Source organism: Onychostoma macrolepis, chromosome 15 (assembly GCF_012432095.1).
Source record: "Onychostoma macrolepis isolate SWU-2019 chromosome 15, ASM1243209v1, whole genome shotgun sequence".
NCBI lineage: Eukaryota > Metazoa > Chordata > Actinopteri > Cypriniformes > Cyprinidae > Onychostoma > Onychostoma macrolepis.
In genome coordinates, this window is record NC_081169.1 from 21,152,441 (window position 1) to 21,212,482 (window position 60,042).

The 60,042-nt window shown below is 37.1% G+C and overlaps 3 protein-coding genes, 2 long non-coding RNA genes and 1 pseudogene across 9 annotated transcripts in view; 4 read left to right on the forward strand and 2 right to left on the reverse strand.

Annotated features, from left to right (window-relative positions):
- The first annotated feature begins 843 nt into the window (after positions 1 to 843).
- LOC131554212 (olfactory receptor 52E8-like) lies at positions 844 to 1,491 on the forward strand. Its single transcript, XM_058799412.1, has one exon. The coding sequence runs from the start codon at positions 844 to 846 to the stop codon at positions 1,489 to 1,491; it is 648 nt and encodes a 215-aa protein (XP_058655395.1).
- Positions 1,492 to 9,355: 7,864 nt separating this feature from the next.
- Positions 9,356 to 10,327, forward strand: LOC131554213 (olfactory receptor 1500-like). Its single transcript, XM_058799413.1, has one exon. The coding sequence runs from the start codon at positions 9,356 to 9,358 to the stop codon at positions 10,325 to 10,327; it is 972 nt and encodes a 323-aa protein (XP_058655396.1).
- Positions 10,328 to 11,821: 1,494 nt separating this feature from the next.
- Positions 11,822 to 15,511, reverse strand: LOC131520803 (uncharacterized). The gene is made up of 5 exons (XR_009266139.1): positions 15,291 to 15,511; positions 15,018 to 15,087; positions 14,607 to 14,661; positions 13,434 to 13,555; positions 11,822 to 12,528 (listed from the first exon to the last, which is right to left on the reverse strand). It is a non-coding gene; the product is annotated as an uncharacterized LOC131520803 (long non-coding RNA).
- A 14,840-nt stretch (positions 15,512 to 30,351) lies between these two features.
- LOC131554215 (olfactory receptor 1500-like) lies at positions 30,352 to 31,309 on the forward strand (annotated as a pseudogene).
- Positions 31,310 to 37,655: 6,346 nt separating this feature from the next.
- On the forward strand, positions 37,656 to 38,931 carry LOC131520557 (uncharacterized). Its single transcript, XR_009266088.1, has 2 exons — positions 37,656 to 38,061; positions 38,147 to 38,931. It is a non-coding gene; the product is annotated as an uncharacterized LOC131520557 (long non-coding RNA).
- Positions 38,932 to 42,231: 3,300 nt separating this feature from the next.
- LOC131554036 (protocadherin Fat 4) overlaps positions 42,232 to 60,042 on the reverse strand; it is a 23,123-nt gene continuing 5,312 nt past the window's right edge. For 2 of the 5 annotated variants that reach the window (XM_058799061.1, XM_058799059.1), the window contains 14 exons: positions 58,577 to 59,487; positions 56,045 to 56,222; positions 55,517 to 55,697; positions 54,712 to 54,962; positions 50,285 to 54,613; positions 50,088 to 50,189; positions 49,620 to 49,921; positions 49,424 to 49,509; positions 49,140 to 49,313; positions 48,932 to 49,059; positions 48,628 to 48,869; positions 45,154 to 45,427; positions 43,805 to 44,893; positions 42,232 to 43,298 (listed from right to left, as the gene is read on the reverse strand). In XM_058799061.1, coding sequence (XP_058655044.1) covers positions 43,057 to 43,298; positions 43,805 to 44,893; positions 45,154 to 45,427; positions 48,628 to 48,869; positions 48,932 to 49,059; positions 49,140 to 49,313; positions 49,424 to 49,509; positions 49,620 to 49,921; positions 50,088 to 50,189; positions 50,285 to 54,613; positions 54,712 to 54,962; positions 55,517 to 55,697; positions 56,045 to 56,222; positions 58,577 to 59,487 — 8,489 coding nt within the window. In that variant the 3' untranslated portion in view covers positions 42,232 to 43,056. The remainder of the gene's footprint in view (positions 43,299 to 43,804; positions 44,894 to 45,153; positions 45,428 to 48,627; positions 48,870 to 48,931; positions 49,060 to 49,139; positions 49,314 to 49,423; positions 49,510 to 49,619; positions 49,922 to 50,087; positions 50,190 to 50,284; positions 54,614 to 54,711; positions 54,963 to 55,516; positions 55,698 to 56,044; positions 56,223 to 58,576; positions 59,488 to 60,042) is intronic. The other 3 variants (XM_058799063.1, XM_058799062.1, XM_058799064.1) reach the window with 3 other exon arrangements.

Consider the following 60,042-nt stretch of genomic DNA (forward strand, 5'->3'; position numbering starts at 1 on the left):
AATGATGTTGGGGTATCCAGTGGGGGCGGAAGTCATATTTCAGGGTGTCCGTGCCACTCTTAATCACAACCCTGTTAAAATGTAGCGGCAGTACGTGCACTCATTGGCGCCCCCACCAGCTGGTAGCGCTCTAGGCGACCGCCAAGCTTGCCTATGCCTAGAAACGGTACTGAATTTACTTATTACAACTTTGACTATGGTTAAAAGTAAACTAAAATGTAACTTAGGCCTAATGTTCACATTGCAGTTTAACCTGTGGTAGGCCTACTAAAAATGGTTTTGAATATTGATATTTTTCAATGTATTATATCAAAGTTACAAATTCAAGTTTCATGAAAACACATATGACAAGGACTCAAGCATGTTAGTGTCAAAGAAACCAAACTGTTCATAAGATAATCATGCATTAATGAGATAGCAGAAACTCCGAACAACATGTCAATTTGTGGGAGGTGCCTTTAATCTATATTAGTCTTGATAAACGGTGACTTTGTAGTGACTGTTAGATGGATGAGAGAAAGTCATTTTTTGCTTGTGGATTAATACAATTAGTGATTGTGAATCTTCTCTATCAAACTCAAAATAATGCAATTTTAATAGATTATGCTAATTACATCAGAATAGTTTCCACGGAGGTAATGTATGTGAATGATAGATTATCGATATAATCTGTGAAGAATTTTATAACAACAGCAATTGTTCCAAACGTTGAAATGTAAACTTTTTATATGTTGTTTTATTTTGCATTGACAGTCAAATGCTTATGTAATTGTCATTGCTTTTTTTAATTCTTTTTATATTTCAGTGAATTTGTATCAGGTGTTACAAAGCTGTTCTAGAGTCATGACTCCCACAAATGTTACTGTCTTTACTGAATTCTATCTGCTGGGATTTCCAGGACTCCATCCACAGTATTATGGAACCGTGGGAACCCTTTTGTTCTTTGTCTTCTTGACACTAGCAGGAGGAAATATCTTTATTATTGCATTTATTGCTTATGAGAGAAGTCTTCAGAAACCCACCTATTTAATCATCTGTAATCTTGCAGTGTCTGATCTTGCTTTTGGAACCGTCACGCTGCCTAAAGCCATTGCAAAATACTTTTTCAATAGCAGTGAGATACCATTTTATAGCTGCTTTGTGCAGATGTTTTTTGTTCACTACTTAGGGAGTATTAACTCTTTTATAATGCTATTAATGGCTATTGATCGGTTTGTTGCAGTGTGTAACCCGCTGAGATACTGTGTCCTTATTACAAATAAGACAATTTTATTGGCATGTGCAGTGATTTGGATCATCTGTATTTCATGGCTGACAGTCATTGTTTATCATGCCTTCGATGAGCCCTACTGTGGTTGCAATGTAATAACCCAAAATTACTGTTATCAAAATTCAATAATTAAACTGTCTTGTGGAGACGTAAGGCAGAAAAAGTTTTTTTCATTTTCATGTGCCATGTTTGTTCTCAGTGTTGTTTTTATTAAAATGTAAGGTCCCACTTTATATGAAGTGTCCCTAATACCTGTGTAATTACATAGAAACTAGATGTGTACGTAGTATGTAACCACAGTGTAAGTACACATTGGTACATAGTATTGACAGATCTAATATTTCTGTAACTACACACATGTAACAACCCTCAAAATGGTATGTGTAAGTACAAATGTGTAACAGGACATTGGTAACAACACTTTTTTCACTTCACTAAGTACTCGTGTAACAGGAATTATATAACTATATTTTGTAACAACAGTATGTATAAGAGTAATTGAAACAATTTGATCCAGGGGGTAGAAACGGGTAGGTTTAGGGATATGTAAAGTGGGAGGAGTTGGATCTCGAGCTGGTGGAGTTGATGCTCCACTGTAATACCAGTGTACTTAAATGGTAACTCCTCAGGAACTGTCCACATAATATAAAGTGTAACATTCTGGACACCAACCACAATTTATATGTAAAGCCTAACTTACTGGCCACTGCTGTGTAACATCAAATTTATTACATGGTAAATCCATAAGAATTGTCTACTTAATATAAAGTGTAACACTTTCTTTACAGAAAAAAAGTGCTGTTAGTCCTGTTACACATTTGTACTTTCATTACCAAAAAGTGTTATTACCAATGTCCTGTTACACATTTGTACTTATACCATTCAGTGGGTTGTTACATATGTGTAGTTACACAAACATTAGAGCTATAGATACTATGTACCAATGTGTACTTACACTGTTGTTACATACTACGTACACATCTAGTTACTATGTAAGTACACAGGTATTAGGGACACTTAATATAAAGTGGGACCAAATGTAATACTTAATCACACAAGCCTGTCTTTAGTCCATCAATATCTCATTATATTTTAGTTTTAAATATTGATATAAGAGAACTGATCCCTAAATTAAGTCATTTAGTTAAGAAAAAAACCTGTCTATATGTGCATTATACTGTCCAGAGATCAACAAGACTAACAAACTATCTTTATTTCTATTATATATATATATAATAATCTGGGACACTGGGTAATCTGGGACACCTAAACTCCAGTGTGTTTATTTCCTGATCTAATAAAATTTAGTCAACAGGACTTTTACTATAATTTTAGCATGGATGTCATGTGACTGAAATGGGGGTGATTCCACAGAAAGGGGCAGGGCACTTGTCAATCAAGAAGCTCCCCTGGGAATTGCATGACAAGGTCAATGACATAGGATTCTGACTAGATTAATGTTAAGGACATGAATCTGTTATAAATAAGACAATGTTCCTAATTGTTGTCAAATTATGTTTGTGATCTATTCAAGCAACACATTTATTATTTTTTTCCCACATTATCAAATATGATTGAGAATGTGGGACAGCATGCTTTGGGTAATCTGGGACAGTCTTCAAATGGGGGAAATATGCATTTAGGGACTTTATAAATCTAATGACAAGGGCTAATATATGCCATAATGAGAAATGGGTGTTAATGCTGGAGGGTATAACATTGCAACCCATTCTCACACCCAACTCGTCACATATTGAAGCTTGGTCAGGACCACTTGGCGTCTCTTTTTGACGCTCAAGGTACCCTTTAGCGTCATTTTTCAACTTGCAGGTTCCTCCGTTGCTTTAAATAGGAAACCCCTAGCGTCAATATGCCGACGCCATACTGGGAATTTTATCATCATAATTAAATTATATATTGGGTAATAACATTGCCAATATTGCATATATGTTGGGGTGTGATTTTTCAATGTAAACAGCCACAACAGTTTTATTTATATTACATAATTTACACATTTATGAGCACATAACCCAACCCTGCCCCTAAACCTACCATTTGTCAATAAACACAAGATATAACAGGCAGCTACAACTACCGTCATAATTTATTAAAAAAATAGTAATATTCCAAGTCTTCCGAGGCAAAACATTTGATTTGTGAGAGGAATAGACGCGATCGCCATCTCTGTCCGCCATTAAGCTCATCCTGTATGCTGCAGTCTGTGAGCGAATTCAAAAAATGCCGCCAGAAGAAGCCTTACGTCAGCCTTGGTTGTGAAATGCTAATGGCTCTTGTGTGTCTCGTGACCGATTGCGTTATGCTGTTCTGACAGGCTATTGGTTCTTGTGTGTCTCGTGACCGATTGCGTTATGCTGTTCTGACAGGCTATTGGTTCTTGTGTGTCTCGTGACCGATTGCGTTATGCTGTTCTGACAGGCTATTGGTTCTTGTGTGTCTCGTGACCGATTGCGTTATGCTGTTCTGACAGGCTATTGGTTCTTGTGTGTCTCGTGACCAATTGCGTCATGCTGCGGGACAGGAGTATGCTTTTCAATGAGAGGTGAGCACGTTAACAGAGAGGGTTAGGTGCTCCAATAAAAGTATAAATTTATATACAATTATTTCTATTTTTTACAAATGCATGCAAACCATTAAACTAAGACAAACAACGGAGGAGAACGTGTTGTCATTTTCCATAAGCGTCTTGACCTGACGCATGAAGCAAGCAATTGAAAGCAATGGAGTTCCTATTTTGTCATATACTGATGCCTAGGGGCACTTTTGGCGTCTTCATAGTGATGCGAAAGGCGTTTGACCATGCTTCAGTTTTTGAGGCCTTGGGACTGAGAATGGGTTGAACATTAGCACAAGTTCACAGTAGCTAGAGAGATGCTACAGAGACAGAATCTGAGAAACGTATTCCAATAGAAAGCAAAGGTATCAGGATGAAGTAAACCGTTAATTTAATTTCCCAAATTCCCAGTTAGTTTAGTATATACAACGGTTCAAATCACTGAGCAGGTTTGTGTTCTGTTCACAAACGCGCACACACACACACACAGACACACAAACACACACCCCACACACACAGTCATTAGTCAGCTAAAATATGAAAGGGTGATTCTTAGACTATGGGCACTTTTATGTTCTTTGGTCATATTTTTAAAAATACATATAATTTTGGACAAATTCCTCTTTCTTTGTCAAACTAACAATAAAACCACCTTAAAAACGTTTTACTACCTTTCTATTATGATTTTTTTCATACTTTTCAACCTCCTTATAGGTGCCAAAATCACGTTTTCTCCTTGTCGCACACCCAGACTTTTAAACTTTAACAATGAAAATACAGTTTAAAAATATTACTTATCTGGTAACTATTAATGTACTCAAATTAAGCACTAGTAAAATAATTAAAATACATTATAGTATTTAATGTGAGACCACTATCAATATTACTTTTTATACAAAATATAGCTGTCGCACAGTATTGGTGTCATTTCCACCACAACACTATAATGTCCCTTTAAAAAGTTTGTGTGAAAGATTGTTTAGGTGGTTTCTATGGAAATGTTCAGTGACATCAGAGCACATGTTGGACATGGAGGGAATTTAAATTTTCATCAACAACATGTGAAGAAAAATCAAGGTAAATATTGCTTGATCAGTTAATATATTTATTCTACGTCATTTCCAAACATGCTTCAAGGGTGTTTTTAAAAAGCTAAAAATTTTAAGTTAAATAAGAGTATTTTGCATACATGAAATGGTAAGTATTAATTCAAAGCTAATCAGTGAAGCTATCTTCCATTTTTTCACAAAAAACTACAGAAATGTCATTTCCACCACAGTCATTTCCACCACACTGCCTCTGTGGTGGAAATGACATTTATGGTTACAAAGTACAATTGATATGTTTAATGACTTTGGGAATTGAATTTAATGAGTGTGATGACTTTTCTAATAAATATCTCTGCTGTTTCTCTACATTCACATTAATTCATTATCATTTCCACAAACCCCTGTCATTTCCACCACCACCCTGTCATTTCCGTCACCACACATTTTTTTTAAATATTTAAAAAGTTCTCATTACAAATTAAAAATGTATCCACAATTTATGAGATTATGCTCTACTTAATATAAAAAATCAAGTTATTTATTTTCTAATAAGCTCTTACCAAACCAATATTAAATTTAAGAGTGTGACAGGTGTACAGTTCAGCATTTGGTCCTTAGAGTCAGTCAGTCAGTCATATTTATTTATAAAGCACATTTAAAAACAACGGCTGTTGGCCAAAGTGCTGTACAAAATTAAAACATATTTAAAACATATACCAAAATACAAGAATAAACAAAACACAGCAACAGATAGTACACTACAGTTATGCCACTGTGCTCACTTGAGACCATGTGCAACAGTAAATAAGTACGTTTTAAGAAGAGACTTAAAATCAGCGTATGTTGGAGCAGATCTTATATAAAATGGCAAATTGTTCCAAAGCTGTGGGGCAACCACTGAAAAGGCACGGTCACCTTTCAATTTCAGGCGTGTCCTTGGAACAGTCAACTGAAGACTACTGGTTGATCGAAGTTCCCTAGAAGCACTACAGTAAAACAGGAGATCGGAGATATATGACAGAGCCAGTCCATGCAAACCTTTGTATACAAACAGTAATGTTTTAAAATGGATACGATATTTAACTGGGAGCCAGTGAAGAGAGATCAGCACTGGCGAAATATGTTCCCTCTTTCTTGTTCCAGTTAACAATCTAGCAGCAGCATTTTGAACAAGTTGAAGACGTGAAAGTAGGGACTGTGAAATACCCGAGTACAATCCATTACAATAGTCTAATCTGGATGAGATAAAAATCAAAGAGCAGTTAATTTATCTCATTGACAAATGTATGATTATTGTACATTGTGGAAAAACTGCTAAAACTAGTTACAAAAATGATCTTAGAGCGAGGAAGAGAGAGAAGGAAATAAGAGAAATACAAAGAAGCTAAACCAATGGAATGAGAGTAGAATGAAGGGAGCTATTGGTGATATTGTGTTTGGCATGCATAAAGTATGAAGAATATAGGCTTTTTTAGGCCTAATACATATGTCCCAGATTACAAAGTGACCTGTCCCAGATTATCAAATTCAGGCAGAATTTTTATTTTTGTCACAAAAACATTTAACATTTAACATTTAATTTAATATATATATATATATATTATGTTACAATTAGAGTAAACATACCAAGGCAAAAAGGCTCCTGTCTCTAGGTTTGGGCCCACTGATCCAGGCCAAATATCTTCTACAGAGCCTCCAAGAGTCAAGAGACACAAGAGTCATGATTTTGGTATATCGTTGTCGGAGATAGCGCCTCCCAAAGTTGAAATTTTGACCGGGAATAACTCAACCCAGGCGGGGACAAACTCTACCAAACTCAGGGAAAAATTAGACCTCCAGGGCCCCTATCCAACGCCGCCTACCCCGCGCCCAAAGTCCCTCGGGGGCCGAAGATACGGGCCTCCAAAGTTTAAACTTTGACCAGGAATAACTCACCCTAGGCGGGGACAAACTCTACCAAATTCGGGGTGTTAGTAGACCTCCAGGGCCCCTATCCAACGCCGCCTACCCCGAGCACTAAGTCCCTCGGGGGCCAGAGATACGGGCCTACAAAGTTGAAACTTTGACCGGGAATAACTCAACCCAGGCAGGGACAAACTCCACCAAACTCGGAGCAAAATTAGACCTCCGGGGCCCCTATCCAACCCCTACCCCGAGCCCAAAGTCCCTCGGGGGCCGGAGATACAGGCCCCCAAACTTGAAACTTTGACCGGGATCAACTCAAACCAGACGGGGGCAAACTCCACCAAACTTGGGGCAAAATTAGACCTCCACAGCCCCTATCCAACGCTGCCTTCCCCGTGCCCAAAGTCCCTCGGGGGCCTGGGGAGACATGTCTCTGGGCCTGGCGTCGCTTGAAAAAGCCCCTGGAGCTTAGCTTTCACCGTTACCGACAACCGGACCAAGGGGCGCTGGGGAAGTGCCCACCCCAGCCAGGGAAACGTGTCTCTGGGCCTGGCGTCGCTTGAAAAAGCCCCTGGAGCTTAGCCTTCACCGTTTCCGTTCAGATATTCATATCTTGTTGTCATACAGTACCGTTTCTAGGCATAGGCAAGCTAGGCGGTCATCTAGAGAGCCACCAGCTGGAGGGGGCACCAATGAGCACACGTACTGCCGCTACATTTTAACAGGGTTGTGATCAGGAGTGGCACGGACACCCTGAAATATGATTGCCGCCCCCACTGGATACCCCAACATCATTAGAGTACTGTCATTCTGACAATGCCTGTATGCCATTGGATCAGAGCGCTGTCAATTGCTGCCTCTGATTGTTGCATGCAAAGTTTGCATTTGGATTTGGATTGCTCAAAAATGCCATTAGATCAGTGGGTTCTGTCAGTGCTTTGGCAAGGTAAGGCTTTTTTTTGCCATGCAAGTTCAAAGGCCAATTTAAAATATTGGTACATAAAAAGTGCACAAAATCAGTATTTTGTTTTGACAGTATTTGTGGCAGTCGAGAAATCATGTTTCATGTGAAACTGGTCTAAAATGTGTGCGTTTTTGCGCTAATGCATTGTTAAAGGTTCAGTGTGTCGTGTAATATTCCCATATAAAACTTTTACAGACAATTAAAAAATATTGGTGTAGTAAAATTTGGTAATTCACAAGATCAATACATACTTTATTAAACCGCTTTGTCAGATTTAACGCATGTGTCAAAATGCTGAATCAATTAATTCGCTTTAAAAAAAAAAATAATTAATTCGCTTCAACAGCGCTTAAAGGGAGCAGCGTCATACATATATAGAGGGCAGAGTGTCACATTGTTTAAAGGGGAAGTTCACGCATCAATGAGTAATAAAAGAACAAGCTGCATTCTGACTACTTTTATGTCACTGATCAGGCTTTTATAGGCCTATGTAGTTTGGGGTAACAAAGGGTTTTATAGGTTTGACTGAAATAATAATGCAATAACTGACACAACAACAACAAAACAATTGAACAAAAAAAAACAGATAAAGTCAAAAAGTAGCCATTGATAATATCTAAACATATTCAAATCCAAATGTAAAAAAATTCATTTATGTGTGATGACAATTTCTTAGCAACTAGGGATTGTTACATAGATCTATTCAGTCATCCAGTGACTATAATGGTATCACAGATAATAAATTGTTCAAAATGTTTTATCTTAACAGTCAATTTACAAATAGGCCTAATGCATTCAGATTTGTGGAACTCATAATGCGCTGAATTTCCACAAATTAGTGACGTTACTATGACAACCAATTTGAATGTGACAAGAAACTGATGTCTGAAAAAGAAATTATATATATATAATATACATGTAATAGGGATTTCGCCTAGGGCGTCAAAATGGCTAGAAACGGCCCTGTTGTCATATCTTGTGTTTCACAGCTTTAGTCAGATAGTGACAATCATCTTACAAGAACATGGTTCAGGGTTTTAAATAAAAACATTTTATTAAGTTTTCAATTCATTTAGTTTTTAACAATTATTAGAGATAATTTCACATATTTTGCATTATATGAAATATATACTTAGCCACTGGACACAATCAAGCACAAAAATGTTTTGTCAGAAACAAAGCTCATGTGGTCACACGAGAACCGTCAAACAATATGTCACTGTGTGGGAGGTTTCTTTCGTCTTAAGAGAGAGATGAAAAACAGCGGATTTAGTGTGTCATTATCTGATGGACACTGATACAGAAGGTATCATTTCATTTCTTCTATATATGGCAAATGCCTGAATGCTTAGGATCCAGCAAGATTAAACAATTATAGGCTACTATTTATATTTTGCATTACACATCTGGTTTTCTATGGAAGTAATTTTAAGTAATGGCCTGAAATGGTTCAACTTGGCAATATATTCCTTAATATTTTGTATATTTTTGGTATGTCATTATATATGCTTTCCACGTCAGCTTTGTTGTCCTTTTTTTTTTTTTTCTTTCTTGTAGCGTACACAAGTTGGTAACTGCAAAGCTATTCTAGAGTCATGACTCCCACAAATGTCACTGTCTTTACTGAATTCTATCTGCTGGGATTTCCAGGACTCCATCCACAGTATTATGGAGCCGTGGGAACCCTTTTGTTCTTTGTCTACTTGACACTAGCAGGAGGAAATATCTTTATTATTGCATTTATTGCTTATGAAAGAAGCCTTCAGAAACCCACCTATTTAATCTACTGTATTCTTGCAGTGTCTGATCTTGCTTTTGGAACTGTCACGCTGCCTAAAGCCATTGCAAAATATCTTTTCAGTATCGACACTATATCATTTCATAGCTGTTTTGTGCAGATGTTTCTTGTTCACTACTTAGGGAGCATTAATGCTTTTGTCATACTGTTAGTGGCCATTGATCGGTTTGTTGCGGTGCGTAACCCACTGAGATACTGTGTCCTTATTACAAACAAGACCGTTTTTGTTGTATGTAGCATGATTTGGACAATGTTGATACCTCTGATAGCGGTCATTGTTTATCATGCCTTAGATGAGCCCTACTGCAATTCTAACATAATAACCCAAATTTATTGTGAACGAAATGCAATAATTAAACTCTCTTGTCGAGACATAAAACAGAAAAGGCTGTTTGCATTTTCATGTGCCATGTTTATTCTTTTGAGCCCTTTGACTTTTATTATATTTTCTTTTATTGCCATCTTCACATCTGTTTTGAAAATCTCAAACATTCAGGCTCGATATAAGACATTATCAACTTGCACTCCTCAGCTTTTTATTGTTTTTCTGTATTATGTCCCCAGATGTGTTGTCTATACATTTGATTTGACAGCTGCATTCACTCCTGACCTTCGGATTATGTTAACTATGTGGTACAATCTACTTCCACCTGTCGTCAATCCAATGATATACTGCTTCAGAACCAAAGAAATCAAAGATGCATTAAGGAGGAAAATGAGACAGAGAAAAGTTAGTATGCAGATGGACATGCTGTTGGGCAGAGCCTAAAATATTTCAGTGTTGTGTAGTTTACTCTATACACACTCAAAAAATGGTACAAATTCTGTCACTGTGACAGTACTCTTTCAAAAGGTTCACCTTTGTAACTTATTTTACCCTAAAATATCAATATTAGTACCTTATAAGGTATATAATACTGTTAGTATCTAAACTTGTACAAATTAGTACCTTTTGAAAGGGTACTATCCCAGTCACAACTTTTGACTTTTTTTTTTCTGAGAGTATTCCATGTTTATTTTTCAGATATTTCTTACTTCCTTGTTATTCTGTCTGTGAATGTTCTAATCAGACTAATGACATGTTTCTACCATTTTATTTTTGAGAGAAGAAGAGTTTTTCCACCAGTAATTGTCTTAATAATGGGTAAACTACCAACCCAAGAAATACATAAATTAATTTGTGAAATCGTCTTTCCTCTGAACAATGGACAGTAAGTGTTCTGAATAAACCATTCATTTTCTAAAGGCTTACACTGTATAATTAATGTTAAAGTTCTGGGCTGTTTTTATGTTCTTTTTCTGTGGTGATGAATCTCTGAAAATACATAAAATTCAGATTTATAAAAGATTACTTTCTTTTTTTCATTTCCTTTGAAATGTGGTTCTTTGTTAAATAATGTAAATATTTACCATATAATATTTTCCTGGATTGCTTCCTGGATTCTTGCCATTCATTTGAATTTGAAAATAATCATAAAGTTTATTTCTTTGGTTTATTAAAAGCATAACTAAGAAAACACATCAAATAAGTGAGAAATATTAAATATTTTAGACTATTATATGCTTCAGTATGCTAAGGTGCAGCTAAACGGATAATAGATAAAGTAAAAATCCAATATAACTAATGCCCTAAAGGTGTTTTCCCCTGTTCTGCTTACAAGAACAATTTTGTTCTCTGAGTATTATATGCGACTCTGGACCACAAAACCAGTCATAAGTGTCAATTTTTTTAAAAACTGAGATTTCTACATCAGCTGAAAGCTGAATAAATAAGCTTTCCGTTGATGTATGGTTTGTTAGGATATGACAATATTTGGCCAAGATACAACTATTTGAAAATCTGGAATCTGAGGGTGCAAAAAAAAAATCTAAATACTGAGAAAATCGCCTTTAAAGTTGTCCAAATCAAGTTCTTAGCTATGCATATTACCGATTAAAAAAAAAAAAAAGTTGATACATTTACGGTAGGAAATTCACTAAATACACTGTAAAAAAAAAATTCCGTAAAAAAACGGATAATGTACTGGCAGAAAATTACCAGGACATTTTCTGTTAAATTTACGGACATTTCCTTCCACATTAAAAAGGAAAATTCTGTAGATTTACATTTTCTTCTGTACCATAAACGGACAATCCGTTTTGCAGAAATTTCTAAAAAATTATAGCATAGGCCTATCTTTAGTAGCAAATAAATCCAACACAATATATACAAATTGAACATGGTTTATTTTTACCTCATGTAAACATTCTTAAAAGTGCCTTCAGTAGTTTTTATTTGCCTTTAACAGGTGAAGACAAAAATATTATTACATCAATTAATTTAACAATGTGTTTTCGTTTTAAACGGCACCAGGCAGAAAAAAGAAAAATGAGCAGCTACTTGTACAATATTGGTGTTGCACCAAATAGTGGTCGCAAAGATAAACTTCACTGTGAAACAGTCAAGATTCAAAACATTTTCAAATACATGGGAAAAAATTAACACAAAGACAGGGCTGTCATTAATAACGATTGCTACAGACTTCTAGTCAATAGTCAAGTGAAATGTTATTTAAAAGGACAGTTCACATCAAAAATGTGAATTCTGTCATCTACAATTGACATGGTACTGCAAAAAAACAAACAAAAAAAACACTTTCTTGTACATCATTTGAAAATAAAGAACAAAGATTCATGCACTCATGCCTAACATTTCAATGTGAAACTAAGAGAACTATACAATCTAAATTAAGAGCGGGGCTCCAAGTGTTTGTGTGCTTTTAGTATCTCTTGCCATGTGCCAACTTGGGGAAACTACTATTTTTATTTTTTTTTCCTTTTGCTGCATGTTCAGTCCAAGTTCCATGTTGAGATTTGAAAAAAGTTCAAATTGTACATGGATTCTCGAAGTTGTTCATACATGAGTCTTGGAAGCATAGGTTCCCTTCATCTGAACCGTCGACCCTCGTTCAGGATTTCTTCACCGGAAGACTGGAAATGACAAGAAATTAAATGAATGAAAATGAAGTATAGAGTAACGTGCAGAACAGGTTGAGATTGAATTATCAAGTTCCAGTTCAAACATTGTTTATAAAATGCTAAACTTGCATTTCCAGTGGTCTCCAATTGTATCCGTCATGTGATCTTGTCAACAATGTTTTATGATATACTTAAAGGGTTACTCCACCCCAAAATGAAAATTCTGTCATTAATCACTTCTCCCCATATCGTTCCAAATCCATAAAAGCTTTGTTCGTTTTCAGAACACAATTTAAGATATTTTGGCCCAGAAAAGTATGAAAAGCATCGTCAAAATATTGCATCTGCCATCAGTGGTTCAATCTGAACTTTATGAAGTGATGAGAATACTTTTTGTACACAAAGAAAATAAAAATAACGACTTTATTCAACAATTCGTCGCATCTGCGTCACAGTAGCGCCATTTTGGAGAATACCCGCTGAACGCAAACTGCGTACGCTGTTCTGTGTCAGCCGCACCACACGGATACGCTGTTTTTGTTAAATAACGACTTGAATAAAGTTATTTTTATATTCTTTGCGTACAAAAAGTATTCTCATCACTTCATAAAGTTCAGATTGAACTACTGATGGCAGATGGACTGTTTTAACGATGTCCTTATACTACGTTTCTGTGCCTTAAATGTATAAGGACCCTTGCTGTCTATGGAGAGTCAGAAAGCTCTCAGACTTCATAAAAAAATATCGTAATTTGTGTTGCAAAGATGAAGGAAGGTCTTATGGGTTTGGAACGGCATGAGGGCGAGTAATTAATGACAGAAATTTCATTTTTGAGTGAACTAACCCCTTTGATTATTTTCAACTAAACAGCAAAACTACAAAATGCTTTATACAGTTTCATTACATATGTTCCTTACATTTGTATGAATTCCAACGTAGGTGCCATCTCCTCGATGTTTTATGTTTAAAATAAAATGAAGAGAATGTGTAGCTCAGCCACAATGGGGGAGGACATGATAAGTTCTTGAATGACAGCAATCTGGAATCACCAATAACAATAAAAAAATAAGAAATTATAAACAACACATTGTAAATTCAGAAAGTCACTCCAAACATTGATTAAATCTTTCCTACACAAAGAACTTCAATAACAAAGTCAACTGAATAAACGACTCAATTACTAATTTTTGTCAGTACTGAACATCCCTAAAGGTAAATAAAAATGGAAGCATATGGGTAGCAAACTTCAATTTGAAATATGCAAAATGGCAATGCATTGCAATACATAAAATGGCAATGTAGTTCTGTATTTTTATTTACATTTTGCCATACATGCGTCCAAATTTTAGTGTAAAATGAAAATTCAGTTATATAATTTACATTTCTCCTTTTCTACACTACTTTTAATATGCAAATTAAAAACATATTTTAACACTTTATAAGTTAATTATTCACAATATTAAATTAATTAAAACAAAAATTATTACCCAAATTGATTAGATGTGTTTAACATGTCCAAGCAAAAACTGTAGCAAAATTATCATTTAAATGCTGTTTTTCCTAAATGCATTTAGACTTAGGGGTAGGACACTTGGGATTGCATTTCCATCATAATACCGCATGATAATTGTAGCAAAATGCAGTGAGAATTTGAGGATGCATTCTGAGCCAAAGGTGCAGCAAAAGGGTAGCAAAATGCTGATTTAAATGTCTTTTATTTTTCTTAAATGCATTGACACTTACATATAAGACATTTCAATAACATTTTCATTTAATACCCCGCAATGAATAAGTCAATGTGGAAAGCGTTTGGTTGACAGTGAATATTGACCTATTGTGCGTCCTGTTGCTGAGCCCCACCTAACGATTGACAGGTCAGGGGCACGTTGCATTTTCAAATGCATTTCAAATCCACATTGACTTTTGTCAAATATGACACATTTATGTATGGGAAAATGTCAATTTAAATACAGAAATGCATTGCCATTTTACATATTGCATTGCCATTTTGCATTTCAAACTGAATTTTGCTCCCCATATGCTTCCATAAATAAAAACTGTAGTGTTAATAAATAAAACAGAATACAAACCATTGATAAGAATGTAGGGGGTACTTGGGATGCACAATACAGCAGCAATTACGACCTGTCATTAGAAAAGAAAACAGAAGAAACAATTAATGTCATGAACTGCTGTCCCTTTAAAACATGACTCACATCGACGCACATCTGACACATCCCAACTTTACATCAGTCAAGATATTTTAACTTATTTAAAACTGTCACTAACCAAAAATGGTCATTTTGACATAATTTTGTGTGCTTTTGTCCGTGTAAGTGCGAGAGAACTCGATGCGCTCCTGACGCGCGGTCTGAAGCGTGTGCGTTCACCGACAGCGTGCCAGTAACGTTACCGAACAAACTTCTCGTGTGTGTGTGTGTGTGTGTGTGTGTGTGTGTGTGTGTGTGTAACAAACAAGACAATAAAATGTCTAAACCTACCTCGTTTGGCAGAAAAGTTGCGTTATCCTTGAATAATTCCGTGATGTCAGATCTTCACCTAGTCCGATCTCTTTTAAAGAATAAAAGAAAAACACAGTTGTACGACACTTCAGATTTAACGTTATCACAGCTGCTTAACATCACCTCAGTAACGTTAACATGCCGGATGCTTTACGGCACGCGCAGTAAAAAATACACCGCATCAACAACAATTAAAAGTTAATAAACTTATTTATAAAACTGAAAGTGAGCACACTGTAACACGTAACTTACCTCCACGTCGAGTGAGATGCTGAAAATGTCAAATGCGACGGCTCTGACATTCATTTGGCAAACAAGGAAGACAGCAACTAAGTTAACGTTACAGTTTGTTACATTTAACAAAATATAATTTACCACGGAAGTGTAAAAACGGTTTCTCAAACCCGAAATCCGACTTTAAAATGAAATTTTTACCGAGACTATCTCTGTGAATAATGGCATCTGCTCAAGCACTGTTTTCGCGCCGATAATCGACTGAGCTTCTTGTTCCCACAATGCAAAGCGTAATTAAAAAAATACGAAAAACACCTGTAAAAACCAAATACGGAAAATTCCTTCAAATTATTATGGTATATTGTACTGTATTTTTACGAAAAATTTTACAGTGTATCTTCATGGAACATGATCTTTACTTAATAGCCTAATGATTTTTGGCATAAAAGAAAAATGGATAATTTTGACCCATACAATGTATTTTTGGCTATTGCTACAAATATACCCCAGTGACTTAAAACTGGTTTTGTGGTCCAGGGTCACATACAGTTTTTCTCAATCGATTTGACACATTTCTCCAAACTCAGGTCACTGTTCTCAAAACAGTTCACACAGTGATCTGAACACTTTGTAATTGTCCTAAACAGATTGTACATTTTCATTTATTTCATACAAATTACAAATCATGCAAATAATTTTCTCCAAAAAATGAACAAAACTCTCTAATGTTTTCATAATAGTTAATACAACCAACCAATACCTTTAAATGTCTGAAAAAAGGTTTTACACAACATTGATGTACCATTTGTCCAAACACAAACAAAACTCCGCAATTTGTCATTCTATCAAATGAACATGGTATATTTTCGATTGGCCCTAAAATTATAACTGATTATACACAACACAGGAAATGCAGTTTTCCTAATCACTTACACGTTTATCACAATTGCTTTAGAGTAATAATAAAAGGGAAAGTATACAAAGAGCAAGAACAAATATGCAAAAAATAGTTATAATAATAATAAAATATAAATAACAATATAATAAAAAAATTAAAATGGGGGGGGGGGGCAGAAGAGGTGTAAGTCTATAAGGCAGTGGAGTGGGTGGAGAAAGAGGTGTAATGAGAGAGAGAAGAAGAAGAAGAGTGGAACAAGTAGAAAGAGATGAGCAGAGAGGAAGATGTGAGAAAAGAGGAGAGGAGAAGGAGAGGGAGAAGAGATGTGTAGAGAGGAGGGCATTGGTGTAGTGGAAATAGCAAGAGCAGAAACTGTAAGAAGACATGCAAGGAAGTGGACAGCAGGGTGGAAGGAGAAGTAGAAGGTACAGACAAATTTCAAATGAAATCAGAATTACCCTAATTGACCATGTTAGAAATCATGGCCTCTCCTTTAGAGAAGTGTTGTACTATGATTGTTGATGGTTCAAATTTTTAGTCCTCCTAGGACAACTTCTGTTATTTATTGTAAATATCCCAAAGTTTTTCAGAATTGACGTTTGAGATCATTCAGGTGGACAATCAAGATTATTTTGAATGAAACAGGAGCATTGTTGACATGGTCCAGAACAACACCACCAGCCACAAAGGAAGAGGCCTGTGGAGATGTTGAGACAGGAGCTTGTCAAGTATGGATTCAATCTCCTCACATTTTTTCCCCTGTGATGCAAGTGCAGAAAATATGTAGTGTAGATAAAATGAAATTCTCTTCCAGACGCAAATGAAAGGCAAGATAAATAATTCAGGATAATTCATGTATACTGCTAACACATGTGTGTGTGTATATACAGTGGTGGTCAAAATTATTAGAACACTATATTTTCACCAGTTAAAAATATTCCAGTTATTTTTGCATATTTGCATATTTTTTGCATATTTATCACACTTAAAAGATTTGGTCCCACTTTATATTAGGTGGCCTTAATTACTATGTACTTACATTTAAATTAATCATTTGGTACAATGCACTTATTGTGTATATACATGTTTTCACATTGTACTTATATTTTTAAAAATACCTATATGTAAGTACATCTGTAATTAATTTCTGTAATTACATTTATAATTATGCTGTCGACCCATCCTTTACACTTTAACCCACCCTTAAACCTACCCATACCACCAAACCTGTCCCTAACCTTACCCGTATCCCACCTCAATAGTAGCAATAGTGTTTTGCAATACAGTATGAACACAATAAGTACATTGTACTTATTTTTTTAATGTAAGTACATAGTAGTTAAGGCCACCTAATATAAAGTGTGACCAAAGATTTAGATACTCAAACAAATTTGAATATTACGCAAAGATAATGCAAGTAAATAAAAATGCAGTTTTTAAATGATGATTTCATTTATTAAGGGAAAAAAAGGTGTCTAAACCCATCTGGCCCTATGTGAAAAATGAATTGCCCCCTCCTGTTAAATCATGAAAGAACTGTGATTAACCACATTATTTTAGAAAGCTGAGTTAAATTTCACTAGCCACACCCAGGCCTGATTACTGCCAAACCTGTTGAATCAAGAAATCACATAAATAGAACCTGTCTTACAAAGTGAAGCATGCTTAAAGAGCAACACATCATGCCACGATCTAAAGAAATTCAAGAACAGATGAGAAACAAAATATTTTAAATTTATCAGTCTGGAAAGGGTTATAAACCATTTCTAAGGCTTTGGGACTCCAGCGAACCACAGTCAGAGCCATTATCCACAAATGGAGAAAACTTGGAACAGTGGTGAACCTTCCCAGGAGTGGCCGGCCTACCAAAATTACTCCAAGAGCGCAATGACGACTCATACAGGAGGTCATAAAAGAACCCAGAACAACATCTAAAGAACTGCAGGCCTCACTTGCCTCAATTAAGGTCAGTGTTCATGATTCAACAATAAGAAAGAGACTGGGCAAAAACAGTATCCATGGGGGAGTTCCAAGGCAAAAGCCACTGCTGACCAAAAAGAACACAAAGGCTCGTCTCACATTTGTCAAACAATATCTTGATTATCCCCAAGACTTTTGGGCAAATATTTTGTGGACTGATGAGACAAAAGTTGATTTTTTTGGAACGTGCGTGTCCTGTTACATCTGGCATAAAACCAACACAGCATTTCATAAAAAGAACATCATACCGACAGTCAAACATGGTGGTGGTAGTGTGATGGTCTGAGGCTGCTTTGCAGCTTCAGAACCTGGATGACTTGCCATAATTGATGGAACCATGAATTCTGCACTCTATCAGAAAATCCTGAAGGAGAATGTCCGGCCATCAGTTTGTGACCTCAAGCTCAAGCACACTTGGGTTATGCAGCAGGACAATGATCCCAAACACACCAGCAAGTCCACCGCTGAATGTATCAAGAAAAACTAAATTAAGGTTTTGGAGTGGCCAAATCAAAGTCCAGACTTAAATCCGATTGAGATGCTGTGGCATGACCTTAAACAGTCCTTTCATGCTTGAAAACCATCCAATGTGGCTAAATTAAAACAATTCTGCAAAGAAGAGTGGGCCAAAATTCCTCCACAGTGATGTCAAAGACTCATATAACTATATATATCGCAAATGATTGATTGCAGTTGTTCCTGCAAAGGGTGGCTCAACCAGTTTTCAGATTTTGGGGGCAATTACTTTTTCACGTAGTGCCAGGCAGGTTTGAACTGCTTTTTTCCCTTAATAAATGAAATCATTATTTCAAAACTGCATTTTGTTTTTACTCAGGTTATCATTGTGTAATATTAACATTTGTTTTGATGATCTGAATCATTCAAGTGTGACAAATATGCAAAAATAAAAAAACAGGAAGGGGGCAAAAACTTTTTAACACCACTGTATGTATATGTATGTATGTACATACATATATATATATACAGTGGGGCAAAAAAGTATTTAGTCAGCCACCAATTGTGCAAGTTCTCCCACTTAAAAAGATGAGAGAGGCCTGTAATTTTCATCATAGGTATACCTCAACTATGAGAGACAAAATGAGAAGAAAAAAAATCCAGAAAATCACATTGTAGGATTTTTAAAGAATTTATTTGCAAATTATGGTGGAAAATAAGTATTTGGTCAATAACAAAATTTCATCTCAATACTTTGTTATACTTTATATATACTTTATACTTTGTTGGCAATGACAGAGGTCAAACGTTTTCTGTAAGTCTTCACAAGGTTCTCACACACTGTTGCTGGTATTTTGGCCCATTCCTCCATGCAGATCTCCTCTAGAGCAGTAATGTTTTGGGGCTGTCGCTGGGCAACACGGACTTTCAACTCCCTCCAAAGATTTTTGCTCACAGTTCTTGTGATCATTTTGACCCCACGGGGTGAGATCTTGCGTGGAGCCCCAGATCGAGGGAGATTATCAGTGGTCTTGTATGTCTTCCATTTTCTAATAATTGCTCCCACAGTTGATTTCTTCACATCAAGCTGCTTACCTATTGCAGATTCAGTCTTCCCAGCCTGGTGCAGGTCTACAATTTTGTTTCTGGTGTCCTTTGACAGCTCTTTGGTCTTGGCCATGGTGGAGTTTGGAGTTGGACTGTTTGAGGTTGTGGACAGGTGTCTTTTATACTGATAACAAGTTCAAACAGATGCCATTAATACAGGTAACGCGTGGAGGACAAAGGAGCCTCTTAAAGAATAAGTTACAGGTCTGTGAGAGCCAGAAGTCTTGCTTGTTTATTTTACCGAGGAATTTACCAATTAATTCTTTAAAAATCCTACAATGTGATTTTCTGGATTTTTTTTTCTCATTTTGTCTCTGATAGTTGAGGTATACCTTTGATGAAAATTACAGGCCTTTTTAAGTGGGAGAACTTGCACAATTGGTGGCTGACTAAATACTTTTTTGCCCCACTGTATACACTGAACAAAATTATAAACGCAACACTTTTGTTTTTTCCCCCATTTTTCATGAGCTGAACTTTTTCTATGTACAAAAAAAGGCCTATTTCTTTCTAATATTGTTCACAAATCTGTCTAAATCTGTGTTAGTGAGCACTTCTCCTTTGCCGAGATACTCCATCCACCTCACAGATGTGGCATATCAAGATGCTGATTAGACAGCATGATTATTGTACAGGTGTGCCTTAGGCTGACCACAATAAAAGGCCACTCTAAAATGTGCAGTTTTATCACACAGCACAATGCCACAGATGTCGCAAGTTTTGAGGGAGCGTGCAATTGGCATGCTGACTGCAGGAATGTCCACCAGAGCTGTTGCCCGTGAATTGAATGTTCATTTCTCTACCATAAGCCGTCTCCAAAGGCATTTCAGAGAATTTGGCAGTACATCCAACCAGCCTCACAACCGCAGACCACATGTAACCACACCAGCCCAGGACCTCCACATCCAGCATCTTCACCTCCAAGATCGTCTGAGACCAGCCACCCGGACAGCTGCCGCAACAATCGGTTTGCATAACCAAAGAATTTCTGCACAAACTGTCAGAAACCATCTCAGGGAAGCTCATCTGCATGCTCGTCGTCCTCACCGGGGTCTCGCCCTGACTGCAGTTCGTCATCGTAACCGACTTGAGTGGGCAGATGCTCACATTCGATGGCGTCTGGCACTTTGGAGAGGTGTTCTCTTCACCGATGAATCCTGGTTTTCACTGTACAGCATTGTACAGCACTGTGGCAGACAGCGTGTATGGCTTCGTGCGGGTGAGCGGTTTGTTGATGTCAATGTTGTGGATCGAGTGGCCCACGGTGGCGGTGGTGTTATGGTATGGGCAATCGTATGTTATGGACAACGAACACATTTTATTGATGGCATTTTGAATGCACAGAGATACCATGACGAGATCCTGAGGCCCATTGTTGTGCCATTCATCCAAGACCATCACCTCATGTTGCAGCATGATAATGCACGGCCCCATGTTGCAAGGATCTGTACACAATTCCTGGAAGCTGAAAACATCCCAGTTCTTGCATGGCCAGCATACTCACTGGACATGTCACCCATTGAGCATGTTTGAGATGCTCTGGATCGGCGTATACGACAGCGTGTTCCCGTTCCTGCCAATATCCAGCAACTTCGCACAGCCATTGAAGAGGAGTGGACCAACATTTCACAGGCCACAATCGACAACCTGATCAACTCTATGCGAAGGAGATGTGTTGCACTGCGTGAGGCAAATGGTGGTCACACCAGATACTGAGAGGCACACAATCCATGATTTACTGTTTGAGAATCATCAAAATTAAAAGAAATAAACATTTGAAATATATCAGTCTGTGTGTAATGAATGAATATAATATACAAGTTTCACTTTTTGATGATATTCTAATTATATCACCAGCACCTGTATATGTGATGCAACCACTGAAATACCTACAGGTGTTTGGATTATGCTTGTTATGTGGTGCAGTATTTTCACGCCTGTTGTTAACCCAATGATTTACTGTTTGAGAACTCAGGAAATCAAGACGGTCTTCATGAAGAGAATGAGAGGGAAAAAAGTCAACCTTCAACTGAAATCATCATCACGCTGAGACAAAGATACATGCTCAATGAACATGTATATCTATATGTTATACAGTGGGGCAAAAAAGTATTTAGTCAGCCAATTGTGCAAGTTCTCCCACTTAAAAAGATGAGAGAGGCCTTTAATTTTCATCATAGGTATACCTCAACTATGAGAGACAAAATGAGAAAAAAAAAAATCCAGAAAATCACATTGTAGGATTTTTAAAGAATTAATTTGCAAATTATGGTGGAAAATAAGTATTTGGTCAATAACAAAATTGTTGCAGAGTAAGGATACATTACATACTTTGTTGCATATTTAACCATTTATTGACCATTTTTATTGCCTAATAAAAAACATAACCAAAAACATATTTAGCCATGACATTTCAAAAATCACTCTTTACAGTCACTTTTCCAAAAACATCATACTCTATTCATTAATAGTCATCTGTTGATTAAATAAATAAATTTTCTTAAAAAAGAAAAAAAATAGAAAAGAAAATACTGTGTCCTAAATTATAGAAATAAAAATTCCTCTGAATTATTACAATGTGCCTTTAAAATGTAAATAGCACATTAAAATTATATATATATTTTTTTTATCTTGCTTGTGAGTATAATTATTAATCTATTTTTTATATGTTTAAGGGGAAAATTAATAACCATTTCTCATGCATTTTTATTTTAGCAGACACAAAATGTTGTCAGTCCAAAATGTTCTGCTTTAAAAATAAAAGCTGGAATTTTACATGTCTTGTTAATTTTACCATGTTTGGAAAAATGTGATTATATATATATATATATATATATATATATATATATATATATATATATTATTTTATTTATTTATTTATTTATTTTTCAAGCATTTTGCTGTTTTAGATTTTGCTGAGGACGTCACTAAATAACTAATAATATTTTCAACACAGATCAGAAGATCTCTGTTTAAATGTATAATAGTATATTTCCAAAACTCTCAAAGTATTGTCAAGAAACAGCAGGTTGCCATTGTTTTTGTTTGTTTTGTTTTGTTTGTTTTGTTTTGCAGCCAATGTTATGAGATTGTACAGAAATTGATTTTCAAAAATAAATTAACATTAACATTTTCAAAATACTGTATGAATTAGCATGTACATCAAATGTATTGCAAACTAATACCCAGCTACAACATACAACATTTCATTCAGTATAAAAACACAATTCAGCTCATCTTTGACATTTTAATTATTAAAAAAATCATAGTTCAGCTCCATAAAACCTGTAGAATCAGTCATGAACCGAGTGTAATAGGACATAAGCAGAAAAAAATGCTAAAGATCTGACAACAGATGGCGCCAATGTAACAAGATTATTATGCTCCTCAAATACTGTTTTACATACAGATATAAAAATATTGATGATTATTGATGATGGGGGGGGGGGGGGGATAAAACTCAACCAAAGTTCAACTGTATTGACTTAATAACTGTTATAGCACAATATAATGTTGTGTATTCACATTTAACAAAATTAATTTCTTAATATTTCAATTGAATAGTCAACCGTATCAAAAGCTAACAAAGACATTAAATGGCCACTAGATGGCGCCCAAACTCCAGAAGAGTTGTTTGGTGTAGTAAATGTATTTTTTTCTTCTTCATTTGATCAAACCTCAAGATGTCACTATTGGTTTGGGTCAGTGTTGTGATTAACGAGCTGAAAAAGTTATTAAACTTTCAAAAAAATAAATTCTTATTTAGTTATATGTTTTGGATTTCTGAATTTAATAATTAAAGGGACAAACCAATATTCACCCTATTTTTATAAACATCTTTAATTTAGGTATCAGATAAAGTAAACTGCACATGAGTGCTTGCCTTCAGGTGGATGTTCATCTTTGTCATGTGAGCTGATGAGAGACAGTTCTCTATCACAGTCAAACTCTGAGCCGGTGAAGGAGCAGTGACTTTCACTCTCTGATGATGTCTCTACTGGCCCGTCTCTGCACGGCTTTATGGGACACTCTGTGATATTCTGATTAGAGTACCCCTTGTGGTTCTGTGGGTTGTTCAGTTTCTCAACCTCGTCTGCTGAGAGATGTTGTGGAGGGCCTGTGAGATCAGGAGCCAGCTTTCTCTTGAAGAACAGATGGGATTGATGTTGCCACTGGTTTATATCACCTCCAGATGTTCTCTGATGAAGTTTGGGAGATAGATTATGATTAGTTTGAGGTTGCATGATGGATTGAGAAACTATTGGATTGCCATTCACCTGTTCTCCACGTTCATCCTCCTTCTTCAGCTGTAGGGTCTTCACATCTGAGTATGTGCTGTCAATCTCATAGTACTCCAGTTCACTCCCTCCAAAACCTGAGACATGACAAGAAGGCCCACTCTCAGTATAGCTTTCCACTCCTTGCATAGGATCCCTTGGTTTTATCAGATCTGGTTGCTTGCTGGCTTCATTTTGACACATTTTGAGGACACTCATCAAGAGGACCTAAACTAAATCCCAGGTTATCCTAGGTTTGCTTGGTGGCATGAGGTAGATTTGACTCCTCTTTTCGCCATCACAGAGTTTGTCTTGTCTTCTGAGGATAATACAGAGAACTAGGATCAGAAGAATGAGGACAATGGGAAGAATGACTGCTACAATCCATACAGGGACTTTGCTCTCTTGGGTTTGAGAACAGGCCTCGCTGTGGACGACGTCAGATGAGCAAGATCCACATGAAGACACATTGTACAGACAGATACACCAGTAGTCATCTTTGGAAGAAGAACCACAGTCACTATCATTCCAGCAGGGCTCAGACAGACAGGAATCCTTCAGACATGGAGTCAGAACACAGTGGTTTGGAGAAACGCAGAAGGTTTGGAAGACAGGCGGGCTGGAGTTGGCATCGACTATCTCATTGTAGCCGTTGTATGACAGGAGATGGCCATTGAATTTGATGTATTCCACACATCCTCTGAAACCTGGAAAACCAAGAAAAGCAACATAACCGACAAAATATAAAGGTTTTGTTATCACTGGAAATTTTAATAAATGCTAAATTGGTTATGAAAAGAGTTGTTTCATAATTTATACATTTTGCAACACTGACACCTAACATACGAAAAAAATAACCAATGTTCAAATTCTATTCTATAATAACCCTGCTTTTGACAATAAAATTTGCAGTATTGTATAACCAACTAAGCAACAAATCAAAGGCAATCTAACCTAAACTTTGGATAATCTTTGGGACATCTTTAGATTCTTTCAGTGGAGCAGAGCCCAGAAAATGGTCTCCACTAGAATGTGGGGTGAGTTATGGTGCCATTGGTGGTGTTCACTACAGGCCGTTCATCCAGAAACAGAGTCATGTATGAGCCTCTTCTGCGCAGATGAAGAACATGCCACTGTCCATCAGACACATTTCCCTCTATTGAGAGCTCTAGCCACTGACCAGATGTGACATTGGTGAACACATACAGAGGTTTTCCATCTGACATCTGAGAAGGCAAGAGAAAACATGTTATGAACTGAATGGGCAGATTTATGGTATCAGATAACATTGACAGTGTAGTTCAGATATTGTAGATTTGAGTTTATCAAAGGTGTTTAGTAGTTTAGTACTGTCGTGTAACCATAATGTTTTGGATGTTTCATATTTCAAAAGTGTAGCCACAGGACAAAAACAGTTTTAACATGAGTTTAGTGTGAAAAAAATTGCTTATTAACCTGTTTTCCCGTTCTGTTTTAAAATACATATTGTATAAATTTTTATTTGTAATTTTTCTATTATTATTATTTTTTTATCCTTTATATATCCTTAATATAAAGCACTTTGAATTACCATTGTGTACAAAATGCTCTATATAAATAGAATCGCCTTGCCAAAGTTTATATCCAATGTTACAATTTTGGCACCTAGACAACCTAACAACTAAAACTCTAAAATGGCTGTAAAAATGCATGCACAACTTTACAAATTAAATAATACACAAGGTTTAACAGAAGAATTATAAAGTGCTTTTTATAAAATTATAAGCTTCACAAATTACATTCACTGCTTTTAAATCCTCCAAAAACTGTTCTTATACTTTCATTGTAAGTGCCTCAACATAAGCTCAATTTTGCTCACAAAGTTGAAATGATTTCTTGTTATAAACAACATGATGCTGCATGCTATCAAATGAGCTTAACTTGAATTGAATATTCCTTTCAAATTCTCCCAGAGCTCACCTGATGTTTTAGATGAGCGGTCTGACACCAGCACACAACCAAAACACCATTTCTTCTGACAGTCCTCATCTTGATCTCAACACTGTCAAATCCCTGAGAATCTCCTTCCTTCCCATCCAGAATGGCCTGCAGAATCTGGTTTCTTCTGTAGCTTTCCTTGACAGCAAACTCAATGTAGGCCTCCCCGCTGAGAAACAATACATGCTGCTCTGCCAAATCTATTAAAAACAGAATTGCATTTACTTTAAGATTTTCAATGTTGAACTATCACCGAAAAAAAAGAAAAAACAACAACAACAGATATGAATGAATGAAATTACTCATGGCACAGTTTGGTGCTGTGAGATGATCTCTACACTGACCAATCAATCAAAGATTTTCAGAAAAGTTAAGGCCATCTAAGCAGCTAATATTCAGCTTTTTTTGGGGGGGCACTGGAATAATAATAATACCTTTAAAACATGCTGGGACTCTGCATATTCTTAAGAATCAGTTTAATATATCAGCAAATACTGGGGCAAAGATGTAAACACTCCACTTTAAAGTTGCAGATGATATAGAGTAAGGCCCTGCTGGCTCCGTAGCACATTTTAATTTCATATTCTTCTGTTTTAAATGGAGGAGTAATAGAACAAGGCCAGTAGGGCAGCATTGGCTGACGTACCCGTTGTCAAATTGACTAATGCATAAAGTTCAATTCGCAATATGATATCATCATATACAGTACAGTGGGGCAAAAAAAGTATTTAGTCAGCCACCAATTGTGCAAGTTCTCCCACTTAAAAAGATGAGAGAGGCCTGTAATTTTAATCATAGGTATACCTCAACTATGAGAGACAAAAATGAGGAAAAAAAGAAAAGAAATCCAGAAAATCACATTGTAGGATTTTTAAAGAATTTATTTGCAAATTATGGTGGAAAATAAGTATTTGGTCAATAACAAAATTTAATCTCAATACTTTGTAAAATGCTTTATATATACTTTATACTTTGTTGGCAATGACAGAGGTCAAACGTTTTCTGTAAGTCTTCACAAGGTTTTCACACACTGTTGCTGGTATTTTGGCCCATTCCTCCATGCAGATCTCCTCTAGAGCAGTAATGTTTTGGGGCTGTCGCTGGGCAACACGGACTTTCAACTCCCTCCAAAGATTTTCGATGGGGTTGAGATCTGGAGACTGGCTAGGCCACTCCAGGACCTTGAAATGCTTCTTACGAAGCCACTCCTTCGTTGCCCGGGCGGTGTGTTTGGGATCATTGTCATGCTGAAAGACCCAGCCACGTTTCATCTTCAATGCCCTTGCTGATGGAAGGAGGTTTTCACTCAAAATCTCACGATACATGGCCCCATTCATTCTTTCGTTTACACGGATCAGTCGTCCTGGTCCTTTTGCAGAAAAAACAGCCCCAAAGCATGTTTCCACCCCCATGCTTCACAGTAGGTATGGTGTTCTTTGGATGCAACTCAGCATTCTTTCTCCTCCAAACACGACAAGTTGAGTTTTTACCAAAAAGTTCTATTTTGGTTTCATCTGACCATATGATCATCCAAATGCTCTCTAGCAAACTTCAGACGGGCCTGGACATGTACTGGCTTAAGCAGGGGGACACAGTTCAGTTCAGTTCATCTTTATTAATTTCCCGAAGGCAATTTGGTTGCAGCACACAAGCATTCCACATAAACAACACACAATACAAAAGTCCATCCATTTCCTTCCTAAAAAGTCCTTATCTTAAATTTAAAAATTTTTTACGTCTGGCACTGCAGGATTTGAGTCCCTGGCGGCGCAGTGTGTTACTGATGGTAGCCTTTGTTACTTTGGTCCCAGCTCTCTGCAGGTCATTCACTAGGTCCCCCCGTGTGGTTCTGGGATTTTTGCTCACAAAGATCTTGCATGGGGTGAGATCTTGCGTGGAGCCCCAGATCGAGGGAGATTATCAGTGGTCTTGTATGTCTTCCATTTTCTAATAATTGCTCCCACAGTTGATTTCTTCACACCAAGCTGCTTACCTATTGCAGATTCAGTCTTCCCAGCCTGGTGCAGGTCTACAATTTTGTTTCTGGTGTCCTTTGACAGCTCTTTGGTCTTGGCCATGGTGGAGTTTGGAGTTGGACTGTTTGAGGTTGTGGACAGGTGTCTTTTATACTGATAACGAGTTCAAACAGATGCCATTAATACAGGTAACGAGTGGAGGACAGAGGAGCCTCTTAAAGAAGAAGTTACAGGTCTGTGAGAGCCAGAAATCTTGCTTGTTTGTAGGTGACCAAATACTTTTTTTACCGAGGAATTTACCAATTAATTCTTTAAAAATCCTACAATGTGATTTTCTGGATTTTTTTTTTTCTCATTTTGTCTCTCATAGTTGAGGTATACCTATGATGAAAATTACAGGCATCTCTCATCTTTTTAAGTGGGAGAACTTGCACAATTGGTGGCTGACTAAATACTTTTTTGCCCCACTGTATATGATTGAAGATTTTACCTTATAGCCTGTAATCTGCTCCAGACTTTTTCAAATATTATAAATGTAATTTAACCTTCAGTTTATTTTCCAACTTACATTTGTAATTTCCCTTTTGCTTTTTTAACACCTTTTTCAAAGTCACCTTTGATGATTTTGTACGCTCTTGTCCCCACTCATAAATGCCGTGTGCTTCCCTCTCTGCACAATATTTAATAGCTTCCTCATTAAACCATAGCTTATTATTGTTGTTTATAATAGCAAACTTCGAAGTTACCAACTCACAAAAGTTTATACATGAGGTAACCACCTCTGTATACTCATCCAAATCATTGCATGACTTCTTAAAAACAGACCAATCAGTGACCTTTCAGGAGTCCATTAACATCTCAACATTTCCTCAGCAGACCATTTCTTAACATTTCTCTAAATATGTGTAATACATTTAGATTTACCATGACAGACAAGAATGAACCTAGTCACCACTTTAATCTGCTGTTTGAATCTGGGCATGGTCTTCCTCATATCAACATAAAGTCCCCAAGAATCTATATTGTTGAGCCTGGATATGAATTTTAACTGGGCAGCCATCTGCTTGCTGTGGAATACACACAGCAACCAAAACAACAGAAGTAAAGTCTCTGGGCAGGTAAAAGGTCACTTCATGGTAAGTGTTTAGACGTTGGTAAAACATGCCGTTGAGATTACCTTTATATCTGTGCACAGGGCCGTCCTTTGGGCGGTGCAACTGGTGCGGTCGCACTGGGCCCCGCGGCGAACGGACTGAGGGGGATCCCTCCCCCGGTATGCGATCGCGAACAGACCGAGGGGGGCCCCGCACCCTAACCCGCGTCAGCTAAGGACGGCCTTGTCTGTGCACCACCACTGATTTACACAGAAACACACATCTCATCAGTGAGCTTGAAGTACGACCCATTAGAAATAGGAATAATACTGAATATTGACAAAATAACACTTGAATATACATTTGCAGTCTCAAAAATGGAATGTTGAATTAACGTAGGCCTACACTTATTACTGATCCAATAAAAATAATAATATGCTAGCAAACTAAGGTAAATATGCATTATGAATTTGTATCATGTGTATTACAAAATTTACTTGTTAAGTACTGGGGAAGCACATTTCACAAACATATTCTTCAAGTTTTGTGTAATATGCATAATAAAGAAAAAATAAATGGCCCCAGGTTTTTAAAGTGAATGACAAAATCACATGGTCATGAATACTTCCTTGAAGTGATGGCATTGGCTTAACTCTGTAAAGATACCAGGTGCCCCTGGTTGCTCCCTTTCATTTGGAACAACACTTGGGTTGTCCCTTGGCGTTCAAGAGAACAAAAATGACATTTGGAATTTGCCTTTATTTCCCTGGAAGTGTTTTTCAGGTACAGAGAACATAACCAAAATCACCACTGATGTTATATGGAAAGTCAGAGTCGTTGCACACAAATAAATATGCTTACATTGTCTATTTAGCAAAGTAACATAAATAAAATATTACTGTGTATTTGAAGAGCCCTAAGCACCAAACATACAGTATGACGTGTCTCGTGACGTGTCTCTTGTGACCAAGGGAAGTCAATGTCAATGAATTTCTGATAGAGGTGCACTGGACAGAAGAGTTTCACTTCCTCCAAATATAAGGCCTACTTAAGGTTAGTGTGCAATTGATATGAAACAATGCAGGGTAAAGAATTCATTTAAATCATAGATAATTTTGCTTTTAGGTAGGTAATTTTATGAAACGTAAACCCCATTCTGCTAGACTACCCATATCACGACCTTGAATTAACTTTGCATATGATCTGCATTACTTTAACGTAATATCTGAAAGTTGAGAAAAATTTATTTCATCGTTTTTGCTTTTTTTCTGTTTATAGTCAAAGATCAGGTGGTCTCTGCAGGATTTTGGAGCAATGGCAGTCACCTCTCAGATCACTGAATTCTTCCTGCTGGGATTTCCAGGACTCCATTCACAGTATTATGAGGCTGTGGGAACCTTTTTACTCTTTGTCTATGTAATACTGGCAGGCGGAAACATTTTAATCATTTCATTTATTGTTTATTAGAGAAACCTTCATAATCCCACCTACGTGATCTTCTGTAATCTTGCAGTGTGTGATCTTTTGTTTGGAACTGTCATTCTGCCCAGAACAAATGCAAAGTATCTTGCTAATGATGATTATGTACCATTTCATTTATGTTTAATGCAAATGTATTTTACTCATTATTTAGGGGGGCTTAGTTCTGTTATTTTAGTATTAATGACCCTGGATCGGTTTGTTGCAGTATGCTACCCTCTTCGATATCCTGCTATTATCACAAACCAGCATATTGCATATGCGTGCACAGTGTGTTGGTTATTTATTTCACGATTTTTACCATTACTTACTTACCAAACTGAAAAACGTCCCTTTTACTATGAATGTAATAAGTCAGTGTTTCTGTGATTTCAGTTCATTAGTTAAAATTGGCTGCGGAGATAAAACTGAGCTGAGAAGAAATGCTATAGTTGTTGGTATCTTTTTTCTTTTAGGCCCTCTAATATTCATCATATTTTCATACATTGCCATCATCAAATCTGTTTTCAAACGTTCACGTGTTAAGGCCCGATTTAAAACATTTTCTACATGTACCCCTCAGCTTTCAATCATATGCCTTTACTTTTTTCCTAGATATACTGTGCATATATGTGACATAATCACTGAAATACCTACAGGTGTTCGGATTATGCTTGTTATGTGGTGCAGTATTCTCCCGCCTGTTGATAACCCAATGATTTACTGTTTGAGAACTCAGGAAATCAAGACCGTCTTCATGAAGAGAATGAGAGGGAAAAAAGTCAACCTTCAACTGAAATCATCATCACGCTGAGACAAAGATACATGCTCAATGAACATGTATATCTAATATGTTATATAATGCTTATTGCGATCAAATATAGCAGAGTAAGAATATATTACATACTTGGTTGCATTTTTAACCATTTATTGAACATTTTTATTGCCAAATAAGAAACCAAAAACATATTTAGCAATGACATCTCAAAAATCATTTTTTACTTTTTTTCTTTGATCATATAGCTGCTTATTGTGTCCTAAATTGTAGCAACAAAAATTCCTCTGAATTATGACAAGGTGCCTTTAAATTGTAAATAGCAAATTAAAATGGTATATTTGTTTTTTTATCTTGCTTGTGAGTATAATTATTAATCGATTTTTAATATGTTTATGGGGCAAATTAATAACTAGCTTTTGCTTTTTTTTCCCCGTTTAGATTTTGCTGAGGAAGTCACTAAATAGCCAATAATATTTTCAACACAGATCAGAAGATCTCTGTTTAAATGTATAATAGTATATTTCCAAAACTCTCAAATTATTGTCAAGAAACAGCAGGTTGCTATTGTTTTATTTGTTAGTTTTTTGTTTGTTTGTTTGTTTGTTTGTTTGTTTGTTTGTAGCCAAGAATGTTATGAGATTGTACAGAAATTGATTTTCAAAAATAAATTATCATTAAAAAATGTTTGGCTAGAGTTAAAAGTGTGGCATCTAGACCTTCATTTTCAAAATACGATATGAATTAACATGTGCATAAAATGTACTGCAAACAAATACCCAGTTACAACATACAGTTATTTCATTCAGTATAAAAACACAATTCAGCTCATCTTTGACATTTTAATTATTAAAAAAATTCATAGTTCAGCTCCATAAAACCTGTAGAATCAGTCATGAACTGAGTGTAATAGGACATAAGCAGAAAAAAATGTTAAAGATCTGACAACAGATGGCGCCAATGTAACAAGATTATTATGCTCCTCAAATACTGTTTTACATACAGATATAAAAATATTGATGATTAAGTCACTAAGTCAAACTCAACCAAAGTTCAACTGTATTGGCTCAATACTGTATTAACCTCAAAAAGATTGCTTTTATGGAGGGTGATAAAAGACGTGTTAATGATCTGAGAAAGGAACTGCGAGATAAAACCAAACTTCGATTTAAAGATAAGATGGAGGAGAGGTTTATTAAAGGAAATATGAAGGCAGCATGGCAGAACCTTAATATGATGATGGAAAGAGCCTAGGCTTCAACTCGAGATCAGCGTCCAGATCCCACTTCCTTTGCTGAGCAGCTGAATGTATTTTATGCTAGGTTATATGATTAATTCTGGAGTGAATTGGGATCAGACTGATTTAAGTAATGCCTCCACACCAATCAGTGTGGAGGAACAAAGGGTTGTCTCCATCCTCTCCAAATTACAGCCAAGGAAAGCTCCTGGTCCGAATGGGCTTCAGAGCCACCTATTGAAAGAGTGTTCGGCCCAAGTAGGCGGGATGGTGGCTCAGCTTTTCCTGCTGTCTTTGAACACTGGGTATGTCCCGAGAGCATGGAAGGAGATAACCATTATTCCTGTCCCAAAAAAAACCCTATGTTAAGGAGATGAAGAATTTTAGACCTGTGGCTCTTACCTCAATTCTCTGTGAATGTATGGAGAAGGTGGTAGCAGGGGAGCTTACAACCAAGGTAGCCGAGTATTTGGATCCGTTTCAGTTTGCTTACAAGCCAAAACGGGGAGTTGAGGATGCCAGCTTAACTCTCTTGGATATAGCGACTACACACTTAGACCTTTCAAATTCACTTGTCAGGATTTTATTTATGGATTTCACATCTGCTTTTAACACAGTGAACATTGGTTTATTACTGGAATGTCTCCAGAGACTACGAGTTAATACAACCCTTGTGCTATGGATTAAGGACTTTTTAAAAGATAGACCTCAGCATGTTAGCTGTGTGGTTTTAAATCTAACAGTACTATTGTGAATGCGGGGGTTCCACAGGGTTGTGTGTTATTGCCTATCTTATTTTCTATCTATGCAAACGAAATCAAGTGTGACATCAGTGGTATGTCACTTTTGAAATATGCTGATGACATGGCCTTATAGTGGCTTGTATGAGAGATGAGCAATCCCTGGTTACATATAGGCAATTTGTTGATTCTATGACTCTCTGGTTCCAAGAAAGTTAAATATAAGTAAGACTAAAGAGCTGTGTTGTGGGAGGCTTCGTCCATTTAACTCCAAGCATCCTCTGTCTGAACCACTTAAGCTGGGGGGGCAGGTAGTGGAGCAGGTTGAGGCCTTTACGTATTTGGGCACTGAGATTGACAGGCATTTATCTTTTATACAGCAGGTAAATAGTGTCTATAAGAAAGCTCAACAATGATTATCACTTTTGAGAAGGCTAAAGGGCTTTAATGTAATGCAGGATATCTTAAAAGCAGTGTATCGGTCACTTGTGGAATCAGTTATATCCTTTAATATTGTTTCTTCGTTTAACTTTCTTTCAGCTGTAAACAAGGACAAATTATCAAGAGTAATTAGGCAGGCATCTAAAATTATTGGGTACCCACAGACTCAACTTTTATATCGCTATAATTGTGCTGTAAAGAGGAAAGCAGCTTTTATTGTTACTGACCCCTCTCATCCTTTGCATTCCTTCTTTCAGCTACTCCCATCGGGTTGTCGGTTTAGAACTCTTTTTGCTAGAAGGAAGGCTTATAGTAATTATTTTATTCCTACTGCAATTTCTATTCTGAATAAGGCCAAACAGTTTTGCCAGGATCTTGTGTCTTAGGCTTGTTATTATTTATTTTAGAGGTGTTTTCTGTGGATCAATTGAGGTTGGTTGTTGTGTGTGTTTTTTTTTTTTTTGTATTGTGTACAGTGAACCTTTTTACCTAAGACAATTTCTATCACTGGTTGATAGATAATAACGTTTTTTGAATCTTGAATCTTGAATAATTGTTATTACACAATATAATGTTGTGTATTCACATTTAAAAAAAAAAAAAAAAAATTCTTAATATTTCAATTGAATAGTCAACGTTATCAAAAGGTAAGAAAGTAAAGGCCTTCTTGTTTCCTAAAGCACAGTCTGACATTCGGAAGGCCCTGGTGATGGAGAGACATTAAATGACCACTAGATGGCGCCCAAATTCCAGAAGAGTTGTTTGGTTTGGTGAAGGTTTTTTTTTTTTTTCTTCATTTGATCAAACCTCAAGATGCCACTATTGGTTTGGGTCAGTGTTGTGATTAACAAGATGAAAAAGTTATTAAACTTTCAAAAAAATAAATTCTTCTTTCGTTTTTATTTTTATTTTTTTTATTTCTGAATTTAATAATTAAAGGGCCAAACCAGTATTCACCCTATTGTTATCAACATCTTTAATTTAGGTATCAGATAAATGAAACTGCACATGAGTCCTTGCCTTCAGGTGGATGTTGGAAGGAAGGAAGGAAGGAAGCATTTATATAGCGCTTTTATTGTGTATTGCTATACACCCAAAGCGCTTTACAATCATGTGAGAGTCTCTCCTCAACCACCACCAGTGTGCAGCATCCACTTGGATGATGCGACGGCAGCCACAGGACAACGGCGCCAGTGCACTCACCACACACCAGCTACAGGTGGAGAGGAGAGAGAGTCGTAGAGCCAATCAAGTGGATGGGGATTATTAGGAGGCCTTGATTGACAGGGGCCAGTGGAGGGAATCTGGCCAGGACACCGGGGTTACACCCCTACTCTTTACGATGAGTGTCATGGGATTTTTAATGACCACAGAGAGTCAGGACCTCGGTTTAACGTCTCATCATGTTCATCTTTGTCATGTGAGCTGATGAGAGACAGTTCTCTCTCACAGTCAAACTCTGAGCCGGTGAAGGAGCAGTGACTTTCACTCTCTGATGATGTCTCTACTGGCCCGTCTCTGCACGGCTTTATGGGACACTCTCTGATATTCTGATTAGAGTACCCCTTGTGGTCCTGTGGGGTCTTCAGTTTCTCAACCTCATCTGCTGAGAGATGTTGTGGAGGGCCTGTGAGATCAGGAGCCAGCTTTCTCTTGAAGAACAGTTGGGATTGACATGATGTTCTCTGATGAATTTTAGGAGATGAATTATGATTAGTTTGAGGTTGCATGATGGATTGATTGGATTGCCATTGGATTGCCATTCACCTGTTCTCCACGTTCATCCTCCTTCTTCAGCTGTAGGGTCTTCACATCTGAGTACGTGCTGTCAATCTCATAGTACTCCAGTTCACTCCCTCCAAAACCTGAGACATGACAAGAAGGCCCACTCTCAGTATAGCTTTCCACTCCTTGCATAGGATCCCTTGGTTTTATCAGATCTGGTTGCTTGTTGGCTTCATTTGACACTTTTTGAGGACACTCATCAAGAGGACCTAAACTAAACTATAAACTAAAAGAGACTCCTCTTTTCACCCTCACAGAGTTTGTCTTGTCTTCTGAGGATAATACAGAGAACTAGGATCAGAAGAATGAGAACAATGGGAAGAATGACTGCTACAATCCATACAGGGACTTTGCTCTCTTGGGTTTGAGAACAGGCCTCGCTGTGGACGACGTCAGATGAGCAAGATCCACATGAAGACACATTGTACAGACAGATACACCAGTAGTCATCTTTGGAAGAAGAACCACAGTCACTATCATTCCAGCAGGGCTCAGACAGACAGGAATCCTTCAGACATGGAGTCAGAACACAGTGGTTTGGAGAAATGCAGAAGGTTTGGAAGACAGGCGGGCTGGAGTTGGAATCGACTATCTCATTGACTATCTAACCCGTTTTGGATAATCTTTGGGACATCTTTAGATTCTTTTAGATTCAGCAGAGCCCAGAAAAATGGTTTCAACTAAGAATGTGGGGTGAGTTATGGTGCCATTGGTGGTGTTCACTACAGGCCGTTCATCTAGAAACAGAGTCATGTATGAGCCTCTTCTGCGCAGATGAAGAACATGCCACTGTCCATCAGACACATTTCCCTCTATTGAGAGCTCTAGCCACTGACCAGATGTGACATTGGTGAACACATACAGAGGTTTTCCATCTGACATCTGAAAAGAGAAAACACGTTATGAACTGAACGGGCAGATTTATCAGATAACACTGACAACATAGTTCAGATATTGTAGATTTGAGTTTATCGAAGGTGTTTAGTAGTTTAGTAGTACTGTTGTGTAATATTAATGTTTTGAATGTTTCATATTTCAAAAGTACAGCCACAGGACAAAAACAATGTGTTTTAACATGATTTTTGTGTATAAAAAATTGCTTATTAACCTGTTTTCCTGTTCTGTTTTAAAATACATTTTTATTTGTAATTTTTATATTGTTTTTTTTTTCTTCTTCTTCTTTTATATATCCTAAATAAAAAAATAAAAAACACTTTGAATGTACGAAATGCTCTATATAAATAGAATCGCCTTGCCAAAATTTATATCCAATTTTACAATTTTGGCGCCTGGACAACATAACAACTACTGTAAAACTCTAAAATTGCTGTAAAAATACATGGACAACTTTACAAATTAAATAATACACAAGGTTTAACAGAAGAATTAAAAAGTGCTTTTTATAAAATTATAAGCTTCACATTACATTCACTGCTTTTAAATCCTCCAAAAACTTGTTATACTTTCATTGTAAGTGCCTCAACATAAGCTCAATTTTGCTCACAAATTTGAAATGATTTTTTGTTGTGAACAACATGATGCTGCAAAATGATCTTAACTTCTATTGAAAATTCCTTTCAAATTCTCCCAGAGCTCACCTGATGTTTTAGATGAGCGGTTTGACACAAGCACACAACCAAAACACCATTTCTTCTGACAGTCCTCATCTTGATCTCAACACTGTCAAATCCATGAGAATCTCCTTCCTTCCCATCCAGAATGGCCTGCAGAATCTGGTTTCTTCTGTAGCTTTCCTTGACAGCAAACTCGATGTTGGCCTCCCCGCTGAGAAACAATACATGCCTGCTCTCTAATAGTGCCTAAGAGATGTTGTATTGCAAAGGGTTCCCAAGCTTTTGCATGCCTGTATATATATTTCTATTATGCTAGCACGGTAAATATGCATTATAAATTTGTATCATGTGCATCTCAAAATTTACTTAAAATACAGCCTAAATAAAGCCTGTTATGTGGGGAAGCACATTTCACAAACATATTCTTCAAGTTATTTTTTTAAATATGCCAACTGCATAATAAAGAAAAAATAAATGGCCCCAGATTTTTAAAACGAATGACAAAATCACGTGATTATGAAAACTTCCTTGAAGTGATGACATTGGCTTAACTCTGTGAAGATACAGGCGCCCCTGGTTGCTCCCTTTCATTTGGAACAACCCTTGGTTTGTCCCTTGGCAAGTTGTATCCTTGTTTAAACTTTTACTGCAGAGGTAGCTACAACATTTCTCTCCACTTTAGGCTATGTCTCAACATAAAGTGAATTCGGGTAATCTGGGACATTTTTTGCAATTTTGACTTCTGCGATTTATTTAGATATCTATCTGTAACGGGGCGTGTTTCAGGAACTACAAATCCCATCAGCTTCAGTTCTATAAAAGGAAGTGATGAGATCTGTTCTTCCATTTCCGCCCTTTGGTCTCCGCTGACGATTTATGAATGGAAGTCGCGCCAGATCCAAGCTGGTTTACGTGTTGCATGGTGGCAATAGACCAAATGTAAGGATCGTTTGTGCAGTTACATGTCAAAGAGTGGAACATTGTTGAGTGTTGAACACGGTGCATCGTTAGGAGGTAGTAGTTTTATTAGCCGATGATTGCGTGGCCATGTGTTTTTAACACGTGTTTTATTAATCATGTTATTTTGTTTGTTTTTTAGTATTGTGGCTGGATGGTTACCCGAGTGTCATAACCCAAAATAACGGATGGTAGAGGTATATTATCTTTATTTTTATTTATAGGGTTTAAAAAGGGAGTTTTAAATGTTTTTAATTATTTTAATGTTTTTCTTGATTGTTTAGTTTCTTTTAAAATGGTTTGGGTATGTGACTTTTCCTTTTATATTGTAAAATATTTCTTTTTAGTAATTGATTGTGTTTTCCCTTACAGGGATGCACGATTACCGTTTATTTTCGGTTGAATTATTGTTGAGATTGTGTTTTTTTTCCTTTTTGGTTGGATGTTGGACCAGAGTTGGTTGAGGGAGAACTGAGGTCACACCAAAGACAAAAAAAGTGACTAAATAGATCATAGTCATCTTATAGGGTTGACTTGTTCTATTTGCATTACCCACTGTTAATATTATTGTATGTTTTGTTTTTTTGTTGTAGATTTCTTTTTGACCTGACGGTGGCTGCGGGGTTGCCTTCACTGGTGGATTGCAGTGGTGTGGTGGTTTGGTCACCTTATTTCCCTTTCCTTTTAGGTCTGCAGTGTGATTTGCCGTGAGCTTGGTTGCAGTGGGAGCACATTGGTTTGTATGCCCTTCTTGTCTTCACAACCTAGGTAACCTGTGGCCATCTGCGGGTTTTATTTGTTTTTTTCTATTTTATTTTCTTTTTATTTACTTTTCTGTGTGGGTAATTGTATTAATGGTCTGCAGCATCCTTTTAACATGTTAATGTTTATATTATTTTCTTTTGAATAAATATGTTTAAGGCTTCACTACCGCCTTCTGCCTGATTATTTCCCTCTTTGGGGTCATGATGTTACATATCTAACACATTAGATCAACACATTAGACTTTTATGAAATCCCTAAGATGTTTTCTAACCACACCAGAAGAAATAATGTAGATATTATGCCCAGAGGAGACATGCCACACCTATTAGGTGAATTTGATAATCTGGGACAGGTCACTTTGTAATCTGGGACATATGTATTATGCCTAAAAAAGCCTATATTCACCATACTTTATGCATGCCAAACACAATATCACCAATAGCTCCCTTCATTCTACTCTCATTCCATTGGTTTAGCTTCTTCGTATTTCTCTTATTTCCCTCTCTCTCTTCCTCGCTCTTTCTGTTGCCATCTCTTTTCCTGACGCTGTGGTGCTATTGTATTTTGTAATACATTTCATTGAGTTAATTAAAGGCCATGGATATTTTCATATTTTATCTGACTAATGACTGTGTGTGGGGGGTGTCAGGTGTGTGTGTGTGTGTGCACGTTTGTGAACAGAACATTGTGAACTGGCCTGGACACAGATCCCCCTCCTGCTCAGTGATTTAAACCGTTGTATGTACTAACTAACTGGGAATTTGGGAAATGAAATTAACGGTTTATTTCATCCTGATACCTTTGCTTGCTATTGGAATACGTTTCCCAGATTCTGTCTCTGTAGCATCTCTCTAGCTAGCTGGTTTAGCTAGCTGATAGCTACTGTGAACTTGTGCTAATGTTATACCCTCCAGCATTAACACCCATTTCTCATTATGGCATATATTAGCCCTTATCATTAGATTTATAAAGTCCCTAAATGCATATTTCCCCCATTTGAAGACTGTCCCAGATTACCCAAAGCATGCTGTCCCACATTCTCAATCATATTTGATAGTGTGGGACAAAAAAAAAAAAAAAAAATGTGTTGCTTGAATAGATCACAAACATAATTTGACAACAATTAGGAACATTGTCTTATTTATAACAGATTTATGTCCTTAACATTAATCTAGTCAGAATCCTGTGTCATTGACCTTGTCATGAATCACCCCCATTTTAGTCACATGACATCCATGCTAAAATTATAGTAAAAGTACTGTTGACTAAATTTTATTAGAACAGGAAATAAACTCACTGGAGTTTAGGTGTCCCAGATTACCCGAATTCACCCTATATTAATTGCAGAATGACAATAAATCTCACTTGACCTAACGTAAAAATAAAATTCAAAACGCTTTCATTTTTGGAACACAATATTGTCGCTATCCATATACATTTGCATTTTAGTATTACAATATATTGTGACATGATATATTGTTATACCCCTGCATTGTTTTGAATGTTGAACAATTGTATCAATATAGGCTATATATGTATATTCTAAATCCGATCCCACAGAGGATAAGAGGTACAGAGAATGGATTTTTTATAGGGAAAGACTGCCTACTTAAATGTTTAGCCATGTCACTACTGATTTTCGAACTAATCAATCATGTTAACAACTTTGCAGCACTTGTTGTGAATTTCACTGACACTGTAGTAGGGTCGCTTTGTGAAAACATCTAAATGGTTAATTATAGAGATAGTAAGACAGAAACTCACCTGTTCTCCACTCATATTGGTCTGAAAAGGTAAAGAGGTGTTTCGGGTCTCGGGAGAATAGCGTAAATTGAGCGACAGCGCCATCTGCTGTTTTCGGAAAAGAAAGTTGCTCAATTGCATTTGTGAGAAAATCAAGCCAAGTTTCCTCATAAAAAGGCAAATGAGTCTCACAGTTGTAACACACAATACATATATTTGTCCAAACCTCTGCATTTTCTCTCAAACAGAGTTTTGTATTTGCAAATCAGTTTGCGTTTGTTTGAAAGTCGAGTTTTTCTTTGCAAAGCAGATTGTGTTTATTTACAAAACGCTGGATTTGTTTGTATAATTTTGGCACAATATTCACTCCATATGCATTGGACAGAAGAGTTTCACCCCCTCCAAATATAAAGCCTATTAAGGTTAGTGTGCAATTGATATGAAACAATGCAGGGTAAAGAATTCATTTAACTCACTGGTAATTTGTTTTATGATTTTATGAAATGTAAATCCCATTCTGCTTGACTACCCATATCATGACCTTACGAATGAATGAACTTTGCATATGATATGTATTTATGTATTTAATGTTTTATCTGAAAGTTGAGAGACATTTATTTCATCTTTGTTTTTGCTTTTGCTTTCTGTTTACAGTCAAAGTTGGTTATTTACTTTAGGATTTTTACCATTACTTACTTACCAAATTGAAAAACTTCCCTTTTGTACTACAAACGTTATAAGTCAATGTTTCTGTGATTCCGATCCATTAGTTAAAATTGGCTGTGGAGATAAGACTGAGCTGAGGAGAAATGCTCTAGCCTTGTTTTTTCTTTTAGGCCCTCTAATATTCATCATATTTTCATACATTACCATCATCAGATCTGTTTTCAAACTGTCAAGTGTTCAGGCCCGATTTAAAACATTTTTCACATGTACCCCTCAGCTTTCAATCATATGCCTTTACTTTTTGCCTAGATGTACTGTACATACAGTATGTGTGACATAACCACTGAAATACCTACAGGTGTTCGGATTATGCTTGTTATGTGGTGCAGTATTCTCCCGCCTGTTGTTAACCCAATGATTTACTGTTTGAGAACTCAGGAAATTAAGGCTGTCTTCACAAAGAGAATGAGAGGGAAAAAAGTCCAACTTCAGCTGAAGGAATCTTCATGCTGAGACAAATATGTATGCTTAATGAACCTGTATATCTAATATGTTGTATAATGCTTGTGAACAAATACTGCAGAGTAAGGATATTTTACATACTTGTTGCATTTTTAACCATTTTTTCCACCATTTGTATTGCCTAACAAGAAATCAAAACATATTCAGCAATGACATCAAATCACTCTTTACTGTCATTTTGTATGTATTGATACTGTCATTTGTTGATTTAATAAATCTATTTTCTTTTTATAATCTTTGACTATAGCTGCTTAATGTGTGTTAAATTGTGCAGTCCTAAGCAACCAAATTACTTTTATAAATAACTAATATGTTAAAAACTTAATATAATGAATTAGTTTCATTCAAACTACTGTATAAGGAAGGACTGGTACAATCCCCATTCCTCTGAATGATTACATTCTACCTATAAACAATACATTTATTTTATACATTTTGCTTGTGTTTTGTGAATTTTTATAATTATAATTTTTTTCATGTTTATGGGTCAAATTAAAATTATTTTTCAAAAGTTGAAATTGTATACACAGTTTGTTTATTGTAACATCTGTTTGCAAAAATGTGATTGCCATTGTGACAACTTAACCCACTATTGAATAAATGATATCACAAAAAGTCAATTTTCAAAAAAAAAAAAAACATTTTTTTTCTGTCTTTTTTTCCTGGGCACATTGGAAACATTCAATCATCTTTTTTTTTTTTTTTTAAACATTTCACCTTGACAACTGTTCACTGGAGTTCAAAGTGTAATAGCTAGGCCTTGTCTTCATTTTCAAAATGTATGCATTAGCATGTGCATAAAATGTATAGCAAACATAAACTCAACTACAACATGATTATTTCTTTCAGTATAAAAACACAATTCACAATTCGTAGGATATAAGCAGATGAAATGTTAAAGATCTGACAACAGATGGCCCCAATGTAACAAGATTATTATGCTCCTCAAACAATGTTTTACATATAGACATAAACAATATTGAGTTGGGCAGTATCTAGTTACTAGTAATTTAGTTACTGTAATAATATTACTTTTTGCAGTAACTAGTAGTGTAGCTAATTACTAATAAGATTTCAGTAATAATATTAGAGTTACTTACCATAAAACAGCTTAGTTACTTAGTTACTTTTGATGCCTCAAACCCGCTGATTTAAAATCTAACAATCAAATAATTCCTAGATTTATTTTCACCGCACATCCATGTGATGTCCCCAGTGCAGCATTATAAATAGTATATTTACACTTCAATTAATGTTCTTATGAAAGGAATGATTCACATGTATTTCACTGGTCCAGTGTTAGTCAGTAATTTAAGTGAATGATAAGTGAACTCTGTTCCTTGTTTTTAACATTCTTCAAATGATTTCCTCTTGATCGCTCTGAAAATCACAGTCATTTGGTTGATGGGTCGGTAAACTGGCTATGTCCTCAAACACATCCACATAGGTGTTAAAATGCACTCCTAGATTTAGAAGATTCTCAAGCTGCTGTATCCCGCCGGAGACAGAGGTGTTTGGGAGACTCTGGACGGAGGGGGATGAGACCACATCTCTGAACGGTGAAGGGGCCTTCAGAATAAACTGCCTTCTGGACCAATCTGCAGATGAAACAACCAACAAACTCAACCAAAGTTCAACTGTATTGGCTAAACTGTCATAACACAATATAATGTTGTGTATTCACATTTAACAAAATGAATTTCTTAATATTTCAATTGAATAGTCAATAGTATCAAGAGGTAAGAAAGTAAAGGCCTTTCTTGTTTTCTAAAGCACAGTGTGTCATTTGGAAGGCTCTGGTGGTTGAAAGACATTAAATGACCACTAGATGGCGACGAAGCTCCAGAAGAGTGGTTTGGTGTCTTGAAGTTGTTGTTTTCTTCATTTGGTCAAACCATAAAATGTCATTATTGGTTCAGGTCAGTGTAGTTTTCAACTAGATTAAAAAGTTATTCAACTTTTAAAATAAATTCTTATATAGTTATATTTTTTGGATTTCTTAATATAATAACTTACTAAAACTGTCAAAACCAATATTCACCCTATTTTTATTAACATCTTTAATTTAGGTATCAGGTAAATGAAACTGCACATGAGTCCTTGCCTTCAGGTGGATGTTCATCTTTGTCATGTGAGCTGATGAGAGACAGTTCTCTCTCACAGTCAAACTCTGAGCCGGTGAAGGAGCAGTGACTTTCACTCTCTGATGATGTCTCTACTGGCCCGTCTCTGCACGGCTTTATGGGACACTCTGTGATATTCTGATTAGAGTACCCCTTGTGGTTCTGTGGGGTTTTCAGTTTCTCAACCTCATCTGCTGAGAGATGTTGTGGAGGGCCTGTGAGATCAGGAGCCAGCTTTCTCTTGAAGAACAGTTGGGATTGACGTTGCCACTGGTTTATATCACCTCCAGATGTTCTCTGATGAAGTTTAGGAGATAGATTATGATTAGTTTGAGGTTGCATGATGGATTGAGAAACTATTGGATTGCCATTCACCTGTTCTCCACGTTCATCCTCCTTCTTCAGCTGTAGGGTCTTCACATCTGAGTATGTGCTGTCAATCTCATAGTACTCCAGTTCACTGCCTCCAAAACCTGAGACATGACAAGAAGGCCCACTCTCAGTATAGCTTTCCACTCCTTGCATAGGATCCCTTGGTTTTATCAGATCTGGTTGCTTGCTGGCTTCATTTGACACATTTTGAGGACACTCATCAAGAGGACCTAAACTAAATCCCAGGTTATCCGTGCCGTGCTGTTTGCTTGGTGGCATCTTTTCACCCTCACAGAGTTTGTCTTGTCTTCTGAGGATAATACAGAGAACTAGGATCAGAAGAATGAGGACAATGGGAAGAATGACTGCTACAATCCATACAGGGACTTTGCTCTCTTGGGTTTGAGAACAGGCCTCGCTGTGGACGACGTCAGATGAGCAAGATCCACATGAAGACACATTGTACAGACAGATACACCAGTAGTCATCTTTGGAAGAAGAACCACAGTCACTATCATTCCAGCAGGGCTCAGACAGACAGGAATCCTTCAGACATGGAGTCAGAACACAGTGGTTTGGAGAAATGCAGAAGGTTTGGAAGACAGGCGGGCTGGAGTTGGCATCGACTATCTCATTGTAGCCGTTGTATGACAGGAGATGGCCATTGAATTTGATGTATTCCACACATCCTCTGAAACCTGGAAAACCAAGAAAAGCAACATAACCGACAAAATATAAAGGTTTTATGATCATTGGCAATTTTAATAAATGGTTAAATTGGTTATGAAAACTAAATGAAAAGAGTTGTTTCATAATCTATACATTTTGTAACACTGACACTTGACATCTAAAAAAAAAAGACCAATGTTCAAATCCTATTCTATAATAACCCTGTTTTTGACAATAAAATTTGCAGTATTCTATAACCAAATAAGCAACAAATCAGAGGCAATCTAACCTAAATTTTGGATAATCTCTCGGACATCTCTAGATTCTTTCAATGGAGAAGAGCCCAGAAAAATGGTCTCCACTAAGAATGTGGGGTGAGTTATGGTGCCATTGGTGGTGTTCACTACAGGCCGTTCATCTAGAAACAGAGTCATGTATGAGCCTCTTCTGCGCAGATGAAGAACATGCCACTGTCCATCAGACACATTTCCCTCCATTAAGTGCTCCATTCGCTGGCCAGATGTGACATTGGTGAACACATACAGAGGTTTTCCATTTGATATCTGAGAAGGCAAGAGAAAACATGTTTTGAACTGAAATGACAGATTTATCAGACAACACTGACAACGTACAGTAGTTCAGATATTGCAGATTTGAGTTTATTGAAGGTGTTTAGTAGGCGTTTACTATTGTGTAACCTTAATGTTTTGGATGTTTCATATTTCAAGAGTATAGCCACGTGACAAACAATATGTGTTTTAACATGACTTTAGTGTGAAAAAAATTGCTTATTAAGCTGTTTTCCCATTCTGTTGTATCGATTTTTATTTGTTATTTTTCTATATTTTTTTCTTTTTTATATGATTAATGTAAAGCGCTTTGAATTACCATTGTGTATAAAATGTGCTATATAAATAGAATCGCTAATTTTGAATTTTGTCGCACTGACAACATAACTAAAACTCTAAAATGGCTGTAAAAATGCATGAACAACTTTACAAATTAAATAATACACAAGGTTTAACAGACGAATTCAAAAGTGCTTTTTATAAAATTATAAGTTTCACATTACATTCACTGCTTTTTAATCCTCCAAAAACTGTCCTCTTATACTTTCATTGTATAGTTGGGAAAAAAATTATTTGATCCCCTGCTGATTTTGTACGCTTGCCCACTGACCAGTGTTGGGCACGTTACTTTAAAAAAGTAATTAGTTATAGTTACTAGTTACTTCTCACAAATAGTAACTGAGTTAGTAACGGAATTACATCATTATAAAAGTAACTAATTACCAGGGAAAGTAACTATTGCGTTACTTTAAAAAAAAAAAATGTTCAAATGTCAAATAACTTTGGATGCCCCCATTTGTTAATTAATTAAATTAAATTTGTTAAATATGTTAAATTAAATAAGAATAAATTATTATTATAAAACATTGTACATTAATCTACACTATTTATCTACTGACACTTAGCATCAGTCAGTGAAGCATTATAATATAATATTATATGATGATAGAACTTTAGTAATTAGAATAACCAAGTATGAATGTATATTTGTCATAAATATAAAACGCACTAAGGATTAATGAGCTGCTGGGTTCATGAATATTAATCACGTTGTCTGCGTTCGCTCGCATTGATTTGCTGAAATCAAAACACTGATGATTATAGGTGAGCTTCAGCCAATGAGATTGTCGTTTGAGCATTAGCTCCGCCCACTACCAGAGAAACCGGCAGTTGTTAAAAGCTGAAGAATTCCAAAGGAACTCCGTTATTTTGACAGGAAAATACAACAAAGAATATTGTTTACATGTAGCGCGTCAATTCTGCATGTTATGAAAGACTCTCTTGCTCTGTATCTTTGTTTGTGTGCGTGTATGTGAGAGAAAGCGACGGCGAGTCGTGCGCTTCACACTGTTTATGGTACGTCAAATAGGCTACAGCTACACGCATCCATTTAGATGAACTGAAAAATTAAATTCTAATAATATAATATAGTAACGCCACATTTTATTGTCAGTAACGGTAACGGCGTTGTAACGGGGGAAACAGTAATTCATTTGATTACTCGTTACTGAAAAAAATAACGCCGTTTATTTATAACGCTGTTATTCCCATCACTGCCACTGACAAAAGAAATGATCAGTCTATAATTTTAATGGTGGGTTTATTTGAACAGTGAGGGATAGAAAAACAACAACAAAATCCAAAAAAATGCATTTCAAAAAAGTTATACAATTAATTTGCATTTTAATGAGTGAAATAAGTATTTGACCCCTTCGCAAAACATGACTTAGTAGCCTACTTGGTTGCAAAACCCTTGTTGGCAATCACAGGTTTGCACACATCTCAGGAGGGATTTTGTCCCACTCCTCTTTGCAGATCCTCTCAAAGTCATTAAGATTTCGAGGCTGACGTTTGGCAACTCGAACCTTCAGCTCCCTCCACAGATTTTCTATGGGATTAAGGTCTGGAGACTGGCTAGGCCACTCCAGGACCTTAATGTGCTTCTTCTTGAGCCACTCCTTTGTAGTCTTGGCCGTGTGTTTTGGGTCATTGTCATGCTGGAATACCCATCCACAACCCATTTTCAATGCCCTGGCCCTGACATTACATGGCCCCGTCCATCGTCCCTTTGATACAGTGCAGTTGTCCTGTCCCCTTAGCAGAAAAACACCCACAAAGCATAATGTTTCCACCTCCATGTTTGACGGTAGGGATGGTGTTCTTGTGGTCATAGGCAGCATTCCTCCTCCTCCAAACACGGTGAGTTGAGTTGATGCCAAAGAGCTCGATTTTGGTCTCATCTGACTACAACACTTTCACCCAGTTCTCCTCTGAATCATTCAGATGCTCATTGGCAAACTTCAGACGGGCCTATACATGTGCTTTTTTGAGGAGGGGGACCTTGCAGGCGCTGCAGGATTTCAGTCCTTCACAGCGTACTGTGTTACCAATTGTTTTCTTGGTGACTATGTTCCCAGCTGCCTTGAGATCATTGGCAAGATCCTCCCGTGTAGTTCTGGGCTGATTCCTCTCCGTTCTCATGATCATTGAAACTCCACGAGGTGAGATCTTGCATGGAGCCCCAGACCGAGGGAGATTGACAGTTATTTTATGTTTCTTCCATTTGCGAATAATCGCACTAACTGTTGTCACCTTCTCACCAAGCTGCTTGGCGATGGTCTTGTAGCCCATTCCAACCTTGTGTAGGTCTATAATCTTGTCCCTGACATCACTGGACAGCTCTTTGGTCTTGGCCATGGTGGAGAGTTTGGTATCTGATTGATTGATTGCTTCTGTGGACAGGTGTCTTTTATACATTTAACAAACTGAGATTAGGAGCACTCACTTTAAGAGAGTGCTCCTAATCTCAGCTCCTTACCTGTATAAAAGACACCTGGGAGCCAGAAATCTTGCTGATTGATAGGGGATCAAATACTTATTTCACTCATTAAAATGCAAATGAATTTATAACTTTTTTGAAATGCGTTTTTCTGGATTTTTGTTGTTGTTGTTATTCTGTCTCTCACTGTTCAAATAAACCTACCATTAAAATTATAGACTGATCATTTCCTTGTCAGTGGGCAAATGTACAAAATCCGCAGGGGATCAAATAATTTTTTCACCACTGTAAGTACCTCAACATAAGCTCACAAAGTTTAAATAATTTTTTTGCTGTAAACAACATGATGCTGCAAATGCTATCAAATGAGTTTAACTTGAACTGAATATTCCTTTCAAATTCTCCCAGAGCTCACCTGAAGTTTTAGATGAGCAGTTTGACACCAGCACACAACCAAAACACCATTTCTTCTGACAGTCCTCATCTTGATCTCAACACTGTCAAATCCCTGAGAATCTCCTTCCTTCCCATCCAGAATGGCCTGCAGAATCTGGTTTCTTCTGTAGCTTTCCTTGACAGCAAACTCAATGTAGGCCTCCCCGCTGAGAAACAATACATGCTGCTCCGCCAAATCTATCAAAAACAGAATTACACTCACTTAAAGATTTTAAACGCTGAACTACAACAGGAAAAAAAACAACAACAGAAAAACAAATTACTCATGGCACAGTTGGGTCCTGTGAATTGGTCTCTGCACTGGCAGTGGTGGTGCGACCATCGGTCTTGACAAACTGCTTCGTTCAAACACACTGCTGTTTCACAAGGAGGATTATCTGCTCGTGGACATCTGACAAACAAAAATAAATAAACTGAAACATGGCATTATAATAGAAATTTTATAGCTTTAAAGAATCATTTGAAACTGACCGATCAAGAACATTCTGGGATGCCAGAGATTTTAAGGAATCTGGACTGAAGTTGTTCACTTGCATGTTTCTCATACAGCCAACAAAGTCATGAGTCCTGATTTGCCTCTGTAAAATGACATCAATGGACTTTACGCCGCCAAACGTCATGTTATTTGAGCTCACTTCCAGAGTCCTGTTTGTAAATGTAATATAAAGGTTCAGTTGCATAAACAAATAATGGCAGTTTGTAATTGTTTACTAGTATGTTAAATCTGCAACAGAAAGGTGAGATTAAACTAATACCTTTGGGTTCCAGTGGCACCATTTTGTGACGAGCAAAAGCCTTGCGGTTCATGGGGAGAGCAGTTGTCTATTTCTAGAGAGGCTATCTGAGAGACACAAAAGCATGTATACCTGCAAAATATCTCAAAAATCTTTCACAAAAATGGTTTGATTGATTCCTAAGAGTGAAAAATAACCGTGTATGGGAATCACGTACATTTCCAGTTCTTCTTACGGTGATGTTGTGAAAACTTCCATCAGCCACTACCTTCCCTGTTTCCAATCTTATCACTCCAGATCCAAGATCATAAGACAGCCACAGTCTTCCACTCACAATTTCAAGGGCCAGGAAGTCTGAAGTTGATGGGTCACCATGGTTGTACAAAAGCAAAGCGTTTTGCTGCACAGTTGCAAATTCCAAATAGATGAAGTTATACTGTGGATCCAATGGAGGAAATTCTATGTAAGAAATTTCCTGAAAGCCATAACTGTGCTCTTCACAATTGACTCCACTCACACCTAACAATAAAAGGAATTCAATAATGAATAATGCATTATTCATACTTTTCTAAGTAAAAATTATATATATACTGTATATATATATTTCACAAAGTCAGGTTAGAAACTAAATCATATAGGAAACAATATATAAAAAGATGCATGTAGACAGAAAAGTTCCTCTTACCAAATGGACACTGGCAAGAGTAGCCAGTTAAAAAACTGGAGCAGATGCCATACACACAAGGGAAGGAAGCACAGTGGTCAACAATACGATCACAAAATGTTCCTGTGACAAAAATAAATTGTTGATTAATTTACGACAAATCAATTAAAATTGGATAGACACAAAAAAAGTGTTTCTTCGCATTTATATGACCATACCTTCATAGCCTGGGCTGCAATCACAGATGAACCCTCCCTGTCTGTTCCAGCATGTTCCTCCATTTAAACATATCACCGTTTGACATTCATTATCAACTATAGTACAGTGTGGTCCTGAGAATCCATCTTTGCATTGACAAAAATAAGTTCCTGGATTGTTATAGCAGTTTCCCCCATTTTCACAAGGTTCCTTGGCGCATTCATCAAAGTCTAGTTCACATGCATCACCTGTAAAGCCTGCAGGACAAGAGCAGTTAAAGATTTCCACAAAATATGGAGATACAAATATAAGACTAGAGCTTTCCAACACAGCAACTTCCTGACTGATGTGAATGTTTCTGTTGCAGGTGGCACCATTATGGCAAGGATGGAGCATACAGGGGTCACTGGTTATTTGGGATATAGTCACATTGCTTTGCGCTTCCAGTAACTTTTTATGCATGTTTGATATTCCTCTTGCCACCTCTCCAGTTAGATACTGACCATTGTAGCTTTTCACAGCAGCCAGAAGCAGCATTTTATCTCCTTGCAACTTCATTCCAAACACATGGGTTTTGGATGCTTGTAGGTTAAAAAGGCTATCCAATGCTTTGACAAATTTTAAATACTTCAAAGACAGAAATTCTTCAAGAGTAGATATAGAGATGTAGAACAACACGCAGTTGTCCAGAGAGACATTAGTAAAGCCTTTGTAATTGACGTAGATGCTGTTGTTGACCGAAGGGTGAAGCTGGTCACTCGCTTCGACGGAAATATTATAAGTTGCCTCACCTTGGTATGAGGAGGACCACAAATTACACATCCCGAACGGGAAACTAAACATCCTAAGTGGCCCGTTTTTGATTGTACAATTGAACACATCCAGTTCGTCCTGATCAGTCGGTCTAACATTTCCGATTAGTCCTCCTGGGAAGTAACTTCCATAATATTTCACCAATATATTAATGTTTCTCTGGAGCGGTGCATTGTCATTTTCATCAAGAACTTTAATATGAAACAAAGTGGTGGAGGACATTGGAGGCTTGCCAGCATCTTGAACCACAATATGTATATGAAAAAGAGGGTTGCGCTCCCGATCAAAGGGTCTCAAGGTGAAGAGAACGCCATCAGATGTAAGCGAAAAACCCTCAGTAGGTCTCATCATCCAATATGTGAAAGGACCTTGATTTGGAGGAAGATCATCATCTGTGGCTGCTAAAGTGGAGACCAGAGTGCCAGCAGGGCGGTTTTCTCGGATAAACCCTTCGGTGGTCAACAGTTTGGGAGGATTGTCATTCACATCAGTGATAGTGATTGCTACCTTAGTGCTTCCGGTTACAGCAGGAGAGCCCTCGTCAACAGCAATGACCGTCAGGTTATAGATGGCCCACATCTCTCTATCCAGGTGACTGTTAACAGAAATGACCCCACTGACTGGGTCTATAGTGAAGGAACTATTGATATTCCCATGTTCTATGCTATAAGAAAACCTGCTCCATTCTAGAATCGCATCCCGGTCCACCGCTTTGACTTTAGTTATGGAGGTCCCAATCGAGATGTCCTCTGATACTGCTGCAGTGTAAAACATCGACTCAAACTCAGGGGCATCGTTTTCATCTAGTATTTGTAGATGTATCAATGCCTCATCAACATTAAATCCTGTAATGGCCCCTCTGTTTTTTGCCAGCACCCGTAGGACTTCATCATTTTGGAGACGATTTTTCAAATCTTTTGAGATGTATATTATTCCCGTATGCTCATCCACCACAAAATTAGCTTTTTTACTTTGCCCCGCAAGTACGTAAAAGACTTCTCCATCAGGTCCTTGGTCATAGTCTATGGCAACAACCCTTCCTATTTCAGTTTGTGGCACCAAAGCCTCCGAAACCGTGAAGTTGTATAGATGTTTTTGAAAAGCAGGTATGAATTCATTGAGGCCAATGATTTGGATGTGTATACGGGCAATATCAAACAAATATGGAAAGCCGATGTTGGAGGCTTTGACTTTAAGTTCAAAATTCTGATTTTTCTCATAATCAAACATAACTAAAGTGGTGATAGTGCCATTTTTGGTGTCCAAATAGAAGAGATGGCTGTCTCCTGCAATAAGCGAATATGTGATTTGGGAGTGAATTCCAGTGTCAGCGTCCTTCGCCCAGACCTGCAAAACCGTGGTACCAATCAAAGCATTTTCTGAAACGGTGGCAATATAATTAGTAGATGTAAATACAGGAGGGCTATCATTTAAATCTGTCACATATACTATGATATTAAGTCTCTCCATCTTGGGACGCCAGCCTCCGTCCTTGGCAATGACATTTAGATGGTGAGTTTCGAATTCCTCAAAGTCGAGCGTTTTAACCAGCATGATCAATCCTGAAGATTGTCCTACTGAGAACAATCCATTTTCATTCCCACCATCAAAAGAATAGGAAATAACACCATTGATGCCAGGATCTTTATCTTTGCCTTGGATTTTGCCAATAACTGAACCAATGGATAAATCTTCTGGAACAAAAAACTCCACTTTGCTGTTAAGAAAATGTGGTGCAAACAGGTTCTCACGTGTAACTTCAAAACTGATTACAGTCTGTGCAGAAAGAGGAGGAAGGCCTTTATCTTTGGCAGTGATTAGAAGTCTTAGAATTGTGTTAAGGCTATTTACTAAAGTTTTATATACCAGCACTCTTCCGCTGTTATGTTCTACCTCAAAATAAAGAGATCCATTGCCACCACTATTAAAGTACTCAACACTGTTGTTCATTTCAAGAGAATCTTGATCTACTGCAGATATCTGGATTACTTCTGTTCCCACATCCAGGGTTAAAGGGACTGGTACTAAAGGTCTGAAGGGTAAAAACGAGGGTGGCAATTGATTATGTCGTACTGATGTCACTGAAACAATGCTAGAGCTGTTCAAAGGAACACTTCCGCAGTCTGATGCCACAACTGTGAAAGTAAAATTTACAGATTCAGATTCATGAAGAACAATAGGCTGTTTGGTTGAAATTTCCCCAGTTGATGCGTTTACCAAAAAAAGTTCATTTGGTGGGTCAATGAAGTAGAGGATTTGGGCATTCTCACCAAGATCCCTGTCTGTAGCACTAATTTGTAGAAGGAAAACTTCATGCATCTTCATCTCAGGGACAGTGAGAGTGTAAAGCGGTTGATAGAAGATCGGTGTGTTGTCGTTGATATCTGTGATGTCTATGGTGACGTCTGTGCTGATGCTCCAAGCAGAATCATTGGCGTTTACCTTCACTATATAATGATCTTGATCTTCTCTGTCCAAATGATGCAGTACCAGTAAAGTCCCAGTGGTTTTATCAATACTGAATGGTAACTCACCATTTTGGCCAATGATTGTATATTCAATGACAGCATTTAGACCAACATCTTCATCTGTAACAGTTATCTGAATGACTGAAAAACCAACAGGAGCATCCTCAGGAACCTCTGTGATGAAAATCTGTGAGAAGCGAGGGGCATGATCATTTGTGTCAAGAACTACAACAATAACTGCTGCAATGGCTGAAAGACTGTTGTTTTCTTTATCAACGGTCTTGAGGGTAAGATTATAATACGGAATTTTTTCTCGATCCAAAAGTTTTGTTGTGAAAAGACTGCCATGAATTTTGTCTATTTTAAATGTACCCTCAGTGTTACCAGCCAAAATGAAGTACTCCACCTCTGAAAACACTCCAGAGTCTGCATCAGTTGCTAACACGTTACACACCCTACTTGAATCCAAGTTCTCATACACCTCACATCTGTAGAGGTTTTGTGAGAACACTGGTGGGTTATCATTCACGTCACTGATATTCAAATTAAGTTCGGCATATGACGAAAAAGGCGGTATCCCTGAGTCTCTGGCTTCAACTATTAGATGAAAATACATGTTGGTTTCAAAATCTAAGGGATCCTTGACAGTCAGCTCACCAGTGCTGTGGTGAACCTCAAAAACCTCCCCAAAGTTTCCAGAGGCCAAATAGAAAGACACTGGTGCATTTCTTTGTGTTTCTGCAGTGACAATAGCCACCAGGGTCCCTGTGGGCACATCCTCAGAGAGGACGTCCTTATAAACTTGGACTGCAATATGAGGAAAGTATGTGTTATTCTGGAATCTGACAGTCAAGGTTGTTGTGTCCATTTTTGGCAGATCTGCTCCATCCTGCACATGAACTTCAACTGTGATATCATTTCTTCTCTTCACAGAATCTTTCATAAACACTGTTCCTGTGCGAGAGTTAATGGAGAAGAGATGGGCATGTTGGCCATGTAGAGAAAAATTTAGTTTTGCATTCAATCCAGCATCTGCATCTTCTGCCATCACTGTGCAGACAACTGATCCTGTAAAATGCATAAAGAGGAGTTTATTGAAACTAAAAGGCAATGGTCTAAAACACTGGATAACTACTATTAAGGTAATCACAATAATGTACATTCACCTTTGGTTATCAAAGCAGGAACATTAGCCGTATATGGTCCATAAAGGAAGGACGGGAAGTGATCATTCACATCCTCAACTGTTACTGAAACTACAGCTGAACTGGAAAGATGCTTCATTGGATGTCCGTCAGTGACGGTCACCAAAAATTGGTAAAAAGCCACTGTCTCTCTGTCCAAGGCACTTATGGTGAATAAATCCCCAGATGTTTCATTGATGGAAAAGGGTAGATCTAGGCCCTCTAAAGAATATCTGCAAGTGAAATATAAGTTCAATATTACAGTCAGTTATGTTATATTACACAAGCTCATATCAGTGTTGTTACTGTTAAATAAAATTATTAAAAATGGCTTTTGTAATCGTAATCAAGCTGAAATAAAATAAAATATAAATATTATACAAAATTTTAACTTAAAAAACTTAAATACATAGGATATATAGATATAAATAACACTAGCTCGTATACGACAAAAACAAGTGATTTTTACTGAAAATGCTAAAATTATGGCCATATTATTTGAAGTTCAGTAGGAGCCTAAACATTCAGTCCTGTCAATCACTGCTATGACTGTATATAAGCAGCAGTCATTGGTCCGTTCCAGAAACAATTCTTCCGGCATCCCTCCACCACCCCTTCTCCTCCTCTAAATTTTTCCTCCACACCTTACCATCATAAGTTCTTACTCAGAGCTCGAGTTGAGCCTCAGGTTAGAGCCTCTTCGCGGACAGCAAGGCAAGTTCATTTACCATTATCTGGCAGGACTGAATGGGCAGGCGAACTTGTGAAAGTATAATTATCAAATTACCTTAGCTGTCCATTGGTACCGTCATCTGGGTCTGAAGCTGTAACTCTCAGAAAAACAGTCTCAGTAGGTGAATCCTCCAATATGTGAGTACTAAATGACTCACTGTCAAATATTGGAATGTTGTCATTGACATCATCAACAACAATAACCAAGGTGCCTGTGCCTGTCAATGACGGAAATCCTAGAAAGAATGGACAAAGAACTTAGAACAATTCTCTGAATATGTACTTAAACTTGGACCTATTCAAAATTTGGCTGACACCAATAAATCAATAATCATTTCCCTGTTAAGGCTGATAACCGGTATATGGCAGATGCTACAATTAAATATAATTTAAATTAAAAATAAAACACCAAAAACATAAATAGTTTTAAATGCTACAAGTGAATTTACAGCACTATGGTGTACAGTATGGAAATATTCATTTTAAGATTATTGCATTCCTAGAATATCAAAGTAACCTACAAACTAGCAAATTAACTGGTTATATCTAATGAGACATTGCAGTAAAGGAGACAAATGATTACCTGAATCAACAGCAATAACTTTTAACATGTATTGGCTTTTCAGTTCTCTATCAAGATCTTCTAAGATTTGGAACGTTCCATTGGAACGAAGTGAGAAGAGACTCTCATCATTTCCTGATTCTATAGAATATGTCAGCTGACCATTAACTTCATCAGAATCTTCATCAGAGGCATGTATCTACAAAAGACACATTTCACATCTTCATGAACCACAGAAAAATATATAAAAATTCAAAGAGGAAAAACAGATTCAGATTCTGCTGAGACAAACTTTTACTAAGGAATAGAGAGAAGTCTTAAGCTAAGAGTAAGGGCGGGGTTGACCTCGTTGCTATGGATGATATCAGCATGCTTACTATGCACACAGTGATTGGTTGATAGGGGAGGGGTCTCTGTCAGAGATTTATTCATAGAAATCTTGTAGAGTGCAATTTTACCTTGCCATGTTCAAATAAAGGTTTTAAAATAAAACTGTTAATTGCCACATTCAAATAAATATTTTAAAATGCAGGCTAAGTGTCACCAATTAAAGAAGTTCAACCTGAATTCCAGATATGTTGGGACTTTTTTTTTTTTTTTTGAACAAAAAGGAAAACAAAAAGACTTTCAAATCACATGAGCCAATATTTTATTCACAATAGAACATAGATAACATAACAAATATTTAAACTGAGAAATTTTACAATTTTATGCAAAAAATGAGCTCATTTCAAATTTGATGCCTGCTACAGGTCTCAAAATAGTTGGGACAGGGGGCATGTTTACCATGGTGTAGCATCTCCTCTTCTTTTCAAAACAGTTTGAAGACGTCTGGGCATCGAGGTTATGAGTTTCTGGAGTTTTGGTGTTGGAATTTGGTCCCATTCTTGCCTGATATAGGGTTCCAGCTGCTGAAGAGTTTGTGGTCATCTCTGACAAATTTTTCATTAAATGATATGCCAAATGTTCTCTATAGGTGAAAGATCTGGACTGCAGGCAGGCCAATTCAGCACCCGGACTCTTCTACTACGAAGCAATGCTGTTGTAATAGTTGCAGTATGTGGTTTTGCATTGTCCTGCTGAAATAGACGTCGTCTGGAGGGGAGCATATGTTGCTCTAAAACCTTTATATACCTTTCAGCATTCATAGTGCCTTCCAAAACATGCAAGCTGCCCATACCGTATGCACTTATGCAACCCCATACCATCAGAGATGCTGTCTTTTGAACTGAACGCTGATGGTACGCTGGAAGATCTCCCTCCTCTTTAGCCTGGAGGACACGGTGTCCGTGATTTCCAACAAGAATGTCAAATTTGGACACATCTGACCATAGAACTCTTTTCCACTTTGAAACAGTCCATTTTAAATGATCCTTGGACCACAGGACACGACAGCACTTCTGGACAATGTTGACATATGGCTTCCTTTTTGTATGATAGAGTTTTAGTTGGCATCTGCAGATGGCACGGCGGATTGTGTTTACTGACAGTGGTTTCTGGTTTCTAAAAGTGCCAACTTTTTGGAGACCTGTAGCAGGCATAAAATTTGAAATGAGCTCATTTAGTGGATAAAAGTGTAAAATTTCTCCGTTTAAATATGTTATCAATGTTCTATTGTGAATAAAATATTGGCTCATGTGATTTGAAAGTCTTTTAGTTTTCATTTTATTCAAATTTAAAAGACGTCCCAACATTTCCGGAATACGGGTTGTATATGTTCAGCTAATTGTCAGCCTCTTACATGTGTGCTTCTCATAAACAATTAATGAATATGCATATAAACAGCCTTTTAATTAACAGAGTAGAATAATCGTGGTTGATAGCAAGACATGCAAACTTAAAAGAAAACAAAACTGGATGCAAGACCAGGGGTGGTCGTGGCCTAATGGTTAGGGAGTCGGGCTGGTAACCTGAAGGTTGCTGGTTCGATTCTTGCGCCATGACTAAGGTGCCCTTGAGCAAGGCACCGAACCCCTAATTGCTCCCCGGGCACTGGAGCAAGGCTGCCCACTGCTGTGTGTTCACTGTGTGTGTGTTTGTGCACTTGTTCACTACTCACTGCTGTGTATGTGCACTTGGATGGGTTAAATGCAGAGCACCATTTCGAGTATGGGTCACCATACTTGACAATACGTCACGACTTAACTTAACTTAACTGTTACTTCATGCCCAACTGGTTAATGAAAACAAGGATATAATCAAAGGAAAATTTGGAGTTGGGATAACCTCCAAAACAAAAGGCGATACCTTTTTAAAAGCTCATTATCGTCAAATGTTTCTAAAATGTTTACGTTCCGAGGCAGACTGCCGGCAACAGCCATTTCTGGATAGTTTGTGGTTTGGTCTTAGTGACTTAAGAGTCCTCTTCACTACTCCTAACGTTTCACAGATTTAGGAGCTAGTTCTAGAACTAAAACACTTAGGTGTACTAAATTTAGGACTGACACGCCCATTATTTTTAAGATTTTCTCCTAAATCGACAAGTTATGAGCTACTTTTAGCCTTAAGATGTTTTGTGAATATGGCCCCAGAAGTCCAATTCATATTAAGTACCTGATGGGAGTGCTGAGAAGAGTCTTCCCCATTTTCGAAGACATGTAATGTCAGTGATTCGGATGAAAAAAGAGGAACACAGTCATTAACGTCCAGGACTGTGATGTTAATGGTTGCTGTGGCAGACCTTTGAATATCTCCCAGGTCTTCTGCTATGACAAAAAAGCTGTAGAAAGGCTTCTTCTCACGGTCCATCTTGTCTATCACCGAGACCACACCTAGAACAGAGTCCACCATGAACCCACTCTCTGAGACAAAGAACCGCACCTGCCCATTTGACCCAATATCTTGATCTCTTGCATTAACTCTGAGCAGGCTTGTTCCACGAGGTACATCCTCATATACTGAAAGACTGTAGGAGCTTTGAGTGAACTCTGGATTGTGATCGTTCACATCCTCAATAAGCACTGTGAGGTTCATTGAATTGAACAATTGAGGAACACCTTTATCTTTGACGTTCAATGTGACCGTGAGAACATCCTCGGTTTCTCTGTCCAATGGCTTCTGTAGGTACACAACCCCAGTCAAACTATTTATACTGAATGGTTGTTTTTCTGCACTCTCAAAACTGAAATCAACTTCACCATTGGATCCAGCATCAGCATCTGTGGCCTGTATAACTGTAACGACAGAATGAAGAGGTGCGTTCTCTGGAAAACTAACAGTACTGGGGGTCGTGATGAGAGGGGAGTTGTCATTGACATCCAGAAGATAGATGGTAACATCCACTGAGGTTGTGAGTCGAGCCTCTATGGGTAGAGCACGATCACTGGCCTGGATAATGAGGCTATACATTGCATTTGTCTCTCTGTCTAACTCCCCTCTTAGACAAAGAGCTTGATGCTGGTTTATAGAGAACTTGCTCTCAAGATTTCCAGATGTCACCAACAGATCCACCTCTCCATATATACCTGTCAGATATAAGAAAAAGAGCACCTGACATAAAACATGCTTGCAATGAAATGACTGAGCAGGTGATATTAGCAATCACCAGATTTAAAAGCTTAGTATTTTAGAAAAAGGCCATAATGTAGGCGAATTATAGGAAATAAACTTCAATTCCTGATTTATTTATTTTTTTATTTATTTTTTTTGCTATAAAGTATGCTTCTATCAGTGATCAGAATCCTAGAAAAGAAGACCAAAAGAAAATTGAAAAATAATCTGCTAAATATGTACCGAATAAACTATGGATGATGCACAGATTACAATTCTGGATGATATGAAGACATTTATAATTATTTTAATGTCGCGGCTGATTACCAATAAATGGCAATAAAAATTCTATACCATTTTGTCTGAACTTTTGTCTAACTTAAAAATAAAACACTAAAATATCAAATGCTACATGTGAACATAGGCATCACAGCATTATTACATACAATATGAAAAATTTATATTCATTTTAAGATTTGCTAAAGCCTGCACTGAACAACCTTATTGAATTATCAGTGTTTTTTTTTAAG

Coding starts and splice junctions, on each gene's coding strand:
- LOC131554212 (XM_058799412.1), top strand. CDS start 844: ATGACTCCCACAAATGTTACTGTCTTTACTGAATTCTATCTGCTGGGA.
- LOC131554213 (XM_058799413.1), top strand. CDS start 9,356: ATGACTCCCACAAATGTCACTGTCTTTACTGAATTCTATCTGCTGGGA.